The sequence below is a fragment of the Tympanuchus pallidicinctus genome, unplaced genomic scaffold (genome assembly GCF_026119805.1).
Source record: "Tympanuchus pallidicinctus isolate F22 unplaced genomic scaffold, pur_lepc_1.0 scaffold2, whole genome shotgun sequence".
In the NCBI taxonomy this organism is placed as follows: Eukaryota; Metazoa; Chordata; class Aves; order Galliformes; family Phasianidae; genus Tympanuchus; species Tympanuchus pallidicinctus.
This window is the reverse complement of record NW_026294721.1, coordinates 30,966,023-31,038,111: the sequence shown is the minus strand read 5'-3', so window position 1 is coordinate 31,038,111 and position 72,089 is coordinate 30,966,023. Positions and strand designations below refer to the sequence as shown.

The following is a 72,089-nucleotide window of genomic DNA, read 5'->3' as shown; positions in this document are numbered from 1 at the left end:
TATAATTGCTTTTAACATTAATAGCATTCCCTGGATCTGAAACCACCACTGTTATTTAAAGCTTGACCTCTTTCATCTGGCAATAACTTATCCCCTCGAGTTAGAAGGTAACACGGTCAATTATACTTCGGAACTGTTTTTACAGGAGTCTTGGCCTTTCTAATACAGATTCAAGGAAGTTGATGATGTTTACCTTAATTTACTTTTGCATTAGTGAGACTAATGACTACATATAGAATGTTTAAATCAAAGATGAGAAAAGAATGTGTTTCTTGATCTACTAAATAAGCTTCTAGGACATTCTTCTTAACACTCTTTACTTATTTGAGTGCCACTTGCATTTGAGTGCCACTTTTCTAATCATTACTGTTTCAGCATTTTGTGATAATTGATCTGGAAGTGCTAAAGTCCTTTTTTCTGCATGTTCTGGACAATGTCATTGAATATGTAGATGCATGTGTGTTTAATGTCCAGTAAAAAATAATGTTTGATATTAATTGAAGATTGAAATGTTGTGCAAGGCTACAGAAAACTGAAATATTTGCCGTGGGGGAGATGTTAAAAGGGAGATGGAAAAACTTATCAGGAAGTTGAGTTCAGATCTCATGAGAAGATCCATCTCTTGTGTTTACTACTAAATGCTAGGATATTCATTTCGGTGTCTGTATGGATGTGAGAAAGAGTAACATATTAGGAATAGTTAAAGCCAATCATTAAATACTAGATGTGGGTGATGGATTTGAAATAAGCAAACTAATAGAATGTTGTTTTCATCACAGATATGCATGATGGGCAGACTTTACTGTTTGTGCTAGAAATTATTTATATATTAATTCTTGACTTCTTTATTGTAACTATTAGCTTGTACTCAATGTTAAAACTGAAAGCACAACTTAATATCTATCATACCTCCCTGCATTAAGTTCACTGTTCCATTCTCGCAGAACAGTGCGATGTGAAAATGCTAGTAAAAAACTTTTCTGCACAGTGTCCTCAAAATGTTAGTGTATCCTCCATGCTTCATTGCCCCAACCTCTGCAGGTGATGTTTAGGCCTTTCTGTATGCTGACAAATTCCCTAAACTGATCATCAGGTTTAAAACTTCAAAAAAAGTGCCCAAAAGCTGAAATGAACATTACAGGTCACTTGACAGTCACAAGTTAACTTCTGAGTGCGGTGAGCTATAGGAAAAGATCGCTGGTTTCTCAGCCACACTGGAAAGTGATCACATCTTTTTTTTATGAAAAAAGGCTTCTGTGAATTCATACAAACAACCATATATTTGTGTTCACTTATCAACAGTGTATTTCACTTCTTCCCTGGGTACAAAACACACATAAAAAAAACCTATGGAGTGAATTTGGGTACTAACTAAATCAATCCTGTGTGTGCACTGTGAACATGGGAGAGCAGTGCATTCATGCTGCATTAAGTACAGTTAAGTCCTTGTGATTTAAGTCCTACAATACATGTTATAGAAGGAGCTGACAGAAACCTCTCCTTGCAGACTGGTATGACTATTTGAAATATGACAAGAAGACTTTCGCTAACTCTCAACCATGTTTCCTACCTCTTTCCACTTATCTGGGACTTTTCCTGTTGTTCCCCACAGGATGAAATGTGGGACATTGTTATTCAGAGTTACTGTTTATGAAAGAACCCAGAAATCTCCTTTCCTCTTCTGTTCTGCAGCACAGGCTCAGGAGAGCTTCTTACTCAAGGCTGTGGGAACTACAAGGTGGCTATTTCTCAGTTTCTTTTTTGTTAAAAAATTAGATCTCTGAGCACCTTCTTTCTCTGTACCCTATTAAAAGCCTACAACTCTTGATGCAGAGTGTAAGAAAGTTATTGTCCAAACACAAGGCAGCAATAGGCAATGCCTGGTTTGCATATGCCTCCTTTATATAAAAGCTTAAGAGCAGATAACAGTCCATAAAACTACACACAGTAGCTAGGTGACCTTAGCAACCTCACTCTTACAAGTTATGATCATACAGTTGCTGAGGCATTGCTGAGTAGTAGTTGCCTGTAGGCTTGGTTCTGCAGGTGGAGATGGGAACACTTCACTTTTACAGTCACCTGTGGGATCACGGATGGATCCCACAAAGTGGGAAGGAAAGCTTCTTGTCTTTCTGATAATCTTCAAAAAGGCAAGATGTGTGTGGGAAGCAGCCAGGGCTCAATTGAGATAGCAAAGATAATTTACCATTGGTAGAAGAAGAGAGGATTTTCATGAGAAACGGAAAATGCTGTGGGAGACATCTAAGTGGGAGTACAGAAGTACTTTCTTTTTGCAAATTCATATTCTAGTTGGTAGAAGATATTAGGCTTCAAATGGTGACTAAAAAGGCAAGATCCAACAGAAGTAGGAGAACATTTTTAGAAGGCTTCTTTAGAAAGTTGAAGCAACAGGCAACCTTCAAATATAGTCACTTTTTGCTTCTGAGGACAGTAGTTTTCAAAGCTATTAAACTCAGCCGTATCCCAGGACATTGAAAATAAACACTAGGCTTTGAAACTTTTGAAAGATTTTTATTTTTTTTTATATAAAAAATCTTGTCTCCTACTCCTGAAGAGGGTAAAAGGGTTTCCAGGAAATTTCGTCACCAGCCAAGCTTTTAAAAAAAAATCCAGTCTCCCTCAGAGTTGGACTGCTTTTCCACATGTTTTTAGAGTTATTTCAACCATGATTAAGATTTCCAATTATTTTATAGCAGGAGGGATAAAGCACATCAGTGAAAGCAGAACCAAACTGCAAAGCAACCTGAGGGCAATAAAGAAACCACTCCACAGGGAATGAGGAACATATTTGCTATTAAAATATAAGCTGTTATGAACTGACTTTCAGTTCTGCTTCTCAGAGAAAAATGCACATTCCTCTCCTCCTCTTACTCTGGAAGGAATTTGAGACACTAAGCATTGAAATGACTTAGGAAGAGGACAAAGGCAGTGAAACGAATCAAAGACTTGGAGCATAAAGAGATGACATTTGGCATGGACAACTTTCAGAAACATGTTGGAAGGCAATACTCAGCAGTGAAGACAGAGGATATTTCTAATTTGCTTTAATTTTTTGACTGCAACAAAATTGATCATTTCAATATTACAAAAATATTTTGTTTTCATTTTGATTTCTGTAGTACAGGAATAGGATTTAAAAAATGTTTGATGGGAGTGTAATGACATTCTTTACTCAGAAAAAAAAACTTCTGTATGACACTTTGACATTAAAATCCCCCCTTTTTTTTTCTCTCTGAAATAATGGTCAGCAAAATCATTGGTTCAACAAAGTATATTTAGTTTTGTCAGAACCATATTTTCCAACAGAAAATGGTTCACTTAAATTTTTTTCTGACCAGCTCAATTTCAAAGCCATATATCCAGACTACCCTTCTGTTAATGCAGAATTGTCCCCTGCAGTATATTTTACCAGTGCTTTGTCCAGTCTTGCTATAAATGTCTCAGACAATGAGACTCCCATTGAAAGATTACTCCATAGCCTAATAGATCTGTCAGAAAGATTTTCCTGAAACACAGACTATATTTTCCTTGTCTTAATTTGGGATGTCGCGGAGAAGCTCATGAAATGCAAGTGTAGTAAATCACTTGAACCAGATGGTATTCATCAGGGGGTTCTGAAAGAAATAAGGTGCGAAACAGGGAAGATATTGATAATAAATCATTAAAAATAGCAGCTGTTCCCTTTAAAAAGGAAAATCCAGCCTAATGCCTATACTTAGTATAAAAGTTATTATACTGTTTTAACTGAATAACAGAGCAAGTTGAAGAATTGTAGCCTGATGGGCTTAATCTCAGCTTTGAGGAAATCTACTAACAATCTGAGTAGAATCCAAGTATTAAATGATTATGATTTTAGAGCAAACTGTGGTATCTCCCACAGGGATAAATAGTGGCTCTCTAATCTGAGAAAAATCTTTGGAAGAAAAACACCCTTGATTGTTTTGGAAGTTCCTGCCCAGATAGACTTAAAATTGAATAGTTTTAGCTTTCCTCAGTTGTTAAAAGGCTTAGAAAAGGTAAATGAGTCTCCAAAAGAGGGGCTTAGTAAGGGGGAATTTGATATTGTTAAACTGGGTACTATGAATGAAGCCTCCTAATGCTAGCAGAAGGTAACTTGTTGGAAGGGAGTAGGGAAGACATTTATCACATAAGTATCCTATGCCTTGGTAGTTGTCTGTTATTATATGATTTTTAATTTTTTTTTAAATATGATGCATTTACATTCAAATAGGCAAGGTGAAGGAAATGCACCTTGGAAATGGAGTGAAAAAACAAGCCAAGATTTTTTATGGTCCTTAGGTCTGGTGGCAAGCGCTGCATTTTCCATGGGCTCTAAAAGAATCCTTTATCTCAACCAGCAACTGTATAAAATTCGATGCATCCTGCTCTACTTCGGGTAAATTTTCTATCAGCCAAATTTAAATAACAAACAAACCTCTCCCCTGAAGTCTGTGTGAATTATATCTCTTAGCTGAAAACATAGCACAGGAAGGGCATATTTCTGTTTTCTTAAGTAGGAGGTAATTATATTACAAAGCAGGAGCAAGAGAAATTGGTATTTCCATATAGAGATGAATAATTACATTTATTGTTATTCAGATCTTATCTCCAGTTGCTAGAAATTTAGCAGGTATTCCTGGGGCCTGAACCACCTGTTGAGAAAACTTCACTGATCAGTGTTGCATGAGCAAGTTACAGGAACAAAATTGAAAGTATAGAGAGTAGAAAAAATGTCACAAAAGGAGGAGCACACACTGCAAAAATCTTCTGGGAGATATTTAAAAAACCAAAGAATGCAAATCACTTTAAAGTAATTATTCATCTGGCTCCTTTGGGAAAGGAAAGATAGATATTTCCTTTCCACTACGTTACCATGTTGTCTACGTGACCCTTTTGGATTACCTCCCTTTAGGTCTTATTCTTGTTGTCTCTCTTTACCCTGTCCTTGCTAGGCTCACACCAGGAGAACCAGGCAACAAGGATATCTTCACAACCTCACTCCTAACACTAGTTTTGTCTATATCGGCATTCCCCACAAAGTCCTGGCTCGTACTGCTGACATTTCTCTTCTACATTTGAGTAGTACTTACAGACAGTACAGTGGAGTCCCTGTGATGTATCCAAAGGGCTAGTTTATTCTTACTGAAATGTTTGGAGAAGAAGGAAGTCTTAGAAGGAAGTCTTGTAGATACTGAATACACCCAAAGCTTTCCTCAAACAGTCCTGAAAGGGTGCCCTTATAGCCAGCACTGGCACTGTTTCTACAACAGGAATTTGAACTGTGGTTATTTTGACTTCAGAAACTGTCAGCCAAGGGAGTGGATAACTCTACCTGGTCAAGCATTGCTACTAATATCTTTTTTTAAAGTCACATAATCTTAACTTGAATCTAGAAGCTCTTCTCATGATAAAGTCTGAAATTTACGATTTTTTTTTTTTTCACTCTACGAAATGCTCACTGAAAATCAGTCTCTTCCTGCTTCCCTCTGGCTGAAGAAATCCCTATTTCATGACTAGGTTGGCATAGCACTGCTGTATTTTACACCTGCCTGCGCTTCATGGAGTGTGATACCTACCAAGTCTCAGACAGACATATAGGTGAGACTCTGCCCCTTTATCACGCTGGTTTAAGATTACTCCATAAAGCAGCAGTCTTAGGCAACCAGCTGAGACACTCTTCCCACATCCAGCTGACACACAAATGCAAATCTCTTTAAGTAAAAAATCCAATTTCCGGGCTACTGTCCACACAAATCTGAGTGTGTTCTGCCTGGAGTTAATAGTATTAGCATGGAAATCCATGTGCAAGGGAACTAAACAGGGTAAAGAAGAGAGTGTGTTATATCTTCCATTTCTGTGATTTCTTTATGAGAACAGAAAAATAAAACAAGATAAGCAAAGACTTCAGTCACTTGACAAATTTAAAAATTCATGTGACTTACCTGAAGCAGGTGTGCTCTGCAGGATCTTCATGCAGTCATAATGTCTTGGTTGCCCTATGTGAGATATGCACAGCAGTGCTCCTTATGCCTTTCACCCTCTGGTTTCTCTTCAGACTGCAGTAGTAAGGCTGAAGCCTCTAAAGGAAGAAACCAAGGTTCATGCCTATTTTCAAAACTGCAAAGTGCACCCCTGAACGTGCTTGCTTACAAAAATACAACTATTTTGATCTGGTTTGATCCTTATTCTTCTCAAATTGTCCTTTCAGTTTTAGAATCTACGACCTTCAGCGGAATTTGTTTAATATGCAATGGGCTCCCAGTCAAGCCTCTAAGTCAAAAGTATTCTTTCTAATTTAAAGTTACATTTGGAATACTATGAAATCACCCCAAAACCCTGAGAGCAACTGATAAATCACAATTTCTTAAAAGATAATTTTTTTGCTTTTATTTTCATTCCTCTCTCTTTGTGGTCTACATGTTTACAGAGTTGTTCTTTTACTGTGAGTGCTGCATAAGCCTTTCCTTTGCATTGCTCTAGGAACTAGGCTTTTAATAAGAGTTGGAGATAGTCAATGCTTGTCATAAAATAGCTTTTGTTTCTGCTAAAATAGCTTCTGTTTCTTTTTTGGCATTAATTATGCTCTGCTTCTCAGAGATGCTAGTCAGAATTTCTGTCAAGTTTTCATGGAAAGCAATATATATATAAAACATCTGGCAGTCTTTTTTTTAGAGCATAGCTCTTCGTAGTGACTAGACATGTGGTAGTCTGTTGAACATTGCATATGGTCATGATGTCAATTTTAATTTTGGAGTAAATTGTTCTTGTTGGGTTGAGTCACTGCCTTAGTAGTTAGCATAATTTTATTGTGCTCCTTTGCTGATATGCTACTACCCTCATGCAAAGCCTTCTTGGCTTTGTTAAGTGTCTCTTTGAAGATTGCTCCCAGAGGTGTGCCATTGTTTCTTTCCAGGGAAGGAAATACTGTCTTACCGTCATTAGCTTGGAGAACCGTGGTAATGAGGTCCCACTGTGGTGTGGCTTGCCCTCACTTAGCTCAATATAGAGCAGAGTCTCAGTGCTGAAAATCTTCAGACTTAACTTACAATATGCAAATATGGTGAAGACGTCACAATTGTCAAAAACACCAAAGAAATCTTTGGTTAGGAGAGAAAGATAAAGACTTCCAATATAGGGATTATATCATGTGAAAGGAAAACACTGCGCTTTTTCTCCCCTTTTTGTAGATAAAACATTAGTGGATAAAATAGGAGATCATATTCCTCTTTTGAAAAACTTCCTACTTAGTGATTTGAAGAAAAATCAATGTGACATTTGAATATACTTTGAAGTTCTTTCACAGCTTGAAACTTCACAACTTTTTGTCTCTCCCTTTTTTTATCAACCGTATTCATTACATTTCCATATAAAGCAGCCTACTTGTTAAATACCATATCCCTTTCTCTTGTTCCTTTCCTCTTGCTCTCTCGCTTTTTTCCATTTTCTCCCTCCTGTCCCTTTGCTCTCCACGAAGATTGAACACTTTCTCTCAAAGGTAGCAACACACCATTCAATTAAAGCTGCAGCCTTTGTAAGGACAGATAATAACTTTGATCGCTGCATTTGTATAATTAAGGGACAGGCCTATGGTTTAAAGGGGCTCCTTATTTGCCTTTGAAACAGCAAGAGCGTGATGAGTTTTCTTCGGCACCGGCGCAGTAGGCAAGTCCTGCTCTCCTTTGGTGTCACATCTATCTGCATCCCCCAGCCCGCTCGTCCCCTGTCCCAGGGACAATGAGGAGGCGGCCCCCCTGCTGGCTGCAGATGGAGTGAAACAGAGCGATAAGGAGAGCTGCCTTTCTCCCCTGCCTCAGATCAGCGGATGGGGAGCTCTTCTTCACAGGCAGCCCAAATGTAAGCCGTTTAAACAAGCGTGCAGGAAATATTGGGGTAATTACCAAGCACAGGGAGGGGGTCTCCAGCTATCAGCGGCATTGAGAATGGATTCTGAAATTCGCTTGGCAGATTAATTGATCCTTTTTCTGCAGCCCGTCTTTTGAAATAATTTGCACAGCAGCTCCTAGCTCAAAGTTGGGAGACAAAAGTGTGCAGAGGAGAGGCATTCTCACTAGCAGCCATGCGCATTTGCCAGCATCCATATCTGACTTTTCTTCTTTGCCAAAGCATTAAGAATTTCAGTGGTAATTCATGCTTGGTAAATTTGTTTTCTGTAATAAGATCAAACCCACAAAGAGAGAATAAAAAGCAGCACTGCTCCTGCTTCCTTATCACCAGTGATGCTGGCTAAGTGCTCTGATCACAGGAAGCTGCTCCCAGGCTCCCGCTCCTGCTATTTAATTCAGTTTACTTAGAAGTGAGTTTGCTCCAGTTTTCATTCTTGGTGCTGCACCACCAGGACAGGTGGGCAGCTTGGTAGAGCAGTGATGGCCAGCGGGCCTCCACAGGGTGTGGGCTGGTTGCTTGTTGCTGGCAGGCTGCTCAGTTGGAACAGCAGCCAAGTGCCAGACCTGCTGCCTTCCCTCCCCTCCGCACCATGCTCCCTCTTCCCAGCTGGCAAAGCAAGGGAGTGAGCAGCAAAGCCCTCGATGCTTCACCGGCTCCTTGCACCTGCCCGGTGCAGGCCAGCTGGCAGAGAGATGTGGCTCTTGGTGCATTTGCAGCAGTACTTCTGCATCCACCTCCTTTAGGTGCATTTGGGCACCAGCATGCAGTTTATGCTCGAAGCGAAGAAATTTGGGAGCGTGCAAGTGCTGTACTGTTTCATTTTCCTGGCTGACTGACTTTACTCACTAATTTAGGGAAAATAAAATGGCATTCTGTGATTTAGATGTTGCCCTGCAGAGAGGATTTCAAAACCCTTTATTAGCAGTGTCCTAGTGACTTGAGCTAAAGCAGCGTCCTGATTTAGTTTTGAATACCTCTGTTTGCACAGAATGCTCTGATAGCTTGGCACTGGCTGTCAGGGCACCTATCAATTCAGACTGCATTTAGTCAGCACACAAAGCAAATTGCTCTCCTGCTAAAAAGCAGTGAACAGAGCAATTAAAATCTATTTCTATTATGGTTTTCAGCCTCTTCAAACAATAGAGGAAATACGCTGTAGAAGATCTCTTGCAGCCAAAAGCTGAAAGTCGCTATTCCTTTTCCCTGTCTCCAATTTTTTCCTTTATTTTCCTGTATTAGTTGTACATCTGTGAGTGTCAGACCCCTCACTCCCAAAGCACCATGAGCCAGATTTATGCAATTAAATGGCAAATATTTGCATGAGGGAAATTGTATGCTGATGATAGGTGAGTTCAGAAAACCAACGATGCACATATTTCACAGCCAGGCAGATGACTCTTCTGCCACTGATGTCTGCACCTCTCTTTTGCAGGCACGTATATGGATATCTGTCTATGGACAGATATATATATATATATATGAATATCTATTTATGGAAAGTCTGTGAGTGCAAAATGACTGTTTGCATACTCTTGATCAAACCATAAGGCCCTGACTTGTACAAAATCCTGTAAGTCTCTCATCTCCTGTTGGATAAAGTTTTTAATACTTTGATACTTTGCTTACAGTGTAAGTAAACTAAGAAATGTTCAGAGATTATTTCTACTACATGCTTGTATATCTCCATATTTCTGTCCTGTAAAACAGTGAGAAACACTGAGAGAGGGTCTCTTGTAGATATCTTCATGTGTTTAGACCCATAGCTCTTGTATTCCTTCAGTCTCAAATGGAGTACAGATGAGGAGGAATTTCAAATCTCTTTTGGCTCTACTGAATTTCACCTGCCTTTGCTCTCCAGTGCAGTACAGAAGGATCCAGCTTATCTCTGTCCATCTGAACTCCCTTTATTATCCAGCCATTATCCTTATTTCTTAGGGACTGCCATGTCCATGGACCTAGAGATAACAAGGTTAGGGCAACAAAACTGGTGAGGGGTCTGGAGCACAAGTCTTATGTGGAGCGGCTGAGGGAGCTGAGATTGTTCAGTCTGGAGAAGAGGAGGCTCAGGGGAGACCTCATTGCACTCTACAACCTCCTGAAGGGAGATTGTGGTGAAGAGGGGTTTGGCCTCTTCTCCCAGGCAACGAGCAGGACATGGGGTAATGGCCGCAAGTTATATCAGAGGACGTTTAGATTAGACATAAGGAATAACTTTTTCTCTCAGAGAGTGGTCAGGCACTGGAATGGCTGCCCAGGGAGGTGGTGGAGTCGCCGTCCCTGGCAGCGTTCAAGAGGCATCTGGATGACATGCCGCGTGATGTGTTTTAGTGCTAGTGGTGGCAATGGTGATGAGGAGACAGTTGGACTAGATGATCTTGTAGGTCATTTCCAACCTTGTGATTCTATGATTCTATGATCTATGATAAGGTATCTTCTTTTCTACCTTCCTTTGGCCATAATTTGGTGACCAGTAGGAAGCAAAAGCAGGTATCAGCCCATACAGAGGGCTGAGGACCTCTCAAACACTGAAGCTTACTTAGGAGGTAAAAGCATAGAACATGACTCCCTACGGCAGCCACAGACTGGAAGAGCACTGAGAAAGGCCCTTAAATAAACTAGCCTGGTTGCGTACTATTTTAAATCCACTTGTCAGTTACTGTGAAAATGACTGCTTGCAGGGACACACATCCTTAGCAGAAAGGGGGCTGTGGTATTACTGAGCTGAGGGCTTTGGGTACACCCGTACGGACAGCATTGCTTTCATGGGAGCCTTTTGTTTTGAAAAGAGCACAATGTAGCTGCAGCTTGAACTTTGTCATAACTTATGTGAAAATAATATCCTACTGTAAATGTGTGTAGGATAAAGGAAACTTCTACAACACCCACTCTTGAAATTAATCTACAATTTCTGAAATTTACCCATTCTGAAGAGAAGAAATAAGGTTTGAAAGCACTCCAAAGAACCATGTTGATACCACAGCTGCTGTTTTTAATACCCTACTGTGCAGGGTAGCATCCTGAAAGAGACTAAAAGCCTCTGTCCATCTATTCATGCCAGATCCAAAGCAGGTGGCTGTTAGAGCTGTCTTTTTCCTGTTGCCAGGAATTCTTTTGGGGTCCATCATGGATCCAAGGGCTATCTCCAGTGGGACTTTTACCAATTGCTTGCTCTATTTATATTTAGCTAATTAAGTGATAATCCTAAAGTATCAGGGCACATGTGAAATAACAATTGTTACTCACACGGTACAAACTGACCAAATGATTGGTTTATTTATTTATGCGGAACGGTAGCATGTCTGCCTTTCCATAGACTGTAAAAATGCCAATCAAAAGTTGCTCAGTTCATCCTGGGAGGCAGTTCTGCTGGCAACACTCATTACAGACAGGAGTTTTTCCCATAGGTAAAAACTATGCTCAAATTTCAAGAGAGTCAGATACAACAAAAATCGGCGGTCCAGCCTCAATTGTGACAAATGCCAGTAATTTTTATGTTCTCTATCTAAACAAGCATTGGAAGGGCCATAACTCCTGATAATGAAAGAGATTCAAAGATGAGTGGGACAGCACTGATATCTCAGCCACTTTGGAGTTGCAAGTCTTTCGGTACCTCTTGATGGACTTATCTCCAACTTGTTGTATGATCAGGGAGAACTGATCAATCTACTGTACATGAACTTGTCTTGCTATGATAGTGCCTGCATGGAAAATGTAGTTTGTGGTGCTCAGGTCTTTTATACTGTTAGGCCTGCATAAATAAGATCTGATTCTTAGTACTTTGTGAGTGAGCAAAGCAAGTGTAAAATATTCCAGAGAGCTGATTGGACACACCTAGCTAATATTTTTTGACTTTTTAATATAAACAACAGTGCTCTAAAGTTGCAGGGTTTTAATTTTTAGGAACCCTTTATTTATCTATAATCTCAGATTCATTCCCAGGATTAAGTAAAAAGGATTACAAGATTCTCAGTGTGGGTACTAGGGAAATCACCAGCTCAGTGTGATACAAAAGGCTGTTTTTTCTAGAAAGGCAGTATAGTGCAGCCACTTGGCATGTAGATAACCTGTTATCCCTCTGTTTTTTATTCTGTGCTGTCCTCGCTTAAAATGAGGATGACTGAGGAGAAATATCTCAGAGGTCTATTAAAACATGAGGAGCAAATAAAGGATAAATGAGGACAAGATGTTCACTGAGTCTTCCAGTACAAGAATTACAGGGCACTAAACTGAGTGGTCAGATGGCAGATTCAAAACAAAATTTCACATTGGTCTAAGGGACAACTGCACAAGCTCATTGGAGAGAGATTTGTCAAGGGTAATTAAATACAAAGGCTCTGCATGACAGAGAGCATAGCCTATAATAATAATATCATTGCATGCTTCTCTGTTCTTAAACTATTCTCCAGGCACTTAGTGTTGGCCACTATCCGAAATAGGATCCTGCACTAGATAAACTTTTTGTCTGACCCAACATAGTAGTTCATGTGCTGAGTCTTTTTTCTTTTATTCCTTCTCATGTTTTCTTTTAAGAGTTCCCAAGTGGAGTTGCCAGGATATTTTGGAGGAGTGCACTTGCAAGAAAAATAGTTCTTTTAGCAATGTGGTGAGCTTTAGTTTTTAATTATGAATTATTGTAATTCCTTTGATTCATATTTTAATATAAATACATTAGTATTTTAATAAACACAAAGAGGAGAATACTTTTTCTGTTTCAGTGCATGATGGATTTAAATTGGAGATCTAGCTTTTAAAAAAGTAGAGATAAGGACATAAAGCCACTTAATTATATTGTTTTCCCTAGTTCTTTTCCCATTTATTTCTAAATAATTTATCAGTTGAAGTTACTCAGTGTGAAAGCTGAAGGCAACTTTTCTCAAGCCTATGAGGAAAACCATCTGTTATTGTAATTGCTTTAGATAAACTGACATAGAAAATATCTGATCCTATATGCAGGCAGCTATTTTAAAGCTAATAGCCATCTTAGGAAAAAGAAGACAAGTACATGCAAATTGAATGAGGGAGCTGAGCATGACCAAGTCTCTCAGTCGTTTACATGAGATATTTAGTTTGTTGAAAGGTCAGGAGGGCTCCAACTATATTTTGCAACTGATTTTGCATGATGGGCTCCTCAGCTAACAAGCAGTGCAGGAGTTTAGGGGAGAAAAAATACATCAGACTTCCTTTTGACATAATAAGGTTAAAGAAAAATACAAAAATGAGTTTTTATGTCATCAAAGGTTTTGAAATAAAAAGAGGAAAAGAAGAAAAAGATGAGGGAAGTAATAAAAAAGCAAAAGAAATCAATTTAGCAATCAGCAAAAAAAAACAACAATAAAACAAAAATAGCAGCAACAAAAATGGCAGTATAGCAAGGGGATGTTTTTCCATTTCAAGTTAGATTTTAAAAAGTGATGCATATCTTTCAGATCTGTAGTTGGTCATTTTTTTTCCATTATTGTAGCCTGTGCCTCTTGAATCATGCAGCACAAACCAGTTACATGAGATTCAGTAGCTTGTTTAAAAGGGCACTCTCAGCTTTGTGGACTTCTTGCAGTGACTCATACGAAAAAGCTGAGGTTTTTGACAGGTCTCTTGAACAGAAGGCCTGCCCCTTTTTATAATGACTAATCCTTTTGCCCTCATTTGTATCTGAAAGCTGTGGTTCAACCTGCTCCTCTCTGCCCTCACCCCTGCTTCTTCTTGGGTCACCTCCAGTTTCAATTTCAAGCCTCCATGGTAGATGTTTCAGGTAAGCACTGCCTTCCTCTGTACTGATGATGGCTTTCTGCAGGAAAAAAAAAAAAAAAAGGAAAGAAAAAAAAAAAAGGTCACAATTATTTAGAAGGTATTTCCCCATTACTAATTAATATAATTACCTTAAGGATGATTTTTAACAGAACATTTTTAGGAGAAGTCATGTCATCAGCAGTGTCTTTAAATTACTTTATTAGGTCAAAGTATTTGATGTGGAAGCTGTACTCTTGCATTCTTCATGCTTGCAAACTGCAGACCATATTGCCTCAAAATAGAGAGATACAGACAGGGCAGGCATCACTTGAAACTCCAGCCAGCAGAGTTACACTGGGAAGTCCAAAAGCCCTTGCTGGGTATCATCTTACTTCCAGAGAAGTCCCACTGAATTTTTCTATTGGAAAAAATGGACAGTACATTCTCTCGCATGGACAGTACATTCTTCCAGTGTTTTTCCAGTAGGAAGATTTCACAAAAGTGGAGTTGGAGATGTAACAAAACATCCTTCTCTTGAGAGCTTAAATTTAGATAAATCATTTTGTGTCTGTGACCACTTATTTGAAATACATATTTTCAGAGACCCTAGTAACACTGAGTTTAAACATACAAAAATAATGAATGCTGTATAAGGAAACAGGAAAGCAAGGACAGCAGAAAGCTAACCAATTCTATCCTCAAAACTCCTGGTCTTGTATTTGCAGCTGAAAATTCTCTGTGAAACTGGACCTTCAGGTCTGCATCATTTTGCCATCTCTCACTCAAAAGAAGTCAAAACAATTCAGCTTTTCTTTACCTGCAGCACTAAAACCTAGAGATGCATCACCCCTGAGATGTCATAAAACATTCTTCTGCTTTATGAAAACTACTTTATTTTTAAATGGACGTGACAGAAGAAGTATCAGCTACATGCTTTCTTGACTGTAAATGGCATCAGGCACCCAGGGAAGAAAGCAAAACCAAGCTGTTAAAAACAGATAGGGAAGCAGTAGTTAGCTGCTCCCACAAGACAAGTAAAGTTTGCTGAACCAAGAGGTGCAATGTTAGGCTCGAGTCTTTTCACTTCTTGTTCTTTATCTGACCTGCCTCCTGCTTTCATGGCTCATCTAACCCCTGCCTTTTCTGTGGGCTGTCCCTTGAAGTGAAAAATGTGATGGCCCTGCAGTCCCTGAGCCTCTGCCATATATTTGGCCATACACACCATGACACCTCCTTTGGTCAAATAATAGGCGAATCAAGCTTGGAAGGTATGCATTTATGGCCTTCAAAACTTTCCAAGTGAATACTGGAGATCTTTTTATGTAAAAATAAGTAAAAGATTATTAAGCAGACTGAAAAATAAATCCCTTTCATTCTATCAGCACCATCAAGTACTTAAATCAGTTGGGATCCTGATGTGCTGCTAATGAGGTTAGTCTGCCCAGTTTATATTTTTTATTCACGTCTCTCATCTTTACATAGTTGATAATTCCCTAATCAATAGTGAATTACACCACACTGTACTTGTCAGAAAGTTGCACATACCTAGAGATAATACTACATGAAAATAATGGTGTATTCTCTGTTTTGAGGAGAAAATAGTGTGTGCCAGACTAATAAATTATGAACAGAAACAAAAGTGCCTGAACAACTGTGTCTTAGAAAGCACAGTATTACATCTACGTACAAGTAAAAGGGAGTTAGTATGTGCTCATTTTAGGATTTAAATAGACTCTCAGAGATAACCCACAGCAGCTGCAGTTCAGCAAAGATAGTTTCATTGCAGAGAATAGATATTTCCATAGTTATTGTCTATTAAGGGTTGTAAAACTAGATTTTCATTATGCATAAAGCCATTCCGAATGCCACCATGTACGAGGTAAAAGATCAAAGGGAGAGAGTTTAACATGCTGGCAGCATATCTTAGATTCCCTCTAGTGGCTGATCTTCCAGAATTTAATAAATTACTATTGCCAGTAGCTAATATAAATACTGTCCTTCATTTAGCTCAAGTGGTAGTGTTCAAGCCATGCAGGTGATACCAACAGGGAATCATGATAAGGGATGGAAAGAAGCTGAGGGGGAAATGTTGTGCATTAGCAGAGTACTGCATCCAGAAAGGAGACTTCTGAGAAAGGTGTAGGCTGCAATCTATCAGCAGTGGCTTGATATAACAGATTAATAGCTCTTATCCTAGAGAAGATTCAATGCAGAGATGGTCAGAGGGCTTCCATGCATCATGACAACAGTCAGTCAGACAACAGCAGTGAACTTCAGTAAATTTGGTTGGCAAATTCTCCTAAGAAGGATTTCAAACACAAAGTAGAGACCTGAAAGTTTTTAGGGGAGAAACCACAAAAAGCCAAATAATTTTCTCTCTGAAGATAGAAGCTTTTGTAAAAGACCAGAATGCAGTACCAGGATTTTTTGAGTGACGGGAAAATCAAGGAGAAATCGTGAGTAGAAAAAGGATGCTGCTTATAAGAATGCATTGATATGCATGGACAAGACCAGAAAGACTAAGAAAAACATTTCATTACAAACAGAGATTGTAATGAAATACAATCAGCAATATCAACATTTCTATAAATATTTTTTCTTTTATAGGAAGTAGAAGAAAGTACAACTGTCTAATGGAGACACGAATAGAAACATTCAGTTTTAGTGTTGTTTTTTTTTCATTTTGCAATGAAATGGTGGTTGCTTCTCTAATGCCACTAACAGCAGTTAGTGAGAGGACAAGAACTCTGACCAAATAGTCAAAGATCAGGTCAAATAATTCTTCAATACTTTTTGGGCACTCCAATCCTTAGGTTTGCTGGAATATGCCCTTTGAGTGTTATGGGAACTGAAATGAGCCATTACTACTTGAAAAAATAGTTGAATTTGAGAAGTCTGCAGGAGAACAGATATATTGCTTACCTTTAAAAAGAAGGGAAAGAGAAAGAGAGAATCATAGAATGGCTTAGGTTGGAGAAAATTGGATCTTCTAGTTTCAATCCCCCTGTCACGGTCAGGTTTTCCAGCCACTAGATCAGGATTCCAAGGGCCCCATCCAACCTGGCCTTGGGTGCTTCCAGAGATGGGGCATCCACAACTTCTCTGGGCAGCCTGTTCCAGTGCTTCACCACCTTCTGAATAAAAAATTTCTTCCTAGCATCTAACTCAAAGCTCCCTTCTTTTAAAGTCATTTCCCCATGTCCTATCACTATGTAAAAATCAGTCCATCTTCTGTTTGTAAGCTAATTCTCTTAAAGTACTGGAAGGCTGCAATGAGGTCTCCCCAGAGCCTTCTCTTCAAACTAAACAAGCCCAGCTCCCTCAACCTTTCTTCATAGAAGAGCTATACTCCAGTCCTATGGTCACCTCCATGGCCCTCCCCTGGACATGCACCAACAGCTCCTCATCCTTCCTCTACTGAGGTCCTCAGGCTTGGACATAGTATTCCAGATGGGTCTCTCGACGGCAGACAATAGGGGGAAAATCACCTCCCTCTCCCTGCTGGCCACCCCTCTGTTGATGCAGCCAGGATACAGTTAGCATTCCAGGCTGCAAGAACACACTGCTGGCTCATGTCCAACTTTTCATCCATCAGGACCCCCAAGTCCTTCTTTGGAAGGCTGCTCTCAAGTAGTACTTCTCCCAGTCTGTACTTTTATCTGGGATTGCCTTGACCCAAGTTCAACATCTTGCACTTGGCCTTGTTAAATTTCACGAGATTCTTGTATGTGATAAGAAAACTGGAGACAGACTGAATTTCTGTACCCTAACTAGGGCCTTTCAGTGCTGAGAGGATGCAGTGGCACATGATCAGTATGCAGTCATCAAGAACAAATCATGATGAAATAATGTATTTTAGCAACAGTCTCACACCTCTGGCTTACACTGCAATGAGGCCACAATGCCATCTACCTCCATTGCAGGGAGGCTTTTGGTCCATTCCCGCATCGTTGTTGGAAGCACTCTAAGCAGCTACAGTACAGATGAAATTACAGTGTGAGATTCAAAAAGCAAAGCACTATATTTGGGAAGGGGAATGCTGTGTATGTGGGTACTAGCCACCAGCAGGCTACTCAACCACATGGCAGTAACATGGCTTGGAGCTGGTATCTTTACATTCTGGGACTTACCCACCCAATTTGAGTTCCCAGTGCAAAAATGCTAGCTGTGCATGCAGTTTTTAAAGTCTTATCTCTCTGTGATCTTTCCTGAGTAAACTTGTGTCTAAGTTAACTAAAGAATCTCTTTTATAATAACTTCCAAGCCTGTTGCTAACATTCCCAAATTTGAGAGTCTAGCACATCGTTTTTTTTTTTTTTTTTTTTTTAATTGTTCCAGTGATTAATATTATTTGTAGTAGTATTTTTCCTTTCTCCTCTGAGCATTTCTTTTACTTCTGGTCCTGAATATTGTTACGTTATTTTCAGAGTATTCGTTCCTATTAATTTGATACTCTTATCAAGTTAGACCTTAACCTCTTTGGAGAACTAGTTACATGGCAGTCCCTAAGTTTAAAAGCTTGTATTCCAATCATGTAATGATTCTCACTGATTTTCTCTGAACCTTCTCCAACATGTAAACATCCCTGATGAATCATGAACATCATATTTCAGCATGAACATCAAAATATGATTATGCTAGTGCCAAATCCAGACTTAATATAATTCCCTTTTGCTTGCTTGCAGGCTGCCTACAGAAATTCAGCTGTTTATTCTTCTAGGTACTGTATTGTGCCTTTTGGATGCAGCATCACACAAGGCACTCATGGACCATTGATTATCCAGTATGATTCCTAAGTGCTTTCTACAGTCCCTGAATTAAACTACTCCTATATGTTTGGCTTACACATCATATTTCTGGATGCATTTCTTTACATTTAGCTGTGTTGCAACTCTTAGTGGTTGCTTATTTGTCTAACCTAGCTGATGAGTCTTTCTGTCTTACCTGTTTTATTCTGGTTTCGCCCATCTCCATTCTTAGGCATCACTTCTAGAAAAGATGAACTTGTCCAGTCTTCCAGATTACTGATTAAACTGCTTAAAACATACAAACTAAAACAGGATCACGGGGGGGGGGGGGGGGGGGGGGGGGTATAGGGGGGGGAGCAGGGGCTCTGGAAAAAGTACAGTCTATTACTGATGATTCTCTCATTTGAATGCGCTAAACATTTGCTGTGATGGTTTTCCATTACTCTGTGTTTTTGATCAAAATGGTGTCATACATTTCTTGCTGAGTGTGAACGTTGGATATAATACCAGTCATTACCTGAGTACTTCAGATATCTTTATTAAATAGCAGCAACACCTGTGGATTCTTTCCCACAGTTTTAAAAGTAAATGAAAATGAGCAAAGTAGTCCAGAAAATTCCTAACTGACTCCTTTCTGAAACAGAAGGATGTACATTATCCCTGCTGATTTAAAATATCCAACTTCAATAGCACTTTTGTAAATCTTGAGTTACTCTTGGAAAGCCTGATGTGATAAGCATTGTGTAATTTTTCAGCCTCAGGTGACTTTTCCCAAATACCGAACAGATGCCTAAATGAATGCTTCTTACTGATGGCTAGTCTTCCACTAACAGTTCATCTTCATTATGCATTATTTATTCCTCTTTTCATTGTTATGTACCAACTGCAGGTAGCATCCGGATTGAAGTGAATTTTATTGATGCTATGTCCATCAAGGTTTATTTCAGAATTGAGTAACCTAGCACATCCCATTCCCGTGCTGATTAATATATCTCAGTGCAGCATGTAGCTTGACTACATGCTGGATCTTGTCTGTATCTTGCTGGCAGGGTGAAAGCTAGTCTTCAGATTACACAGATTAAACTGAATTAAAGACTGTTATTAAGAATTTTACAGTACAAAATAAAATTTGTATTGCAGTTGAGAATTACTATATGTTGGAAAGAGTTCAATAGCTTCAATTTAGTAATGCAGTGCAGAGCATATTAAGCAGTTAATATTTGATTAGTTTCAGTGAAGATCAATGTGAGATTTGAGTGAATTAGTGCAGGTAACTGTTTGCAACTCACTACCTGTAAAATTATGTTAAATGCCTTGTATTACTATACTGGCTTTCTAGAATATCTGCAGATATTTTTGGTTGTTGTTGTTTTAAATTATCATTTATGTAACCAGTTTACTTACACTGGCTGCCCAGTTCTGGGTCAGGATGTAAATATTTCTTATAGTACTTTTGGTGCCTTTTTGTCTGGCAGAACTTCAGTAGTTGTCATGAAGTAAGAAATGCACTTAAAAATAGTCATCAAAATCCCTTTAATACTTACACATTTTTCTGAAGAAACATTATTTTGTTTTCTACAGTATCTTTTTGAAACTTGCAAATTAATAGTTTTGGATTACTCTACACATTCTATTTTTATGATACCTAAAAAATATGAACATACACAATTATCACTGATCTAAACGGACTTTGAAAAGATAATAATTGCTAATATTTTGCAGGCTAACTATTTTTAACTGGGGTTTGAGGAGTTAAGAGACATAAATTCACAAAAAAAAAAAAAAAAAAAAAAAAAAAGAGTTACCTAGATTGTCTAAAAGTGGACAATCATATTTATATTTGTGTTCTTTGTTAAGGTTTAAGTTTTGAAAAGGTGATGAGCACTTTCAGTTCAGATGAACACTTAGTGCCTGTAAGTTCTTGCAGGTAGCCACTGTCATCTTAAGGCACTGATAAGGACAATAAGCAAAGCACTGGGAGCAAACTTCCTTTTTTCTTCTATTGCATACAAAGTGTATTTCACACAAAATGCAGCACGGGAGCAGCCCCACATGACTATATGACTAAAGCTGTTCTTAGGCCCGGTGCCAACAGCCCTCCAAGATCTGCTTGTGTTGTGCTGTGAGAAGCCAAGCTGGGGGTCCCAAACCAGCACTCAAATCCACACACAATATCTGCAGATAATTCCTGGACAGCTTTTGCACTGTGACATGTCTCCAGTGAGCCGTGGCTCTGTGAGGCTGCAGGCAGGCTGAGAGCCTTCATCAGTTGCCAGGGGAGCAGGGAGATGGTGATTCAGTGCCCACACCACACAGCACTTCATGCGTTTCTCTGGCCTGGCACAGCCACGGAACGGCGGGGCACATGTTCCGCATGGAGGGAGAACATGCTGAGAAAAATAATTGAAAATGAAGCCACATTTAAAAGTAATCAAGTGACTCCTTGAGATTAAGTTCTGAGAGATAAATTTTAGCTTCGTGCTATGACAGTGCCTTGCCAGGATCACATAGTCTGGCACAGTTCCATGCCTGGGGAGAGTTTACTACTTTTCTGAGAAAACAGAATGCAGGAAGCCAGATGCTCATCACTTTCAGTCTTGAACAAGTTTTCAGTGGAGTCCTCCATGATGAATGTATTTGTTCATGAAGAAAGTAGGAAGAGTCCATCCCCACAGCTGCTGAACTCCTACTACTGTAGGAGTTTGCGCTCAGAGCTCTGGGAAAGGCTTCAGGAAGAAAGGATGAGATGCCCTGACTGCCTGAGGCTTAGTGACTTCCTCAGGGATACTGAGCCTGCTCTGTTGGCTGCAAAGAGGACAGCAATCATTAGCACTGAGGAGCTTATCCCAACATAGCACCTGAGAAGTGTAAAATTCCTCTAAGGAATCCATCCTTAACAGCACTGGGGGATTTATCCTGAAGTGCTTGTCTCCCTGCCTCTTGCCATCTTACCCGTGAGAGCAGTTACTGAAACATAAGATGAGGAGCAAGAATTATAGCTCTTGTACAGGGGAAGCAAGACAATGATGTTCAAAGGCTATGGTTTGTCCCTGATCTTCCAATCCGCTACCATTTGCAAGAGTCTAGTCGTGGATCTGTCAGGCTTTAGTGCTCAGAGAAGTTAAATCTGCCACAGAGCTGCACTGCCTAAGAGAAAAATCCAAAAGGAGCAAAATGCTGCAGGTACTAAACACCAACAGTATTTATTGTAGTTTATGTCTCTAACAGTCAAGTTACTCACCTGGCACTCTTTCCTCTCTTCCTGTTGTGCGCACAAATGCACATGTGCAAGACACACAGGTATGCAGGAATAGGATCTTACTCTTGTGAGTGAGGAGACCTGACTGCCAGGAAACATCCCTGACGCCTGCATCTCCTCAGTGCACCATGCACAGGCTACTGTTTTTAGACATAAGCAAACAGTAACTTAAAAGCTATTGCAAACATGTCACATATGTGAGGGCTGCTCCAAAAGCAACGCCTCCTACTTTATTATCTTGCCCCACAGAGTCAGAGGTAGATGTTGGTGGTATGGCAGTAGAGACTGAACTTCCCACCAATATTCCATTACATTTTGTTGTTGTGTTACAGATGGCAGCAGAGGGGCATATGACAAAATGTCATCTGACATGGAAGTATACAATGCAAAGATGTGTCATTGAATTCCTCCATGCAGAAAAAAATGGCACCCATGGAAATTCACTGATATTTGCTGCATGTTTATGGAGAACAAACCATGGATTTGAGCACAGTGAGACAGTGGGTAGTGCATTTCAGCAGTGATAATGACACTGGGTCACCTCAGTTGGTGCAGATTTTTATGATCACAGCATGCAGACTCTTGTTCATTGCTGGTAAAAATGCGAAGTAAATGGTGATGACTGTTGAAAAGTAGCATTTTGTAGCTGAGAATATGCTCTATCAAATAGCATTATTGTACTCTTCTGCTGTAGTTTCCATAGAAATAAAAACAAGGCATTACTTTTGGAGGAACAGATATATATTTGTTTAAGAAAAACATACATTAATGTTCTGAATTTAGCAAGGAGAAAGAAAACTCCTGAGGATGGTGGCAAGATTCTTCATAATTAAACGTGAAAAACACACCAGCCTAGGTTTTGTTGCACTGGTGTGTTGCATTGTAACGTATGTATCTGTCTCTCCAGTTTCTTAAAATGAACCCATCAGCATGTTATTAGAAGACTTTTGTATCATATATCCTACACTGTGCTCTGACAGTATCTAGACAGTACAGAGTGAGTTAAGAATGGACTGACACTTCCAAGACAGTCCCTTGCTGTTAGTTTAGCACTGTTTCATGTGAAAAATATCTTCACAATGGCTGTTTCTCTTTCAGATAAGAGACCTGTCTACCCTTACTGCTGACAGCTCCATCCCTTCCACTTCAGAAAACAGAGGGCATCATTAAAATGTTGACATTCACCAAACATTTGTTGAATTTATCATAGTATTTCCTGTTCTCTGTATAGAGAATACCAAGAAAAGAAAACAATAAAGGTAAATACCAAGGTCTGGTAAATGTCAAGATTTTAATGGAATCCACATTGTTTAAGAATTCAAAACCAACTATTTGTTCAAGAAAAATATCACCTCTTTACTGTTCTAGTTCCTGAAAATTGGTAGGCAAGTTTTACTAAAATTAGGTCTGTAGAGCCCCAAGGTGAGAGTCACCACATCTGTGGTCTCATTAGAAGACTTCCTCCACAAACACATCTATCAAAAGCAATGGGAAAGAATTCAAGTAATGAATTCAGATGTATTGTGTCCTTTGGGATCTTGATTCAGTGTTCACTGAAATCAGTGGAATGTTTTTATCAGATCCCTCTGATCACTTCTGGTATTCCAACATGGATTTTTAAATTTCAATTTGTTTCTAAGATTTAAAAAAAAAAAAAATTAAAAAAAAAAAAAAAGTAATAATAAGTTACTTTCAGATTGCACTAAATCCATGAGTGCCTTGATGACTAAATATAAGGATTAAAGAAATATTAGTTGCCAAATCAGATTGGACACATTGAGCGTATTGACTCTGAAAATAGCCACATGTATGACAAATTTCCCATCACTCTTTGATTTGTGTATGCTTATTTCCTCTCAAGTTTTGTTGTTCTTCTAATGTAATTGAAAGATCTTATTGTCTACAATTGAATAAAGAACCTTCTGCCCAATTCTGGCCTTTTACCAACAAACATACAAAGTAGATACAGGGATCAGCCTCTCTCTTATTAATTTGATGGCAAAGTTCCCATCATTTGTCCTGCCATTGGAAGATATTTCTCTGTTGGAACTAAATTCACCAAAATTTTACAGAATCAATCTGATTTGTGAAGTCTGTTTAATTTCTAAGATTATGTCAGGCAAAAATGGTGAAAAATTGCAAAAGCATAGAAAATTTTAGAAAAACAAACAAACATAGTTTGATTTTCTTTTTAAAAGTTCTTTTACTACACATTCATCAGCTTGTATTTTCCACTGATAAAAATGATTAAACAAAAAAAGACCAAATATCAACCACTGTATGTATTCTATTTTCTACTGTGAAGAACTGGGATTAAGACTGCAGTATCCAAAATGCAAAATATACTTTTGGTCTCTGACCTCTAATTAAGTAGCCTCTTATCAAAGGACATCTATTCACAGAGGAGAGGAAATCCCATCACTTAAAGGGGAAGTAGTCATCAAATATAAATGAGAAGATAACAGTAAGCCTATGTTCTCTCATCATGCATCATATCCCATGGTGATTTCTTTCCTTATAAAACATTAAACTGATTACATACTGTTTTGCTCTGTATCACTCACAAGAACTGCTCTTGGGTAATGAAGTGTAATTAAGAGGAATCTTAGATATCTCTTTATTCAAAGCCAATGATTTCTTTTCCCATTAGTTGTCCTCTGGAAATAAAGTGCTTTACAGAGGTAATCTTGACCATTAATTTAATTGATCTAGCTGTCTATAGATGTTAGTACAGGTTACCAACAGTTAGACTTGTTTCTGCTTAACTCATAGTTTGAACTAATATATAACATTCCTTACCAGTCATCAGAACAGTTTATTAGACCTAAAGTTAAGCAACCATTTCTTCCTTTGAATAGCACAAGTACGCCCTTTTTAATTTTTTTTCTGAGAGGTTTCTTTGCATTTGCATTTGAGAACTGGATGTAAATTGGGTATTTTTCTTTACATTCTTTTTTTCTTTCTTACATTCAACTGCTGTGTTTTAGAAGCTAATCAAATGTTAGTGGAACTTGATTATATCAAATACCTAACTTCTGGTTTTCTGAGCACTGAAAATCTGCAATACCAGTCTACGATTTTGAGAGCAAGAGCACAGAAACAGCGGGAACATCAGTACACCCTCGGAGGTGCAGTGACTTACACAGATGTGTTATTCCTTACTTACAGCTGACAGCTGACATCTCACTAGGCGTAATAATAACCTCCTTGACACCTGTCTGGAAAGTCTCAGTAAAGGCCTGTTCAGGAAGTTCTGCAGACTAGTAATGATTTGCAGGGGAAACTCAATGTAGACATGATAAAATGCAGGATAACCAGAAATTTAAAAAATAAATTAACAAACAACTGAGTTTATGAAATTGAACACACTCTAATTCTCAGTTAGATTTAAGAGTTTTTTTTATCTTGGTCTTCTACTAAGGAAAGTATCTTAGATTGAAGGAATTTGTCTCCTTTACAAAACTAATATGGGCAAAATAAGCAACAAAGTGCTGCTAAAATAAGTCAATTACTGGACGGCATCAGTCCACTACTTTTCAATTTCTGTATGAGCATTTGATTGCAGTGCATTTCAGTAGCACTAGGACTATTCTGAAGTCACCATACCTTTGCTTCATCTCTGTTCCCATATACAAGGCAACATCAGTTTAGTGGTGAGGAGGGAAGGCACTGAAGGCTTAATAATGCCAGAAGACACACTCTGCATCTACAAGCAGTTATCTAAGCAGATTTTTTTTCATGGGAGGGCTTCACTTTGCAGTATACTGTGCCTTCTATCTGAAACTATCTTCATTATCTGGAAGCAAGTTCAGATTCAATCCTCTGGCAGAAAGAAACTGATAGGGACCTCATAAAATAGGCAGTCTAAAATCTTGTCCTAAAATCACAGAATCACAGAATTGTAGGGGTTGGAAGGGACCTCCAGAGATCGAGTCCAACCCCCCTGCCAAAGCAGGTTCCCTACAGCAGGTCACACAAGTTGGCATCCAGGCAGGTCTTGAACATCTCCAGAGGAGACTCCACCACCTCCCTGGGCAGCCTGTTCCAGTCCTCTGTCACCTCACTGTAAAGAAGTTCTTGCGCACATTTGTGCGGAACTTCCTATGCTGCAGTTTAAAATATGCAAAATATTGTCCTTCCTGCCAAAACACTGCCTAAGCAGACTTGTGCCAGTGGGAGTGAAAATCCAAATAATTTTGAAAGAAAAAAAAAACTTTTTTTTTATTGTTATATTCTTTTAGTCTCAGTTAAATCAGCCTATTAACTACGTCTTTCAGCTGCCTACAAGGACATAAGATCACTGTAAACTTCACTTTGGGCCAAAAGCTTTCTTCCAGTCAGCACTGATACTTTTGAGTTAATGATCATGAAATGCCAAGATTCACATTCACCTTGAAGAAAGCTTAAAACAGGAGAATAATAGCTAAATAAAACTGGAAGGTTAAGGGCCTTTTTTTTATTTTTATTTTTTTTTATTTTGCACGACAGAAGGGAGGTTATCTGTGTAGCATTTTTGGAGGATGGATGCAAGCATCAAGAAGAGAATCTCTTCTCTTTAAATCACAGTACATATTTGTATATGTTAAAGATATATAAAGGAAGAGACATAAGAAGTATTTTAATTAAATATTACGTACTAGATTCTGAAAAGTCATATGGTATTTTGAATAACCACTAAGGAACGAGATTACTTTTATTACTGTATTTTAGAGCTCACAAGAGGTTTCAGACAGTTTGTTATTCATTTCAACCTAATTTGAGCATTAACAAGCTTACTGAATAAGGCTTCTGCTATCTGAAATGTCTTGAATCTCTAATGATCCTTATTAATTGTTCTAATATATGTAATTTGATGCAACTTATCATATATGTCTAGACATTCTTTAGGAAATTAGGATAATAGGGTTTCTGGCCATTAAAAATGCCCAGGAAAATGAATTTTGTCACTTCTTGGTTATCTATGGTTTGAATAAATAAATTCAAAGAGAAAGAGCTGTTAAAACAGAGGGATCATTAAGAGGGTAAAAACACTTAACAGTGGCAAAACAATAGCATTTATTAGCTGCTACTAATCTCAGAACTGTTAGAAATGCTTGTTAACATGTTAGCGTGTTATTTGTTAGTGATGGCTCTTTCTTGTGTCCAGGAGCTCTGTTTTTGGCTTTTATTTGAATAGGTCTCAGTGCTGCGCAGTTCTAGTTCAGAACTAAAAAAGAAATAATAAATGCAGAAGTGTTCACAACTCCCAAAATATTGACGCATCCTGATTTTGGAAGCCACTATAAAACCAATACATTGTATTTCAATAAGACATCTATTTTGTAGAATTTAGGAAGATGACCCTTTGTCAACCTTTGTCCTTCTTTGTGCTGTTGAATTTAGTAAGCCTAATCTTGAGGCATCTGGCTGGCTTAAACCACTCCTGTTTTATTCTTCACTGATGTACATGATAGTAAAGATAGAGGCATGAAGGACCATGAAAGTAAGCTGTCTGCTTGATACCAGGCCAGACACCTGACCATATTGCTTTGGGCAGTTCCTGAGTAAGCAGAAGCTTCTGCATTTCCTGTATTCCAATTTTGAAAGGGTCAATGTGTGATCTAACAGTCCTGGCCACACAAAGCATCTAACACTTTTGCATATGACCACACATGACCTTTCTTAATGTGGAAAAGGCTGTGAATTTAGCACTGTCCACCAAAACCTAGTAGTGAGTTGTGTTACAGGGAGGTAACAAAAACTGCACTGTAAATGTACTGAAAAATGTTCACAACGTGCAATCAAAATGAAGAAAATATCTTTGGAAATTAGAATTGCAGTGATCTCAGATTTTGCTGATGACCTTCACTGAGAATACTGTGAAATCCATAGAGGATGCATTTTGTAACCAGCCAAATGTTGAATGCTCATCATGATTTTCAAGATACATGATTAGCTTAATATTTTCATTTTATTTTACCTCAGATTAGTGGTACAAGGAATATTACTGCTGGTATTTTGCAGTCAGTACAGCTAGGGGTATTTAAGTCACAACATAGATCTCTTTTCTAAATATGGATGAGAAAGGCAGGCACTGAACAGTTTTGAAACATATGTTTAATAGGCCTATGCTTTAAATTTATAGTTCCATGATTGTATTTTATTTTTCAGTTTGTAGATACTAAGAAATAATCTTCAGATGCTTCTTAATTATTTAGAATTCAGCTAATCAGATATATTGCTACAGTCCAAACTCTAGGTTTATAATAAAACAAAGGCTAAAAGAAGGAAACACATCCATTATTGTTTTCTTGCTGAATGCTTTTTTAAAAAAAATCCAAGTAGTAAACAGTTTTTTCAAAATTACTGGTCCATATTTTAGATGTTTCATCATTGTCTACTGTGCTTCACACCAGGTTATTAAAAAGCCCAGTACAAAGATCTGGGTGAGGCCATGTTTGAACCAAACACTCATCCTTGGTTACATGATGGGAGCAGCCCCTTTTCTATATGACATCAGGAGGTGAGTTGGCCTCATGCTGTAGTTGTGGTGGCCACAGGACAAGGGTGCCCACACACTCACTAGAACCACCCACTCCACAGTTCCTCAGTGACTTGGCAGGAGCTCAAAGTAAGGTACATTATATCCCTGCATCCAGTATCTCCAGTGCCACTACTGTGCCTGGAGACCAGAACATGGGACTACAAGAGGCAGTTAATTAGGAAGGGAGGGGGGGACAATTACTTTATCAGCATTTCTCTCCTGTTCCCATTTTCTTGGAATAATTTTCCTTTACCAGATTGTTTAATGAAGTTGGGATTTTACGGATGATGCTTTCTACTTGTATCTAACAAGTCCTGCATTCTCTCACTGGCTGAAGGCATCCACTGCAACGAGCATTCTGTATACGCCTGCAGAGATTAGAATAGACATCTGTTTACATACTGTAATATTTTTTCCAATGCATGTTTGAAAAGTTACAAGGAAAACATGGAACTTGGGTAACTTTGCAGATAACTCCATTTCACTATGGCAGATTTGCTTGTGATTTGACAACTAGTTGGATACCTCAGTATTTTTCCATCCCTGTGCAGGGTTAAAGAGAGGTGATCCTTTGTGCTGAGGCCAGAGCATAGAAACAGATACATTCTTCCAAAGCAAGACTTCAAGGTTTTTGTAACTTGTTCATTTCATGTAGCATTCAAATTTTAAAGGAATCATCGCATTCTCTATGGGTTGAGTGTAATGGCAGGAAATACAAGTAATTCCTGATCCTGGATCAATTCATGTATTTTGGATTGAGCTATGTTCCCTTTTCAACTCAATTATAGAAAAGAAGGATAACACATTGTTATGTATAAGTTATCTGAAAGATATGTTTTGACCTTGATTTAAATCAACTCTACTAATATAGGAATACAGATTTACATGATTTCCAACAAGGCGTTTATAGAACTATTTGAACAGACTTTACTTTAATTAAAACAGAGTATAGGTTATGTTTAAGTAAATGAAATCAATTTAGTTCATCATAATTTTTTCAGTGTTGCAAATTAACATAACAATGACAACTTGTCACTGACTTCAGCAGCACCAGTTAATCATTGTAATTGATCACAATTAATACATGATTCATAATGATTGATCATGCTTAACTCTAGGATTAACTATATACAAAATACTACTTAAATACAAAATAGGTGTCCAAAATCTAAGAAAATGAACCCCTCATTTTCCATTTTTATGTACTATTACAGGTTATCACTGCCAAACATCTGAATTTGTTAGGACTTGTTTAGTTTGAATTAACCTTGGCAGGAGGAATGAGATTGCAGCACACAGAGACAAATTAAATAAATGTCTCATGCTTATCTGAGATAGCTGTGTATATGTCAGAGTTCCACTAAGTCTGTCAGACAAATCTGGAAAACAGAGACAGGGGAGTTTTGTTCTTCTACTCAAAAAATGCAGGCTTAAATCATTAGTAACCTAAAGCGTACTGTAAAGTATAAAGTACAGGCCATATTCACTGAATGTCAGAAAGACAAAATCTTTCCTTACCTGCTGGGAACACACACATTACACATGAAAGACTTCAGAGCAAATAATGAAGTTACGTATTTTTTATCTCGTGTGACTCCTTTTGACCTGTGGAGTTTCCACATTTTTCTCTTTTGCTTAGAGATAAACTAGTGCTTTCTCCCAGCAATCCTCATCTACTTTTCTCCATGTGGCATGCTGAACACTAGAAAAATCAATATTTGGCTTTCAAGAACCTGAGTTCCTCCTTGGTCCATGTTCTCAAAGTTTCTGCGGTAAGAGGAGATTCTGAGCTGTGGCTTATGACTAATTTGCAATAGCAGTCTTCAAAATTACTCTGAAAAGTAATTTTGTGGGCAGCATCTATGGCTTTACAGGTCACAAGTGTTCTCCTCCCTGTATTTTAGAAGGCCATATTCTTGACTCAGTTTTGTTTTGCATCAAAATTTTCCCCTTCATGTGCTTGGCTACTTCTCTGGCAAGTAGAAAAGCAACAACATAAATTATGTGTATTCTTAGACTGCTTTGAACCATACTTTTCAAATTCAATTTGCTGAGGCATTTTTATGAGTGTTCTTTGCACTAAAAATTAGCCACGTTTCAGACAGATACTGCACCCAAAAACCAATTAATTTTTCTTTAAATGGAAGACTATCTTAAAGGTGTTTTTCTTCTATGACTGAAAAGCAAATGCATATTTAAATCTAAATTAATTTAAAATATTTTAGTTCGCTCTAAAGAAAACAAAAACTCAGTGTGCATGTCCATAATGAACTGCAGTAAGATTTCATTCAAAATGACCATTTCTCTGAGCACTGCTCAATACAAATCAGATGAAAGAACTATAGTTTGATTGACATATGATTCTGGACAGAGGGTAAGAACCCACTGGAAAAGCTGTGTCGTGACCTGGTACAGCAAAGGACATTTAAAAGCAAGTGCTTTTTTCTTAACCAAACAAAATATTTCAAAAGCAGCAAACTCTTTATATAAATTCCTCCATGAAATGAAAGCCCCTTCAAGGGTAGTTTGATAGAACTAAACTATTAATTCATTGGATTTCAGCAGTGTCTGATCTTTGAATAGCATGCACACCATTTTGTGCCTGAAGGACAAGCAGAACCATGTGACTCCTGAAAGTGGGTGGGCATCCTCAGAGCAAGCTTAAAGCAGCAGATAAAGTCTGCCTCAAAACAGGCCAGGAAACAGGAAGCCATCACTAAGTAGTGAATTCTAAATCAGTCTTGCTACTACAGATGTAATTTCAATCTTGTTTTCTACCCAGAAAATTTCTTTTTTTTTTTTCCTTTTTTTTTTCCTTTCCCATTTTGCCAGAAGTTTTTCCCAAGTTTAAGGATCCTTCATGAAACTGTTATTTTTGTCATGCTGCAGTACCTCTCCTCTGGGAAATCTCACCGTGCCAAGGACACGAATTTAGAATCGTAGAATCATAGAATCACCAAGGTTGGAAAAGACCTAAAAGATCATCCAGTCCAACCGTTCACCTATTCCCAATAGCTCCCACTAAACCATGTCCCTCAACACAACATCCAGCCTTTCCTTGAACACCCCCAGGGTCGGTGATTCCACCACTTCCCTGGGCAGCCCATTCCAGTGCCTGACCACCCTTTCTGAAAAGTAATACTTCCTCATGTCCAGCCTGAATCTCCCCTGCCGTAGCTTGAAACCATTCCCCCTGGTCCTATCACTGATGACACGAGAGAAGAGGCCGACCCCCAGCTCACTACAACCTCTCTTCAGGAAGTTATAGAGAGCAATGAGGTCTCCCCTGAGCCTCCTCTTCTCCAGGCTGAACATTCCCAGCTCCTTCAGCCTCTCCTCATATGGCCTGTGTTCCAGACCCCTCACCAGCTTTGTTGCCCTCCTTTGAACACATTCCAGGGCCTCAATATCTTTCTTGCAGTGAGGGGCCCAAAACTGGACACAGTACTCGTTGCTTTTCACCTTCAAGCTGGTACTTGTTCATGTGTCTCTCCTGTTTGTCCAAAAAATACCTTCACCTTCTGTGACCACCATGCCTGAAAGGAATGTTACTAAATTATTTCTCAGTGTACAGCTGATTGCAACCATGTAAAAGCCTTGAAATAGGAGGTCACTAGTACCACGACAAAGCTGGAAACAAGGCTCTGATGTGCACCTTGTTTCTGAGCCCTAGAGTGTTTCCGAACAGTGGAGGACTGGTATTTGTTTAGAATAGGACTCTGCTGCCTTTCTGCCCCAGCATATTCTCACTGTTTAACTGAGAAAATGTGATTTATAATGAATTAATAATGGTACCACGTTTGTCCTTGTATTTTCTCCAGTCTCAAAGGGAACTCGAGAGAGAGGAACAAAAAAAACAGGGAGAGCTTCTGGGGAGGGAATGAAGAAAAGCCCCTCTTCAGTGGTAAATGTAGACCTTTACCCAAGATTGCTAATTGACTTTTTTTTTGTCTAGCTGGAATCCATAGCCTGAGAAAAATCTATAATATTCTTTTTTTTCTTTTTTCTTCCTTTTGGTAACAAGAAACTGAGCAGGATTTGCTGCTCTGATTGAGGAGAGTGGCAGCACCAGATGTACACAGGTGTAAGCCTCAGAGCTTAGGGAATTCAAGGTTAGGGAAGGCATAGGCACCTTCAGGTTGAAGTGGTAGCTGGTATCTGCTTTTGAGACGCAAGTGCTCTATGTAACTCATACTTTTATTGCTAAATCTTGTATTCCATTCAGTCCTTTACCATGCAGTTCTTACAGATACAAAATGAAGTTCCTTCCAGGCATATATTTTTTTCTCTCTTATTTATATCAGTACTCTTCTGTTTATGAACAATTGTTCAGATACAGCATGCTCAGCAGAGCAAAGGATTCATCAAGATTAGTGCTTTCAAGAATACTGGCTTGTAAATTGAAACATATGTATTTTTTTTACTTTTTCTAAGGTGGTTGGAAAACCAATTGGTTTCTGAAACGCAGCAGCATTCATTTTTCAGGATTCTACTGTAAATAAGGGTTAATTAAGTGGAGTTTGAAAAAGTCAACCACATTATTTTTTCCTAGGAAACTTCTCTTTATGTGAGGTCCTGAATACAATAATTTAGCAATTGATTTCCCTTCTTTTATATGTTTCATTGCAGTCCTGTTAGTCTGATAAAGACTGATAAGTAGAAAAACTGTGATTTTTTTTTCCAGTGTCAGATTGCAAATAAATACCTTTGTTTTTAATGTAAACTTAGTAAAACACTATAACACATGGCATGTGGGTGTCAAAATATAAAGATACTAATTTTTAATTTTTTTCTCTAAATGTTAATGCTTACTTTAGAAGCATAAAGATAAATGTTTATATGAATGAGTGACACTGTCACATTGACATATTGTTGTGTACAAGTGTATAATCAATAGGTATATAGAGGTTAGGCTTAGTAAGATTATCATGGAAAGATAATCAAAATAAATGGAAACGCTCATAGGTATCATAGGCTTGCAATAAACTCCACAAGGAGCAATCTCCAGAATTCTTCACTGGCAGTCAGCACTTAAATGGGGTCTAGGAGAGGTGGAGCCAGGCTCCACCCCTTCTGGTAGCACAGGTGAATTGTGTGCACTTGTGCTCCCATGGCTGACTAATTGCTTGCTTCAGGTGGTCAATCTGAGGTTCAGGCTGTGATCTTCCATACAGAGGAATGTGTTCAAATATACTCTTATTCCTTACTCAAGGTGAGTGTACAAGAAGTCTTGAGAATTTCAGTGATGCCGTTACTTTGCATATTAGTTGAATAAGAAGCTGTAAGCATTTATGTAGGTTATATGGATCAGCAGCATATAGATACTTATTTTGTAGTTTTTTTTAAAAAGGTTTCAGTAAAAATGTTATCTATTCATAATTGTGAGCACTCTTGATGACCAGAGTTAGAAATTAGAACTCTGAAAATATGTATTGCACGTGTTTTCTTTGCGTTCTCCTGTACAGGTTCACAAAACACAGTTTCTTCTCAGATGGCAGCTTGCTGTGGGTTTATTAATGCCTTGAATTGCAAGATACCCAGTATAGATATGTGTTTCATGAACATTACATGGAGATTTAGTAGTCTGAAAATGTAGTACAAGGTCTTGACTTCAAAAATACAAATGTATTTTACCAAGAGCCGCTTTCGGCTACTCCTCTATTGGTGTCGGTAAATTTGTGCTTTGTGAGGTTCAGGTGCCTGGAGGGAAAGCCGTATTAAACACATACTACCTCTTTTCTAAAGGTTCCCTTCTCTCACCCACAACTGTAGTTTTGCTACAAACCTAATGACTTCTACTCTCGCACATTTTGTGTTTGTGAGTTTTCTGAGTGAGAGAGGACAGTAGCTGGTGACCTTCCTCTTGACCCTCTTTGTCATCTTAATCGCATCTCCAGGCACTGAGAGGGAGTAAACTGCAATGTCTATACAGAAGTGCGACCCAGCTGAATCTATATATATTTTTTTGTTATTATTTGTGCAAACAGTCTTCTGCGGTGTCTAGTCTCTGCTCTGAGGTTGCATGCTGAGAAGCAGCTACAGTTATAGTAGCTTGGTGAGGGCCCTAATCAAAGCGCCCCTGAGCTTCTTGGGAACTTTCCTGCTTGTTCTGGTAGTCATGCTTATTTTAGTGCTTAGAGAATACTAATATTTTAGTTTCAGAAGTGTGATTGCACTCATTCATTCATTCCCTGTGCCAACAAAGAGGTCAGCATTGCGGTGCCTGGAGCTATTTCCATGTCCAAGCTCACTTTAAATTGCCATTTTGTTAGAATATTTGAAGAGGAATACACTATCTCAGTTCAGAACCTTCCAAGTAATTATACTTTGACACAGAGGTTAGAGAGAACCTCGATTATTAGCCGCCTGGGTTGATGAGGGCTAGTGATGAATGATGATTTCTTAATAGGCCTTTATTTCAGGGAGGCTGCATGATTTTCATTTGTAGATGAATAGCAATGGTGAAGGGTTTTGACTTCTGCCATTGGGATGGCATATTTTTCCAAGGTCTTGCTGTACCTGTTGTGAATACAATCTGTTACAGCAAAATGTATTTCCATCGTTCAAATGTGATTTGAAGGTACTTTTCAATTCTGTTCAATTCTTCTTGTTGTAAAAAGTCAAACAACAGCACACAATTTGCCTTCTGAATCACACTCTGCATAATTTCCCATATGGGCTACCTGTTTATGAGTCATTTTTTTTCTATTTAACTCTTGTAATGTAATCATTGAACAAAAACAGAACAATAACCAGAACACTTCATTTCTTGTTACAGCTAGGAACAAGTTTAAGAACCAAATCAGATTCACATAGTATCCATGAGTCATGAGTTGTTAATGCAATTAAATTTTGAGCTGTACGTCAGTGATTTGCAGTTGGTTCATTTATATATATAAAAGTTTCTCCATATTAATAGTCATATTTTGTTTCAGAATTTATCATTCTCAATATTGCATTTTGCTTTTAGCCTAATTTGTTATCTCTTCTTTTAACACTGTGTGTTACTCTGTATAAACTAACTACTCTCATGTAGACCCTCACCAAGGGTCAGGACAAGGAGAAATGGTTTTAAGTTGAGGGAGGGAAATTTAGGTTGGATGTCAGGGGGAAGTTCTTTACTGAGAGTGGTGAGGTGCTGGAATGGGCTGCCCAGAGAGGTTGTGGATGCCCCGTCCCTGGAGGTGTTCAAGGCCAGACTGGATGGGGCCCTGGGCAGCCTGGTCTAGTATTAAATGGGGAGGTTGGTGGCCCTGCATGTGGCAGGGGGGTTGGAGATTCATGATCCTTGAGGTCCCTTCCAACCTTCACCATTCTGTAATTCTGTGATACCAGACACCTTTTCTCTCTGGCTCTCATGCTACCTGGAGAATAGGGCTAGATGATTCGGTTAAGAAAGTCTTTTAAAGATAAAAGCATTTTATGCAATTTCTGCTCAAGCAGGCTAATTTTTAGAGAATTTTAGAGCTGACAAAATGTGCTGTGCTGATGGAACTTGAAACCTCAGTCATCATGTATACGGTTGTACCTCTGCTACCCCTGAAAAACCTGCAACAAGGCCCTTACTAGACCCATTGCCAAACGTGCTGAATTGCAAGACCACTCATTTATGTGTATTAGCCTACTTCCATTATTTTACTTAGGATGATCTGAAGATGTTTCCACAGATGTTGAGCTCCCCTAACATTTTTAACAATCCAGTGATAGCTAAATAAATGAAACAAATCACAGAGAAACTGATACTACAGACTTTCTCACCCTAAACATATACATCACTTTATCTTCTCATACATATTGATATCTTCCAGAGTAACTGTGCTGAAATAAAGTAAATGTATGCAAATATTCTTCATCTGATAGTACGTAAGTTCAGAAATGAGTAATTTTTGCTATTTGTATCATCATTAAAAACTTTCTTTTTTTCTAATCTGTTGTTTATGCTGCTGTACCAGAGAAAGCATTTAAGTAAATTCAGATTACAAAAAAAATTGACATGATCCATTCATGGGTCAAACAGTGTTTTCAAATGCTTGTTTGAAGTTCTTTGGTGTTTTTCACAAATCATATTATAAAAAGGTTAACAAAGATGAATATGTATCAGAAGAGAGAATAAAATAGATTAAAAGCACATTTTCCTTCCTAGATACTCTACTTACATCTTACTTGGCAAAAGTTGTACATCACACCTTAGTCTTTTTTTTCAAATCTTCCTGGAGTCCAGTTCCTGGAGTCCAGATGCACTGTATCATAGCCAAATTTGAATGTTAATTGAAATTAATATGAAGAGAAAGCCTTATTTTTAGACCCAAAGCAACATCATTTCACTTTAAGTACAATCATAAGACTCTCCAGTCTCAGAGATACTAAATAACAACTTGATTCATCTCTTTATTAGGTACTTAATATTATGAAAATTGCCCCCTTCAATTTTATCTTTATTTTATTATTATTATCACAAGTTTTTTTTTTCTTCTAAATTTTCATCCTGAAGTTATATAAATTTCATTTTGCATTTCATGATTTAGAAGTTCTTGTAGATTATATGTTTCCAGAAAAGTTGATACGGGGGGGGAGGAGGGGGGAAGCTACGGTTTCACTGATATTTGTACTCTATTCATGTTAACTGATTATGTAGTTGAACTCTATGAGTTATTTATCATCCTGAAAGAAACAGAAATGACTTTGTCACAAGCTGCAGAATATATGCAGGACTTCACAATACTCAGTCCCTACTGCATTCTGAACAGTGATATATTTTGGCATCTAATATTTATATTCGTTTCAACCTGTATTCTCATTTTTCATCTGCCGTGCCCTTGATGATGATAGAAATTAATTTTATTATGGCTTCCTTTAAAGGACATCCAGGTTCAGAGGAAAAACAAGGAGGGAAGAAGTCATACAGAGGCATGGGCTACAAATTGGTATGTCAGGGAAAGATATCTATGAATTTCCTGTTGACGTATAGTGATCCACAATACTCTCTTGTATTATGGACTTATAAATTACCTTATTTTATGTTGTGTCGTTTAACTATAAGGGTCTTTGTATCAAAACTGATGTTTCAAACCCAGGCTGAAGCTGTCAGTGCTGTGGAGGTCACCCTGAAAAATAAAATGGATAGCAGCTTTGACAAGCAAAGACCTCCTTTGCATCAGACCCAGGTGAGGATGTGGCTGCTTTGAGACCATGGCAAGTCCTCGTGGCAGCATTTGTTCCCGTTATGTGGGATGGGCTGACACTGCTATCTGTCACTCACCATGCTGTGCAGCTTTTATGTTTATGTTGCACCTCACCTTTTTTTCTGAGATGGCCTCCCTCTAGGCTGCTGTAGTTTAAATCTTAGCAGTCAGGTGCTATTTTTCCTATGTCTCGTCTGTCAGCCTGGATCTTTGTCAAGCCTTCAGCAGGCCCTTTTCTCCTCCTCACTTCCAGAAGGGAGACATTTAAGTAAGCCAACTTTCAATCTCTGACAGGAAACAGATAAAATAATAAAGCATCCTTCCACACCATGTGAAATTGTGAAAGTGTAGTGAAGGAAGGAGTAATTACAAGGAAAAAAAGTGTTCTGCATTGCCTAATCTTCAACATTCAACTTGCTAAAAAAAATCACGGAAATTGTACTGTAGTTGCAGCATTTTTGTTAGACTGGCCCTTATTATCTGATGCTTATTTGGTCATGAAAACATTTTGCTATATACTGATAATAACCTTGCTCTTCAGACCCATGGTTGCAGAGATAATGACTTGGGTCTTGCTAAACATTTCGCTCCTGTTTCAAACTTCTGCAAGTTATTTTTCTTTCAAGAAGGATGTGGCAAGACAGTAGTGTTGCTGCAGCTCATTATGGGGAAGGAAAACAGGCAGACAGGCAAAGCATGTATAATCGGAAGCTGTTAAAATAGAGCATAAATGGAGACTGAGCTGGTGACTGGTAAAAATTCCAGGACTTGCAGATAAACTGACAGAAATGTAGCTTTGCTATCTGGAAACAAATATGTTATTTAGAGTTTTCAGGAGTTCAGAACTCAAACCTGACATTGCTACCTGCTGTGGTTTTTGAATGATTTGCCCAGTTTCCCCCCTGTTCCCCCAACAGATGCAGATTGGGAAAAGTACTTGTTCACAGGGGCAGGGTAGTGGATAAAGCCTAGCAGCACATAGTGCATGTCTCAAAGATGATCACTAAATAAATTAAATAACTAATATAATCCATATGTTGAAGCTACCAGTTGATCACAAAGTATTTTCCATAATTGCACTCCCAAAAAGGAGGGGGTACTAGATGAATAAGGTAGCTATCAGAAAGTTTCACCCCTGTTTTCTTGTTACTTTTGTATTTCCCCCTCGAGGGTTTTTGTAACTCAAATGACTCCAATGATTTCAAAAATCTGCATTAGCCCAGAGAGGAGGATGCACTCTAGATGTGATATAGATGCAGGAACAAATTGCAAAGGTGATAAAATCAAGACTATTTTAAGCCACCTTTGCTGATAAAGGGTACTTTACACTGGAAGCTTTGGATTAAATCTCCAGAGCCTTTGTCCAATCTATTTTCTCTCATTTTCCCTATGCTATGCTCTAACGGTCACTTTGGCTACAAAGATTATCAGTATGTATAACAACTGCTTTGTTTGGGAAGAGGGGCATGGAACTCTCCCATTGTGATATAGCCATTTGCTTATTCCACAACTGATTAGCCAGGAGGTCCACAGCTGAGCTTATCCAGTCTCCTGGACTATGCACTCTATCACTGGCTCCTTTGGCTTGGCCTAGGCTTTCTAATTCACGACATTCAGGGAGAACTAAGCAATTCCTGCCAGCTGGTTTTCTTACAAACTGACCGCTACCAAACCAGCACAATAGAAATAGAAAAGTAGCAATTCTCAGGGAGAGGACAGGGAGTAGCCTTAGGGAGGAATCCATGCAGCCAAATGTTTGATTCAGTGCTTGAATATTTCAGCTAGAATTGATAGCATTTTCTCTCTTGCAGAAAAGAGTTCAGACTTAGGCTGTCTGGCTGCCCAGTAGATGCTGTATAGGGTCAGGTGAATTCTTTGTAGGAATAGAACGGTGCTGGGGTTATTGAGGTACAGAGGGAAATGAGGAATGGGGCTGGGAGGCCAGTGAGAGCCTCGGGCAGCTACATTCAATACAAGAAAGTCATGATTGATTACAGGCTTATTTTTCCAGCTTCCCATCACACTGTGAAATACTTTGTATTTGTACACCTCTGCTATCATTGATGCTGAAAGACCTGGAGAGAAAGAAAGACTGCAATGCTGTGACTGCAGTAGCACCTTCTGTTGCTTCCCAGCGGCTGCACAGAGGTGAAAATGCTCTGCAGCACTGTCCTGCTCTGAAGGCAGGGGGTCTTGAAAAGGGCTGAGTTCATCCAGGTGCCAATGCTGGTAAAATCCTGTATTCATCAGCCTCTCCTGCACTGCAAATGGCTCAGCTGGAGGGAGAGCTTCAGATGTCTTTTACAAAGGCATACCAGAATGTAGAGTGTGGGTCAGACCTGAAAATAAAAAAAAAAAAAAAATACTGCAGTGTTTTCAGTAATGGCCCTCATGAAAATCAGGTGTTAAAGGGATGTGAAGAACCCATCTCTTTAGTGGCTGTTGTAAGACAGTGTAGTTCATCTCTGATGCAAGAAAGTGTAAGTTGGGTGACATACTTGACTTTGCATTATTTGTGACATTCTTAATTTTCTTCAAGTATTTCTCAGATTGTATTTTATTTTTGTGTAATGTGGCCAACTGTGTTCTCTAAATTCAGCCGAACAATTTCTTCTTAGCAGTATTAAATCATGATCCAGAAGGAGTTTAAGTTATAGTTATGCATGTCTTTTGGGTCTGTATTCTGAAATAAGTTATCAGACATGAAAAACTTGTGTAGGAAGGACTCTAACACGGACTAAGCAGTCAACTCTAGAGTAACACTTGTATGGGAATTACTGAGTCATGGCCTGAACCTCTGATTGATCACCTGAGGCGAGCCATGGGTCAACCAGAGGAGTACAGGTGAAGGCAATTCAGCTGTGCTGCCCGAAGGGATGGAGCCTGGCTCCACCTCTTCTAGACCTATTTAAGAGCTGGCTACCAGTGGGGAAGGATCTTGTCTGGAGATCCCTCCTTCTGGGGTTTTGTGGTGAGCCCAACGAAGGGTAAGCCTTCTATTTATTCCCTTTTGTTATCATAATCTATTTTGCCTCTCTTGTTTATTTTGTAATTGTAACATCTTAATATCCATTGATTATACAAACACTATGTTTGCTTTTCCTGCTATGGAAATTTTTTGTGAGTATGCCATCCATTTTTGTGCTTCTCTTCTGTTTGACAAAGCTGGGAGGTTCAGCTCTAGAGCTTTGGAACTGGAAGCTTCCTTTCTTTTGCATTATGAAAATAATTAAGCATCGACAGATATTTCTTTTATGAACTTTCTGAGGTGCTGGCATATTTTCCCAATGAATCTAGCTTTCCACATAACATTTATGGTGGCATTTGACAGGAAGTTTAAGCTCTGATAAAATTCTGAAACTTTCACATTGAACTTCTGCTCTGCAAATAAACTTGCATTGATTTAGTGTGAAACCTCTTCCTTCTCTGCAACAGTTGCAAGCTTGTGCTGGCTAGTCTGTGAAGCAGTTCTTACAATGCCAAATGCTTGCATGTGGGTAATAACAGTAATAATAATAAATGATTTTTAATATCATAAAATCATATAATGTCCTGAGTACGTATGTAATGAGTTAACAAACTTTAATGATCAGATGTTGAACAAATCAATAAAAAAAGGGCCATTGGGGCAAAGAGAAAAATGAGGACAAAGACTGAAAAAAGATATAAAGAAAAACAAAAGAGATAAAGAAAGTGCTAGAAAGTGGAAAGCATCATAAAGCTGTAGAGAAGCATTGAGCAAGGTGGGAACAGAAAAACAGAGGTGTAAAAAATAAGGAACAAGAAAACTAACGTTTGCATGGCATGGAAAGGTGAAAAAGTCTAACATGAACTAAAACATAGAAGAAAGCTAGATATCAAGGTGTATCAAAGTGGTAACAAAGAATCATGAGAGAAATGAAATACTGAGAGCTATAGGAAGTATGAGAATGAAGGAAATGCAGAAATACAATGGGGATCTGTAGGATTTTTACGTCTTCCTCCTTATTAAGCCTCATCATTAACAGGAATGGTATTTTATGTTATGTATTGCATCAATATGCTACAGTTAGAAGATATTCTCTGATACTACATCTTCAACCATAATTACAGATAAATTCCAAAGCTTCGGTAGATTAGCATTAGGTAAAGTCACAGTCAGGCATTGTTTTCTCACATTTTAAATGGCGTCAGTGGCTTGGATGATGGCAATTAAGTGCTCCTCCACTGAGAGCCTTCTGAGTGTCTTCAGCACATACACAGAATGCAACCAAAGAGCTGGTGAGAAGGCTGTTACAGCAATGACAGATACTTCACTTGTGGTTCACTGCTGAAAATAATTGGATGGGCACTATAAATTAAAAAATAATGATAGAAGACAGCTATAACTAATACAAGAAAAAGAAAAGTATGGAATGGGGAACAAAAACAGTATGAATAATGGGAATAAGGCATGAATGTAGAAAATAGATACCTTATCTTAATGAATCTTTTGAAATGAGAACTGGGAAGAAGATAAATACTTCCATGCACCGATGTCTGTTTTGACAGCAATAGTGATTAGTGTGAGTTGATAATTGACAACAAGCTAATAATTGACATAGGAGCTACTGCCAGAGCAGAAACTGTCTTTACCAAAGTCCTGTGACACTATTACTTAACTCAATTAGTTCAAATTACAGACATGTAGCTGAATAAGCAATATTATGAACTGTGACACACACGAGCATTTCACTCTGGGAAAGTAATTCAGAATCTACTTAGTAGAAGCTAATAGCAGGAGAACATGCACAATTTATGACTTTCATTTAAAGGGGACTGCTTACCCCAAATAACTACTTTAAAACAGTAGGTCTGTTTTAAGATCTGGATACTAAAGAGAAAAATCTACTTTGAAGTAAAATTATCTTTCTAAGCTATGAAGAGTATTAATTTTGACAAAAATAGCAGCAGCACCATTGACACAGATACTTCCTTATGTCAGAACAATGTCATTAGCTTTACTTCAGACAACAAAAAGCTGTAGATCAAAAGAGGTGTTATCAGACATCTAGGCAGTATTTCTGAGTCTGTGTGCACAGGTGGTTTCATTTAACTACTTGCATTGATTATTAGGTTCATCTTTCCTCCTAAATTGATTAAAGAGAGGCTTGTTCTGACTTACACAGCTGCTCCTAGAGCAGTCAGGTCAATTGACTGTAGCAATGAACACATTCATATGTCAGCAAAATCTTTCTCTGGAAGCAGTCTCAAAACCTTACCCCACAAGCAAAAAGATCAGACCCCCTTACTCACTAACAAGCTCAGTTCTTACAACTGCCACATGTTATGTTCACAAGCAATACCAAATACCCATCACCTTTCATAAACAACATGACTCCTTCCCGCTGTATAATCGATCATGTAGATCCAACCTGAAGATGTCATCACTTCTACAAATACCAAGAAACACACACCTTTTTTATTTTTACTTCAAGCTCTTACCTCTGCATTGGCAAGGCTTGGAGAATCATGAATGGAAGGAGATGGAGATTGCTGGGTTGTGCAGCTTTTTTGCACTGAGTACTTTTCAACTTGTTTCCTTGATTTCTTTTTCCCCTTGATTACTTCCCTAGCTTTCTCTTACAGTGCTAATTCTAGCATGCCATTTGTAAGATAATTTAGGATTTAATAATGTAATGGAATCAGCCTTGAGCATGCATGAACGGATCTATAGGGTAATACACAGTGCTGATGTAGAATCAGTTTGTTCTTAGAGTATCTGCCAGGCATGGCAGGTTGCATAGTGCATGATCACATTGGTCAGACTGAGTTCACGGTGCAGCCTTATGTACAGTGGCAAGTCCAAATAGATGGCGTTAGAGAGTGTAATGTTTGCTGTAGCTCACTTATTTGGTTTCTACTCATTTTTGTGCTTCAAAGTGTAAACTCTACTTTGAATAAATATTTGCAATGATGCCAGCATAAGATCTTTTGTTTTCAAGAATAAAGGACCAATATTGTTTTTAAAAATTCAACACATTCATGCACAAAAATTGATGTCACAGGTGTACTTTTCATTTAACAGCATCTCTCAAAGGTTTCTTTCTTGTAGCAATTACAGCTGATGTAGTACTCTCCTACCATGAAGTACTTAGTTTGCTCTAAAAGTAATGCCTTCTATTTAATTCCGCATTTTCTCAGGTGCCTGAATTTACGTCTCAGCGCAGTTCCAACCAGTCTCGGACTTCCAGCACCAAACTTGGTTTCCAGACCCCAGGCTTTATCTGCATCCTGGCAGACTTCATCCCAGCAAGTAAGGTCCACATGTGCTTTATGGGTTGGCATAGGTGTGTTTGTAGCCCTCAGAAGTTTTACAAAAGAGATTGGAGCTAGGGACTGCAAATTCAAGGTGGAGAGCTTGTCCAACCTGTTCCCAAGCAAAAGGTTTTAGTCCTATATGTGTCACCTCCAAGGAGACTGATCTTGACGTTAAATGGGTGGCTCTGTCAGGAAAACAACTCTCACCCTCCAATAGGACCTGAGTGCAGGGATTCTGTGCAGGATTCCTGCAGTGCAAATGCTCAGCTCACAATTCACCACCAAGAATCTGAGGACAGAAACAGGGAGGAGGTCTGGGATATGAGCTGCTGCAATCCACTACTCTAATGCCTCCAACAACTCAGAAAAGCTCATGCATTTTTCAGTGTTGACTACCCTTGTTCAGCATGTGATGAATTACTGATCCTTTTGCATCTATGACACTTTCTCTAATTGAGTTTCTTCAAATTAGCTCAAAGCTCTGAGAAACTGTGGCATGCAGTGAGGCAGCCCAGTGGGAGTGTCAGATTTTCATGCTCCTTTAATATTGCATAGATAAAGGCTCCTTTCTACCAAGCTTGTAAAGCCAGATCCTCACCTAAAGCCAGTTGATGTAGATGCACTTCAGTGCAACTGCGCTTTTCTACATTAGCTGAGGATCTGGCCTGAAGGATTATTAAATTTTGTATTTCAGTTTTCTAAACAAACATGTCCTGCTGAGCTGATGTGCGTGATTCATGGGGCCTATTTTGCCATTGAGAGCAGCTGATGGGCAAGCTGACTAGTAGTCCAGTCATCAAAAGACAATTAGGCAGAAGGAAGCCAGAAATTCTCCATCTCTACTCTGTGCTTCCCCACCCGCTGGTGCTTCCTGCAGGCAGCCGCATGTGTGAGGATGAGCCTTTCCCACAGCTCCTTCACCAAGGCAAGCAGCTGGCAAAATGCAGATTGCTATCCTAAAATGGGAAAAACATGCTGAACAAAAGGCTAGGAAAGTGGCGCAATTATAATCCAGCACATCAATTCAGAACAACTTTTTTGTCTGTCATATAACTAGTCCAAATAAAAAGCAAGTGATAAGTGAACTAGCAGGATGTAGGTAGACATTCGTGAATTTCTGTTAATTTCCAAAAACAAGGCTGTCATGTCCTCCCTTTCTCTTTCCTTGCAACAACTAATGGATGGCCCCACAATCTGGCCCATTTAGGCACGTATTTATTCATCTTCCCACTGAAATTTCTTAGGTGCTGAGTGAAGGGAACAAAACTAAGGCTTTTGGGACAAAATGTGCTTGCTATCATTTCAAACATAGGTGGCCCTAGTTTTTGGTGCGTATTAGCATCTGAAGGGCTTTGAGATGCCGTGGTTAATGATCCTCTTCTTATAGACCTGTAGCCTGACTCTGCCTGTCTGTTCGTGTCTGTGCTCCTTCTGTAAACATGATGTTTGCACTCGTTGTATTGGGGACAGCATTAAAAATCAAAACAGCATCTGCTATATCTTATTTAGCACTGGGCTGAACAGGAATCATGCTGCGAGTTGCCTTGGGATTTGCAGGGGTGATGAGCAGCCAACACCAGCAATTTAGGTCAGGACAAACTAAGGCAGGTCAGAACCCAGGAGTCTCCCCAGTTCTTCTTTTCCAGCACCTCATTCCTGTCAACCCTGCTGATGGCAGCCTGAGAACATGCCAGTAGTTTCCCTCACTGAAGTTGCTTTTATTTGGCTTTTTTCCAGCTATTATTTCTCTGGAATATCCCAACATGGGCTTAGTGCCAAGCACACTAGTGTTGGAGAGGAGAAGCTGATCTGCAGCTGTTCTCACCATGAGGAAATGCAGGTAAGAGCCTTTCAGAAATGCCATCATGCAGTGGTATTGGCAGTGCTTGGTAGCAGCAGGAGAGGGAAGAACATAAAAGAGGGTAAGCATGTAGGATGGCAAAATGTACAAATATTGATGGATTCTTTGAGCAAGAAGCTTTTATATTTTTGTTATATCCCCCAGTGGACTTTCATTTTTGGTTATTAGTCTTTACAGTGATGTGCATTTTACATTTTTAGCTCTTACAACACTCTGTGGAAATGCATGCCGCTGACCAGTTATGTAGGTGGAAAGCAGCTTCTGCTGTTTTCTGCTTACCTGCTAACTTCATTCTGGTGCCACCAGTTGTTATATTAAATTCACTCATGAATCTGTGATCCATGTGTACATACCTCATGATTCTCAGAATTTTTACAGCTTCATCATGAGCTTCACAGTTGATTTTTTTCTAGGAAGAGGGGCTGTATTAATTTCTGATATGGCTTTGTATATCTGACCATCCTTATTGTTCTTCTGCATTGGTTTATGTCCACTGTATATTTCAGAGAAAAGTCTGCAAAGGTAGCAAAGCAATCAAGATTTGAGCTTGTATAGGAGCATACGATATTCTCTGTTTTGTTCTGCTTTCTGCTGTAAGGGTTCACAACCTCCTTCCCATCTGTCCTTTTCTAGAACTATCTAATGACAAGATCTCTTTCCTAAGCAGCTGTCAGGTCTGAGTCTATTTTTGTGTATATGGAGTTAAAATTGTTGGTTTTTTTTTCTCTCTTGTATGCTACTATACCTTTATCTACATTCAATTTTGCCAGTCCTTTCATCTGCTAGTCAGTGCCAGAGGTCTTTCTACAACTTTACACAGCTGTTTTCATTTTTCCTACCTTGGGCAAATGAGTATCATCAGCTGGCTTTATCACTTCAGTGTTTGTGCTGTTTTCCAAATGGCTTATGAGCAATCCAGTATAACTCACTTTTCTTCAGTGGAGTTATGCTAAAAAAGAATTGAATGCACTGGGTGAAACCACTTCTGCTCTACTGTCAGTAGAGTTCTGTTAACTTAAATGGGATTGAGGGTTGAACACATCAAGCTTAGTTTTTTCCAATGCTTCCTTTATTTTTTAAGAGGCAGAAATGAATACAAACTTCAATTCTGTTTCCTCTTTTTTCTTTTTTTTTCTTTTTTTTTTTTTTTTGTCCTTCTCATGGCTGGAGTCTTAAACAAGTATCAATTACATTTACCAAAATGCATGCTTAAGTTGGGCTCCCATTGAGGCTGATTTACCAATTGGAGTTCCCTTATTCTGAGCCTGAGGTGCTATCTTACTGGTCTGTGATCCAACTCTTGTCCTCATTGCCATCATCAGCCTCAAAGTGGGATGGTACCCTCTTCCATCCTGGTAGACTTTGACAAGCAATTAGGAAGAAATTATTTACTAGGAGGTTCATGAGACTCTGGAATAGGTTGCTCAAGTGAGGTTGTGAATGCCCCCTCCCTGGAAGCATTCAAAGCCAGGCTGGCTGGCTTTCATCAACCTGGTAGAGAGAGAGGTGTCCCACATATAGAAAGGGGATTGAAACTAGATGATCTTAAAGGTTCCTTCCAACCCAAGTCATTGTATGATTGTGAATAGTTGGCCAAATAGCATCATTTTCTTGTCTTTAAGACATTTGAGGTTCCATTTCTTGCAGCTGGGCGGTGTTTGCAGAAATAAGTAATTTCAGTTGTGTGAATTAAACATGGCTCCTTCAAGGTTTGAAAATTCCTTGAAATTTCTCTTTGGAATGATAATACTTAGTTCTTATACATCATCTTACATCTTTAAAGCACAGTGCCAGCACTCACAAATTAATCTTGACACCTCATAGGCAACCTGGAGTTACAGTCCTTATTTTAGATGTGAGACACTAATTTAGAACTCTGTCTCTGATCAGCTTGGGGCTTTTCACAGTTCTCAGAGTTAAAAGATAAAGACTCTGACCCTTTTTTTTTTTTTTTCCTCACTCTTCTAATTTTCAAAATTGTTGAGGTAACTCTGTAACTCTGTGCTGACAGGCTGGTCCTTTCCTGTTTCACACTATTTTTTCCCCCTGGTAAAAGTTTCACTTTCCTTAATCTAAATTTTGTTGCTCTTTCTCACTTCATCATGAGCTGTAAATAAAGACTTCACATTTGGTCATTTTCTGTTTAGTTTCTTTCAGTTTCCTTTGACAAGATAGAAAGTGTAAAATTATATATGTAATTCAAGGAAGCTGTAGTTGCTTCAGCTATATGATATGTAGCCTTCCAAAATATTACTTTTAAAAATATTCATAATGTGCATAATGTCACATTTTGAGATACAGCTGCATGTAACAGATCGCTTGATCCTACCTTTATGCTTTTTATGTCAAGAACCATAATTTTCCAAATCTGCATTTCTTCTGACTTTCATTCAAACAGGTAACAAAGCTTTACTGGAGAAATTTTCCCAATTCTGGTAATGCTTAGTTTTATATTTAAAAAAATAGTTAATATTACTTTCTTTCTCTATTATGATTTATAGTGGTAAAAGTCTACAAATAGCTCTTCAGTATGCTGGAAGCTCTCTTCAGTTGAATAAATTTTAAAACTATGATTCTAATGGTTCCTTTAGATGTATTTACATTCATGCTTTCTGGAGGTGAGATGACATGTCTTAGTGTGATGAAGAGGAAGACAAAGTGGAAGTAATTAATAATTATTGCAGATGGACTCTGAATCTGTAGAGAAAGATGTCAAGAAAAAAAATATTTAGCAGAGAAAGTAATTTGTAATGTGATATATTTCTTTTCCAAATGGAAGAAGACCAATGTCTTAAGTGGCATGTCATATCTCATTCACAGGTGAATAAGATTATTTTGCTAGGAGCAATAAACAGAATATATGCTACCTGACTCACAAGATGTGTACGTGGTCTGAGATTTCCAGTGATTTCTCAATCAGAGAGTGCTTTCAGGGTGCATGACCTTAATAATCTTGCTCTGTTAGTGGATGCAGGATGCTTTCATTATCATGCTCAGCTTCAGACACCTGATGTGTGAAGGATATGGGTGGGTGTCCAAACAGCTCACTACCCCATCTGTTCTTCTGTTCAACGTCCCTGCTCAAGAACTCGCTTCTCATTTCTCCATAAAACTAAGATATGTATTTATCAGAAGTGCTATTTCTCTGTTATGCTATTTCCCTGTTATCGTGTATTAGGCTTTGACATTTGGTTTCACCTATACCTGTGTTTTGAGTTTCTTTTTTCTATTTTGTTTTTCTGACATTATACCACGATGATCACAGAAAGCTGCATATTTCTTTTGTGCTGCTATTGATAGTAGAGATAGAACAAGATATGTTGTTCTCTGTCCCTGCTCAAGCTGAAAGCTGGCAAATTTATATCCCATTCAGTGGTCTTTGGATTGTGGTGTGAGCATTTGTATTGCAGTCTCTGAATGAGCCAGCATACTGCTCTCCGGTGCCCAGCTGCTTCTGATAGGTGGCAATGGCAGGTAAAATCACATTCTTCCTTCTGTGAATGTTTCACAGACCCAAACATTTGTCTTTTATAGGCATTTCTGTGTTGTGCGGACAGAAGCTGTCCGGAGCAATTCCAGGCAGGAATGACACAGACATCTCAAAACCGGTTTACCAATAGAAGGCCGGGCTATAATTTCAGAGTTGCTAAAACACTTGCACTGAGAAGATCATCAAGGTGTAAATGAAGTGATACTTGGATTTGTAAATGAGGTGGAGGCAATTTGTAAATGAGAATTTAAATATCTTTGGGAGTCAGAGGCTGAACACCTGGTGATAGACTTTGGTACCTCAACACCTTCCTTCAAGGAAACAGTCCTTGTGCTCTGTAAATAATATCTTACAACAATTTTCTAAATATGTAAGTCAGTTGGCCTGGAGTGTCTGATCCCTGCCGAGCACAAAGCAAGAGCTGTGTTTGTGAAAAGGGAAAACGTTGCAATAGGAAAGACAGTAACGCTACTAAGCCAGTGGGCTGCTGAGATCTTTGATTCTTCCTGAGAGCTTTTTAGAAATCATGAGTTACAGAAAAGGAGCTAATTTTAGGTCTCTCCCTGAAGTTTCTTGAAAGACGAGTAGCTCCTTCTGTAGCACAGCTGTTCTGTCTTTAGCGCAGTGTGACTTTCCTGCTTACTCTTCCTGGCACACGTATGAAATTCCAAGATAGAAGGCACGATTTCTTCAAGTCTCACTGTCCTTCAGCTTTAACTTACCTTAACTTATTCTTGCCTGAATATGCACGTGTGCTTATTTTTCTACATTGTTTCTCGAAGATATACAAAAAGAAAAAAAAAAGGGGGGGGGGGGGGAGGGGAAGATTGTGGGGGGGGAAGTCATGGGTCTCTGTTTAAAGGAAGATTAGTGAATGTGGTCCAGACATTTTAAGGTCTAATAAGAAGTCATCTGGGACTACACTTCAGTAGACCTTTAATGGTGGTATGACTGATAAAGCTGTATCTAAACTAAAAAAAACCCACGCATATATTATTTGAATCAGGAAACTATTTCACCCATTGAGGAAGTTACTATTACCCGGAATTTCTGCACAATTTTTGAAAATCGGGTACTTACATAAAATGGGTAAGTATCTTAAAAGTCTGGTCATATACTTACAAATTTTGTTAAAGTTCAGAGTAATAACTTTATCTTTTAATGCCTTTTATTTTTGTTGAAGCAATATATAGAGGTTTTTAGTGTTCTGAGGATGGTTGTTAGAGGAAGAGCATTTCGTATACCTAGTCTTTTGAAATCTATTTCATATTTTCTGCAAAGATGGGAGCATATGTCAGAGTAAGAGTTTAAAACCTTCAACCTACAGCTTTAAACCTGCAGCCTTGCAGCTCTTTTTTTTGCTGTAGGACCAGGGTATTAGATTCCCTCCCACTGACCATAAGAGTTGAAAGCTTTGTCCTGTTCCTTTGTATGACTGCAGTCCATGTCAGATTTGAAATCAAACTTCACAGCTGGTACAGCCAAAGGAGGCTTTTCATCACAAGACCAAATGAAAAAATAGTGCTCCAGTAAGATCAAAACTTTAAAAGCTTCCCTGTATGGTCTGGACAGAGCAGCCAAAAAAATTCTGACCAGATCTCTGGCATTACAGACCATTAAAGGCTGCAAATGTTTGCCTGCTAACATGACACTCCTTTGCTTCTCTGTGTTGTAAATTATAGTTAATACAGAGATTAATTACCTCTTCTTTATTTTCAAGCACCCATGGGAATAAACCGTCTTCTTGCAGAAGATATTTGTGTTCATTAGCACTACCTTGGTCTTACTGATCATTCTGCCTTCAGTCTTCTGTAATCTTTGATCCCACCTGTCTGGGTGGATAAAGATGAATTGAAAGCTCCAGCGCACAGTTTTATTTTTCCAGATAAGCGTTTGATAGAGCTGAGAGTGAAAATTCTTCATCTTTCCCAGCCTTCTGCAAGACTGGATCCCCAAAGACATGCTTGATGTTTGGGAACACAGTATATTTAGTTATTCAAACATAATCTAAGCATCACTAAAGGCAGCTAAGTATTATAAATCATTACAAATCTCTAATTTAATAGTGACATCCATTTTCGTGGAAGCTCTTAGATGAATATGAGTAGAGACTGACCAGCTGATAGTGGCACTGCTCTTTTAATATAATAAGACTTGCTCTTGACACTTGCACATTATTTGAGTATTTACTTATATAGAATTATTTTATCAAAACTGTAGTCTGGTTTGCTGAAGAGTACAGCAGCTTTGGGTGGCTGTAGGCTCTTTTTTTCCAAGCTTAACTGTGCTATGGGGACTTAGAAATGTGTTTGGGTGAAAGTGTGAGGAAGAAACAAACTAAGAACATCAACATGCACTAATTAAAATGGCAAGAATTAAAGTGCTTTTATTAGATGGAACTTGAAAGGAAAGGATCTTTGCCAGGTTTTTAGCTGCTGTGATGCAGTTTCCATGCTGGTGGCAGAAGCATGGCCTTTGGTGGCACTGTCTTCTCTGGCTTTCCAATGAGGAGCACAGCTTGCGGTGTGGTTGGGACTGTAGCAGCAGCTGGGAGAATGGAGCCTCTAATTTAAGATATTAATGCACTTTCTGATGCAGAATGTGATGGGGTTATCTCTAGATACGAATGGGTTGCCACGCGATCTGGCTGGCCCCGGGCAACGTGCGTTCTGAGAGAGGGGGAAGGGCAGAGAGCTAGCAGATAGTTTTAACAAAGAGAAAACACAATGGCAACGATCTGAGGAGGAATGGTAATTTACTAAATTAACTAAATCAAACAAAACAAGAGAGACAAGAGTATCCAAAATGTGAGTCAAACCATGATAGTGCAATGGAAAGCACATGCTTTTCTCCACAGTAAGATGAGATGGCTGAGTTGGGGCCAGAAGGAAAAGGCCGGGGTCCTCCAGAGGTGCCATCCCTCACCTCCCATTAGGATACTCATGATGCCCGTGAGGGGCAGTAAGTGGGACCAGAACACTAACTAATTTCCAGTGGTCCACATGATGTTCTGATGTGGAATACTGACAACAAAAAATCACAAATCCACAACACAGGAATACTTTTGTTACTATTTTGTTTTAAAAAATGTGAAAGTAAAAGGGTCTTTTCCAGTAGTGGTTTGTGTGTAATGTACTTGATGAGGATTAGGCAATTTCAGAGATCTGTTTCAACAGCACTCTGCACATTACAGGAGCTTTGGGAGAAAAGCCATGTTGATAACTCACTGATGATTTAGTTGTTGCTGAGTAGTGCTGTGCGTATATGCCAAGGGCATTTCATTTTTTCAGTTTCTTGCACTGCTCTGCCAGTGGGAGAGGTTGGGGGGGCTCAAGGCCTTGGGAAAGGACAGAACCAGGAGAGCTGACCTTAAGTGGCCGAAGGGGTATTTTATCCATTATGAAATAATGAGGGGGGAAAATTAAAACTTGATAAATGGTGGGGAGTTGGCTGGTTGGAGACTGGCTGGGTGTCGGACAGCAGGTGATGAGCAATTTTATATGTGTATATACGTGTATTTATATAATATATACGTTTTAATCTATATATCTTCTTACTTACTATTATTCCCTTTTCTCTTTCTTTTCTGTCTTAGTTTTTCTATCTCAACACACCAGCCATGCTTTGTTGATATATTTCCCCCCTCCCCCCCGATTCTCTCTCCTATTGCACTGGGAGTGGGTTGGTAAGCAAACAGCAGTGTGGAAAGCTAGAAGAAAGAGATGCCATCCAGAAGGACCTGGACAGGCCTGAGAGGTGGGCTGCATGCCACTCTCATGAAGTTCAATAAGGCCAAATAGCCTTCCAGTACCTGAAGCTGGGGAGGAGCTTTTTATAAAGGCATGTAGTGACAAGGAAATTCTCCAAGGCCTGGTTTAAATGCAAATTTTCTCCTAAAATGTGGGACAGAATCTCTGAAATTTATGTAAATAATGCTGTTGTCATGTCAGTAATAGGTACCTAATAGCTGTTGTAAGATGCAATTCATGTATTATGTAAAATTCATAACATATTTTATGATCTTGTAAATATTTCTTAAAAAGTCAAAGAATAAGCTGCTGATTGGGCACATCTTTCTTCTGACTGATGGGGTCTCTAGAGGATAGAATATGTTTTCTGCAGACCCTCTGAAGACTTGCTTTAGGAGTACTCTGATGCATATTGCTACTCTCAGGAAGTATCTGTGTCCTGACTGGGGGCTGTTTGAGACTCCCAGCAGGAATTCGGCTCCTCACCATAGGAACTGCTCCTTTTGTCTGACTTTGTGGGTGGCAATTTCTTTTAATAGAATAGTCAACAAGTACAGAAAAAGCATTTAAAAAGCAAATCACAGGTTGGATCACTTTTACCCTGGTTTATTCAGGAATTTTTTTTATCCTGCTTTCTTTGACGTGCTGGATATCCCCACCCTATTTTTTATGTCCTTGGTGGGGTGACCCGCACATCCTTGGAAGCAGATCCCCAACTACGCACTCCACAGCTGAGATCGGGAATTCCCCAACAGATCTCATCCCCTGTGCTTAGTTGTTGAGGAATCACCATGCCCCAGGTAGCTATGCAAGCATACAGATAGGTTTTAGTTATAGAACTGATTAACAATTATATATGTGTATGCATTTCCATTTTATAACCAATGCCATTTGGTTGATTGCCTGTTTGCATATTGTATCTTTGCAGTAAGGAGGAAAAAAAGGGTAGAGAACATGGGAAGGGAGGGGATAACATGGGACTCAAGGGTCCTGTCTATCGAATGCTGCACTAATTGCTTGTAAAGTAATATCACTAGCTGGTGGGTTCTCTAGCACTCCTGATTTTTGCCATCTGGAAATTCATAATTAATTGATTTCTTTTCATTTTTAAACTTTAAAAATTTGAATTGGTAACTTTGAATTTAAAGTATATCTACAGTCAGAATACTAGGTGTTGTGGTTTTATTTAAATCTTTTTTTCTTCATGGAGTTTATCTGCTTGTAGTGTGTTTTCATATTTTTCCAGCTGCAGAATCAATGCAGGTACGGCAGAGCAATCTGTATGCCTTTGTCCAGTGCATAATAGAGCTGGCTGGTAGGCAGCAGTCCCTTTTCACAATAGCCTTTGAGATTTTTAAACTTGTTTTCTTGTTTCTCAAATTAAAATTGCTTTCAAAGTTTTCTGAAAAGGAAAATGAATTGCTTTAAAGGTCAGTTTGTATGTTTTCCTAATAGTTATGGAAGTTATAGGAGGAAAAAAGAAAATAAGTCAGCCCACGATTGATTTACTTTACAGTACTTTACCAGAGGTACACAACTCTTCAGATCGCAGACTGCAGTTTATAAAATGTATTTTATGCCTCAAAGGTCTGGAAGGACCCAATAGGATTTAATCCACAGACCTGCTCTATGACATGCTATTTGATTTCCTCCAATGATTTTCAAGTTGCTTCTCACAAAGTAATCAAAAGAAACTTATGGTTTCCAGTGTTGATACATGATAAAGAGGCAAACTGTGTGCTTCTTTCAAAAGATACTTTTTTTTAATACCAAAAATAAAAATAAAATACACTATTGGGAACCATAATGGACTAACATTTGAGTAAGAAGATATTTTAACCATTTAATTTCACCTTTTTCTATTTTCCTATGATTTGTTCTTCTGTAAACATATTCTCACAGATATGGCAGATTGTCCTCCTGAAGACAGAAGCATTTGGGGTTCTTCTAAGAACTTTTCAGTCAGGGAGAAAGAGATAGCTGCATTCTATCATCTTAGCCATTTATCCATCAGAAACTGAATTTTTGGTAAAACTTGTAGAGCAGTTTAACTGGCCTTCTTTCCTACTTCTATTGTTGTCTTAGCCTTCATGCTTGCTGTCACAGCACCAGGGAAGGAAGCTTTCTGTGCCATGTGCAAGTAAGCCTTTTGCAATTACTGTTGCTGACACGCAATGTATGTGCTCCAAGTGCACAAATAATGTCTGAGGCTCTGGCACAGTCCTGGATTCAGGACATCAATTCAGCTTTTCAAAAGAGTCCAAAATTTTTGCAGCATAGTGATGTGCTTTTAATTCCATTTTGAGTGAATTTGCAAGGCCAGTAAAGCCACTGTTTCCTCTCATGCTTTGCAAAGGGAGAAAATAAAGGAATGGCTGGCTCCTGGGAATGCAGGGCTGGTCACTTGGAAACTTGGAAATTGCCATCAGCAATTGCTGGTTAACTTTCTTGGTGTTATGACTAAGTTCTGAATTCAATGCCATCCTGAAACCTTCTTGGTGCAAACACATGGAAATCATTCCCTTGACTCAGCACAGGTGATGTATTTGAAGTAGCTGCACAGTGACAGTAATACTGCCTGGGTATGAACAAAAGAAAAGTCCCCACTGAGCTACTGCTAGTATTTGCACCTTCATAAAGCAGAGACATTTTTAGAAGCAAATCCATCAGCATATATTGTCTAGAGGATCAAAGGATTCAGGCTTTGTATGTTTAATATTATAAAAAATGGGCTTCTCTCTTGCTTTTCCCTTAGCAGTGCTGTAAGCTGTATCTGAGTGCTTTCAAATGGTGTACGTTTCTTAGCTCATAAGCCTTCTTGAGTTTGGTGGTGCTGAATGTTGGAAGGAAATTTGGATATCATTTTACAAATTATGTTCTTAATGCTGTGTTGGAAAATCATATATAGAAACATGACTAAATACCCTGCTATAGGATGTGCTTTTCTCTGAGATAAAGCATGGGCAATGAAGCGTCTTCTCATAGGAAAGTTTAAGGACTTTTATTAAAAAAAAAATACTTTGTGGGGGATATATGTATGTAATTATATAGATATTGATTCTAGATAAAGATCAAGGTATAACGATTCACAGTTTTATAGCCCATCATAAGCAGAATACAAGCTTGATGTGGTTGAAGTAGTTTATGTTGCTAAGGATATATTGTCTGGTCGTAGTCCAACTAAGTGATGATCAAGGAATGAATAACTGAAGCCGTGTTATTATTCATCAGATAGAAGTCCCCTGCCAACCAGAGATAGTAAGCATAATTCACAGAGGTTGCTGTGTGAGAATTTAACTTCGGGAATCAAAATAGTCACAAACTGAATGAATAAATGTCCGATATTTACTGTGGATGAAGAGACACCTTGAATCCTAATTCACGGAAATATTTTCTTATGCTCAGCAATAAAATAAAAGACTGGAGTCAGTCTTATCTGCTGTCCACTGTCCATCTTCCAGCTCAGCTGTGGTGATTATATTGTTGAAGCTTCATGGTGAAAAATAGCAGAAACTTGAGATATATCACAAAAGCTAAGATTACAGCTGTCAAATGAACCAAAAACCTAAAGTGTAAACTTTAGAAACTGTTCTATGGCCTGCCTTTAAACACTAAACCAGTGCCCCTAAGTGTTTTTGGCCTCTGAACCCTTTGCAGCTGTGGGAGAGGAGTAAGGATGTTTCCTCCACAAAGTCGATGAGAATTCAGATAACGCAAATTGCCAGCTCAGGTGCTCCAGTGAAGGATCGATGCTTTGGTTAATAGTGTGACCAAGTCTTGTATGCTACCCACAACTAAGGAAGCAAGATACTGCCACAATACTATTCCTTAAGAAAATGACATGTTCTACTTCCACATTTAATAGATCCTTTCATGTTTTCTTTTACAATGTAATATGTGGACATAGGATAAGCATAAGGACATGCTACTGTTTGCAGGGATATTGTGTGCCAGGTTTAAAAATGTATTTACAGAAGCTTCTGCAATGGAAGAGCCAGAGGTTGAGGGAAAGAGGGTATGCATAATTCAAATTATCCAGAAAAAGGAAATAACAGATATATTTTAGGATTTGTCTGTTCTAAGAAATGTATTTGTTTGTGTGGACTAAACAAGGTTAGACTGGAGAGATCATTAAGTTTGGTGCTCTGCAGGAACTCCTTAGAATAAGGCTATCCACAGACCAGGAATGAGTTTAGCTCATTCTCTATTTTTAATTTGGTTGTCTGAATGCCAACAAGAAAAAACAGGCACTGTAAGAATGTCAAATCTGCATCTCTGTAATTGTACGTTTCTGCAGCAGTCTAGTGTAGTAACTGAAGCAGATCTCCACTTCTGAGCACCTGCCATGTCTGCCTGCCTTCTGCTGAGGAGTGCATGAATATCTGGAAGGCTATGTGCTTTCTTCCTCTTGGGCTGTTGTACTGGTTCCTGCACCTGTTTAGCCAGCAACTTCTGCAGCTTCTGGTTCTCCACTGCTTTGTCTCACGCAGTCACTTAAGGCTATGCAGTAACTGTGCATGCTTTTCTTCTTGCTTATTGTGTAGGTACAAGAGGCTCTAAGTAAGCAAGCTCACAGTTGTCATAATTTCTTTTCCTCTTTCCCCAAGCTTTACCTGTTCTCCTGTTCTCCTACGCTTTGCTTTCTGTTGTCCAAAAGCAAGGAAAGCCACAGTGCCGGAAAATCTTGGGTTAAAAGATTGCTTCATTGCTGCTGTTATTGCAAGCCTACATCTCTCTTTTTCTCTCACTGTATCAAACACTCATAGCAGGGACAAGTTATTCTTTGTATCTATTCTTTTCATGCTTTTTCAGAATCCAAAGCGTAAGTGGTGCTGAAAATCAGCTGCTATATTTTAGACTGCAGGATTTTTCTGTTTATCTGAATGAACTTACCAAAGACAGATGCGCGTGATCCTCTTTGTCTTATGTGTGTCTATGGGGCAAAAAGCTTTGAGGTAAGCAGGCTACCATAAGGGAGGAATTCACTGAATATGCCTGTGAGAGAATATATATTTATTGTATTCATGCTTGCATCTGAAAGAAAAACACTTATTTAAATAAGAGTAAAGGGAAGGAGAGCCGTGAGGTGTTAAGCTGCATACCGCAGAAAGCAGCAGTGCAGAAAAGCCCTGCTGTGCCAGTGCCTGCAGAGCGCGTGCTGCCAAGCAGTGCCGGCTGTGGCTGCTGACTGTGGACCACTGATCCATTGGATGAACAGGGCTTGAATCAAAGGAGAGGAGACAGTCTATGTCCTTCCCCTCTCTTCCCCTTTGCTAGCTGCCTCCATTTCCTCTACTGTACTTACAGACAGACGGGCATGCACATATGTTCATATATGCCTGTCTTACTGTGATTCATTTCCAGTGAGAGAGATGAGGGGGGAAAAAAACTCTTCCAAGGTGTTCAATCATAATATGTCAGATATTCATACAGAAACAATACAACAACACACACATAAAAAATAACTATTTATTTCAGACTGTATTCTTTTGATAACAGTTAAGTGGTCTTTCATGTGCTGAAACACAGTAACAGAGATATGCAGGAACTTAAGCTGCAATACTAATTGTGAATAACTTCCAGTATAAGACCATTTTGGAGCTTGAATAGGCAATTCCTAATTCATACAGGCAGCTCTGAGGATTTATGCCATAACATGGCTTTGCAACACTTGTTCTGAGCACAGTCTAAGTGTATAGATTGATCTGTATTTCCTTGGTTACAAATAAAAGGGACTGCTTATACTTAGTGTACTTTTCAGCAATGCATCTGAAAGTACATAAAAAAAACCACTGTTTAAATAGCCTAATAGCATCTCTAGTTAGGCTTTTGAGCTGTGTAGCACTGCTGTGTATGGGGAATATTATTAGCATTGTAGACAGAGTGGAACATCTATATCCCATGCAGCACTGTTTTTCCACAATGTTTCAGTGTTTTTTGAACCTGGAAGTGTCTTTTTTTAATCCCTCTAAATTGTTATTAGATTTTTTTTTTTTCCTGATCAATCTTATCTAGAGTATGACTAAACAGACAGTAATGAGGTTAAGTAACTTGATTTTTCTATTGTCAAGTTAATCAGAGTGTACTGTACTACCACAGTGCTATTCATTAGTGTTTCAAAAATAAACAGTACAATGCATTTCTTTTAAAATGTACTCACAATGCAAATACAGAATATCTGATGGGAGGCTGAGATTGCACTCATTTCCTTTTAGTGCCATTTCCTTTTAGTCTTGGTTTTCATGTGATGTGAGGCTAGTGAGGTGTATTTTGGGTGCTGGATCAGAGGCAAAGAAACCTACAGTAATCCTTATCAGCAGAAAAGCAAGTCCTGTACAACACATCTCTGTAAGAGACAATAACAATTCACATTTCAAAATTGATAAACAAGATATTTGAAAAGTGAACTCACGTGCGTGGGAGTTATTTGCAACACTGCATTTAACCAGGACTTTCAAGGGTTTCTGAGTGGTGGCAGGATCCCAAAAAGGAAACAAATATATATAATTAGTTCATAATTTTCAAAATTAGCCACTTGTGTACATTCCAAGATGTTTTCATGGAAAAATATGATCATGGGCAAGTTGCTGATTTCCTAACTAGAGAGAATGAGATCTTAGCCTTCCTTGTTAAAGTGCTGAGATAAATAGTAAGTCATGGGAGACTTCTTGATTTTGATAAACATTTACAGTTTTAAGAAGACCTTAATCAGTGACAATCTTGATAGCAGTATATATCTTAAGAGAATCACAAGTTAGTTATGTTTCAGATCTAGTTTGATACTTAATTATACTGCTTATCTTCCCTGAAACATTTCACAGTAATACAGTTATAAAATGCGGTTTCCACTAGAATGAAAGGTTGACCCAGGGAATACTGAGAAAACCTACTTCAATTAATTCTCAAATGCTATTGGAATGTGTCACATGGAGCAGCCAATTGCTTGATATGTCCCAGCCCAGCACAGGCCACTCCTAATTAGCTGGCATGACCCTGCAAGCATGACCAATGGCCTGTCCATTCACATGCCCTGCATCATTAAGAACACAGAGATAATTGTTCATTGCTGTGCAAGGTATTTGCAGCAACTCCTAGCAGCATAACTGAGGAGAAATAAATTCTTTCAGACTGGTTTCTAAAGTTGCTCTAGAGTGACTGGATGCATTTTCAGTTTTAGGACTTTGTTAACTGTTATTTAGATAAAAAATTGACTTAACCACTTTTAATGAGTTCCACTGTGTGTGGGAAAAAAAGAAACAATAGTTCTGTAGCTGTGAGAGAAGAGATGAATTATTATTTTTTTTCTCACCAGCAGCCTTTTGGCCTATTCCTTTTTCTTTTCTCAGTGACACTTCTTGCCTGGGGCAGCTCTGATGGAGAGTATAGTGCAAGAGTGGTAGGCAGAGAGTGACTCCTCTCTAGAGTTCAGGCCCTGGGATCTTAAGCAACATCAGCCAAACTCCATAGTCTCAGGGTTTATCCCTGCCTAGGAGAAGCAGTAATGCTTTCTACGCTGACTGGGAGACAACAGATCTCTGTATCTATAGCGAGGAGTTCATTCTTCCTTCATTATCCATCCATTGCTTGTTCTATACAGAAGAAGGCATGTACAGAATATTTGTATGAAATAGAGGCTAAACCTGATGTCTCCATAGAGAAGTGTTAGAAGAAAGAATAGTGTCTCCTTTTCCTCCCAGCACTGTGCAGGCAATGCAACAGAGCTTCCAGGCCAGCATTACAACAAACAAAATCATAAGGTATTGTACTAAGTCTACATATGTTGCTTCTGATGGTCACAATGCAAAGTTTGGCTTAATAAAGCTTAAAGGTACTTGGAAAGGAGGAAAAGAAGATCAGAAAGAAAATACTGAATGTAAGTGACAAAAAGATAAAGATATTTCTCATATCCTTGGATCTCTCTGGGCAGCTGCTGGAGCTTATTTCTGAGGGGAATATTCAAAGCCTTAACACTGGAGGCTGTGACGAACAGGGAAATTCTTGGATATGTAGAGTCATTATTTATTCCACAGCTCATAGAATCATAGTAGGGCCTGGATTGAAAAGAACCACAGTGATCATCTCGTTTCAACCCCCCTGCTATGTGTATGGTCACCAACCACCAGACCAGGCTCCCCAGAGCCACATCTGGCCTGGCCTTGAATGCCTCCAGGGATGGAGCATCCATTAGCTCCTTGGGCAACCTGTTCCAGTGTGTCACCACCTTCTGTGTGAAAAAATTCTTCCTAATATCTACCATAAACCTCCCCTGTCACAGTTTAAGACCATTTCCCCTTGTCCTATCCACCCTTATAAGCAGCTGATCCCAATCCTGTTTTTTCTTCCAGTACTTCAAGTACTGGAAGGCCACAATGAGGTCTCCCCAGTGCCTTCTCTTCTCCAAGTTAAACAAGCCCTTTCCTTTCCTCATAGGAGTAGTGTTAGTCCTGTTGTTGCTGGCAACCAATAGGAGTAGCTTCTTCCATCAGTGGAAAGGGGTGTTAAGACGGGAGTTGGGAAGATACATAGAAAGATAGAGTTTTAAACTTGATGCGAAGGGGGGTGGGGGTGTAACTGGGGTCACTAGAATGGAGCCTTTATGTAACATCCCAGTCCTTATAGGAGAGGGATGTGCTAGTAAGACCCAACAGTCTTGTGTTTTGGTGATGGAGGAGGATGACTCACCCTTTTGTAGGAAGAACACAAGGGTTGGTGTGATGTTGTATGGTCATGAGGGTATTAGGGCTACTGCCACTCAAAAGGAGGCCCGACGCAGGTGCCTTTACACTAATGCATGCAGCATGGGTAATAAACAGGAGGAGCTGGAGGCCGTTGTGCAGTCGGAAAGCTATGATGTAGTTGTCATCATGGAAATGTGGTGGAATGACTCACACAGCTGGAGTGCTGTGGTGGATGGCTACTGACTTTTCGAAAAAGATAGGCAAGGCAGGAAAGGTGGTGGCATAGCCCTCTCTGTTAAGAAAGAATGTGAATGTATGGAAAACAATGATGGTGATGATAGGGCTGAGAGCTTCTGAGTCAGAATAAAAATGAAGGCCAATAGAACTGATATTATCATGGGAGTCTGCTGCAGGCCACCCAACCAGGATGAAGAGGTGGACAAGACACTCTATAGACAGTTGGGTGAGGTCTCAAGGTCTCTCCCTTATTCTTGTGAGGAGCTTCAACTTCCCAGACATCTGTTGGATTTACAATACAGCAGATAGGGAGCAATCCCAGAGGTTCCTAGAGTGTGTGGGAGATAACTTCCTGACATAGCTGGTGAAAGATCTAACAAGAAGAAGTCAATTCCTGGACCTGCCATTTGTTAACAGAGAAGGTCTTGTGGGGGGTGTAAAGGCTGGAAGCAGTCTGGGGCTTAGTGATCATGGCATGCTATATTTCTTGACCCTTGAACCACAGAGGGGAGTCAGCAGAACTGCCACCTTGGACTTCCAAAGGGCAGACTTTAACCTCTTTAGGACCATGGTTGAGAAGATCCCTTGGGAGGTAGTTTTGGAGAGCATGGGAGCCCAGGAAGGTTGGGGATACTTTAAGGAAGTAATTTTAAAGGTGCAGGAGCTGACCATCCCCAGGTCACAGAAGATGAGCCAACAGGCAAGGAAGCCAGACTGTCTGAACAGAGACCTTTGGCTGGAACTCAAGACCAAAAGGAAAGTTTATGGTCTCTGGAAGAGTGGGTGAGCTACTTTTGATGATTACAGGTACGTAGTGAAGCTGTGCAGGGAGAAAATTAGAAAAGCCAAGAACTGAACTTGGCCACTAAGGTAAAGGACAACAATAAATATTTCTTTAAATATATCAACAGTGAGAGGAGGGCTAGGGAGAATCTCCATTCATTGTTGGACGCCAAGGGAACTTCATGACCAAGGATCAGGATAAGGCTGAGGTGCTTAATGCCTTCTTTGCCTCAATCTTTGATAATAAGACTTGTTACTCCCTGGGTGAAACACTGGCTGAATGGTCGGGTCCAAAGAGTTGTGGTCAATGGACTTAAATCCAGTTGATGGCCAGTCATGAGTGGTGTCCCCTGGGCTCGGTACTGGGGCTGCTTCTGTTTAACTTCTTTAGTAACGATCTTGATGAGGGCACTGATTGCATGCTAAGTAAATTTGTTTGAGTCACCATCCCTGGATGTGTTTAAAAACTGTTTGGATATAGTGCTCAGGGACATGATTTAGTGGAGGGTTGCTCGTTAGGGTAGTTTGGTTAGGCTGTGGTTGGACTCGATGATCTTTAAGGTCTTTTCCAACTTGAATGATTCTATGATTCTATAATCTGCGCCTTATCTTTCCTAATCCTATCTCTACACACATGGACAATAGCCATGTATTCCTACAATCAGTTCCATCTACCAGTTCCTTATGATTTTTCACGTCTTTCAACCAAAAGAAGCTGTGTTTAAAAAAGGGAGGGGAGATTTTTGTTTGTTTGCTTTAAAAGCTTTCATATACTTGCCACCTGCCTCAGGCAGTATTTTAAGTTTGGTTTGTTTCTGTTATTGTTGTGATGTTGTTTCTTTTTTACCTTTGTCATAGGCAGCTTTTGTTTTTTCCCAGTCTTACAACCAAACTACCACAAATAATTTACTCAGTCTTTAGCTTTCCAGACTTTAATTGCTGATGTTAGCAATGCACTGCTCTTGTATTAGATTACATTTTGATTAGATCTGATGCCTGTACTTTTTTCTTAATTTTTGTATTGTGTTTTGAAGGCTGGTATAATTAGTTCAGTAGCAATCAGATGTGAAAAGTTGAAACACCCACTCAGTCAAGCTGAAAAAAAAAACCTGTCTCGGACAATGCAGGCTATGCATGTTGAGTTTTTATTGTGATGGTGGTGATTTCCTTTTTTTTTTTTTTTTGTTCTTTTTTGCAGGATTTTTTTCAGTGTACCCTGAGAATAGTATTCTGTTTTTTTAATGTTAGTTTCTGATCTCTCCCGTGTAGCTGGAGCACTGGGAAAGGTCTGTAGAACAAACTATGTTTATTCTAATTAATTGTGTATAGCCAGATTTTCCTACTTAGCTGCTGGTTTACGGAACTACATCTGTAGGTCCACTTTGAGAAGATCATGAGCACTATCCCAAAGACAACTCATTTCATGATTAGAATTAATATTACTCTATATTAAGTCTTTTAACAGGTATTTGTTTTTTCTCTAACCTCACTTGCATCTGAAAAGAAGTGAATTTTTCTGGAAGTCATTCAGATTGTTCTAAGAGAAAACAAACAAATGAGCACACAGCAAGCAATCTGCTGCAATTAATATGAAAGCTGTCAGGAGGGTATATCTTAATAAGATCAAACTGACGATGCTGTTCCAGGGTTGAACTTAAGGTTTCAGCTCCACAGAAGAAAATGACATTTATGCTGATTATCAATTCCATTTCAACGACAGCCTTCATTTAGGAAAGATGAGTTTATTTATTTTGTAGATAGATGAGAAATAAAACCTGTTTTTTCCTTGAAGAAGCTGCTCAAGACTTTAAATTATGGTGGCTGAAATATTAGGGAAAAATAGAAAGCTTACAGCAAACACCGACCAGCTGCTTCTGCTGTATATTTAATATGTACCATTCTATTAGATTGGTTTATTAATATATCTGCAGGTATCTTGCAACAGGGGCCAGATGGTTCGGGAAATGGAAAATGGCATAAAAGAATTGCAAGTAACAATCTACTGAAGATCAGAAATAGCCACGTTACGTTGCCTTCTGAAGTCTATACAGCAACCAGTTTAAATGAACCTGGAGAGCGGGTCTCACTTCAGCAACCAGTCTTGTAACATCAAATTCCATAAGCATTTCTTCCATATGACAAGAAGAAACAAAATACATAAAGCTGCAGACAGGTAATGAGCTCTCTGAGAATTTCTGTATATGGGAGTGGATCGGGGTCCACAAGCTGTGCTCTGAAACAGAACCATGGCCATCCCAAATACCAAGGGGCATACTGAACAACTGCCAGGGGACCACAGCCTAAACTGATCTGTACACACAGTAATACAGTAGGCTGCATATTGAAATTTACATGATTGATTCTATGGTCCTGAACTATAAACTGAAGTGAAAACATAGGCAACAAATGTTAGGAAAAAGCAAATGCAAGGCTTTGTGCCTGCTTGTATTTTTATTTTCTAAAAGTTTAGTAGCTTGTTGTTTTGAATTTATGAGCTATAAAAATTGGCATTATTAGGCGACAGCAGACAAAAATGTGAGAAGTTGTGGTGCTGCAGCCTTAATAAAGCTGATATAAAAATAAGTTATACAGGTGCAATACAAACCTGATCCTATTTTCTCTGTTTGATGAGGCTGTAAAGAATAACTGTAGCATTTATTATATGCCCAAAAATGCAAAAAAAAACCTACCTTTTTTAATGGTCAGAGAATGCTGTAGGTATATTTGTCCAGAAACCTCACCTGTGTATTGCTATTACCTGGTCATTCAGATAAGATGACATGGTCATAATACGCCTTATGGAAGATGCCTTGCATAACTCCTGGTCTCAAACATCAAAAATAGAATTAATGAGCTTGGAAAAGCTGTTGAGGGTGGTCCATGAATGTACCCATGACACCAAAACACCAATTTCCCTGATCAACTTTTACATGGGCAAATAAACAGGACAAGGGGAAATAGTTTTAAAACAGAAGAAGGAAGTTCTTTACTCAGATAGGCACTGGAACAAGTTGCACAGAGAAGCTCCTTCCCTAGAGGGGCCAGGCTGGATAGGGCCCTGGGCTGCCTGATCTGATGGGTGACATATCTGCCCACAGGAGGGAGGTTGGAATCAGAAGGTCACAGAATCAAAGAATTGTAGGGGTTAAAAGTGACCTCTTGAAATCATTGAGTCCATCTCTCCTTACAACCCAAACTGTTCTATGATTCTGCAATCATTATAAGTTTATCTGTACCTTGCAGCTGAGTTTTAATAATTCTATCTGATGGCCATTTAGAACAGTGGCCTGTTGCTGAACCTCAAATATGAATAATTCCCCAGGCTCTCTTCTCAGGGCATCTGTTGAAATTTAAGCTCCTCATCCTTGAATGCTAATGGATATGGATGTCAAAATAAGTATGGAGACTCTTTCCACTAATTACCGTTTCGGGATTTGTCCACATGCTGGTGCTTAGTGTCTTGATTTTTTTGGTTGCTCTTGTTTTTTTGTTTGTTTGTGTTTGTTTTTTTTTTTTGTTTTTTGTTTTTGTTTTAATTATAGTTTGTTTGCTAAGTTATTGCTCATGCATTTTTTCTGCTAGCCCTGTAGATGACACTGAAGCTAGAAAATCCTGAGATTTCAAACTGCAGCAGGGAAAAGGCTGGATGTTGAGTAAATACAAAGCTGAAAGGAAGAAAATGAAACTGCCTCTGCTACAAAATTGTAATTGTCGAGAATAAATCTGTAAAAGCACATCAGCCTTGCACTGTGAAAATACTGACATCATCCTCTAATACAGTTAGAGAAATTCTGGAGACCATATTAGAAAATCAGAAAACAGCATCAAGAAATATTCTTCTTAATAAGGTCCAGTACAAGAATAATTAATTAGTTCATTTTCTCTTTCACATCAGGGGTCTTTGACACAAAAATAAAGAAATCCAAAAGAACACTCTTAACTAGGTAACTGTGAAACCAGGTAGATGAAAGGCCATGGTCAAAAGTCAGCTGATGTATAGTTGTAAAGCAGATGATGTTAAACATAGAAACAAAGGCTAGGTCCTTAACTGATTCAAATAGATTTATCTCCATTGCTTCCTTGAGCCTATAGCATTTTACATTCGCTGAGGGTTTGATTCAGTATAATGAGTACAAATATCTATAAAAATAAATCAGTTAGAAACTGTAAAAAATTAAGGCACTTCTTATGTAATGCTTTTAAAATCTCAATTATTCCATGGAATAAGATAATTATTTGACAGGAAAGTACAACTTTATTAGTATAGATTAAAAGTTTAGTTGTTAAAGTTATTGCTAACAGGACTAGACAGTAAGAACTCTGTTGTGAAACATAAGCTGAAAGACTTTGGAAGGTAAAAGTAGTTATTTAAAGTCCATGATTACATCCTCTTGTAAGAATTTAGATAGAAGAATCAGATTTACAGTATTTAACCTAAATTCAACAAAAAAATATTTCTACTATGCATTGACTTCTAACTTGATCTGCACAAGGAAACAAATAGCTACAATATCTAAAAATAATTAACTATTGCATATATATGCCATGCTCTTCAGCTGTGAGAAGTTGACAGAAGTTGTCAGAATTTGAGTTACATATGAAATATCACGGAAAAAAAAAAAAACAAAAATAATAGAGCAAGAAGGTCCTTAGTTAAAATTGAGTATATTTGCTTATAGTATACTCAAGGTGAGGTTTAAATCAAATGTTTTGCTCAGGGAATAACATATTCAACTTCATAAATTAATCATAAGTTCATTTTGTAAATGCTGCAGCTGTCCTTCATTCGTGCTAGGTATCCTACATACAGAGAGTTCTGCAGCTGTCTATGTAATGTCCTTCAGCTGGGGGAAGATGGCCACTTTTTTCTCATCTGTTAGCAACTTTTGATCATTTACTTCAGTTTCCCTTAACAATTTTTAAGGAAAGCCTGTGATGTCGTTTAACTTTCCACCCCTCTTTTCTCTCTTGGTATCAATTATCACACACCTCTTTTAATCTGTCCCCAAAATCACTCTTGCTTTTTTCGATATATCTCTTCACTATTCACACATGGCATTACTTCATTCTCTCCCTCATGAGTTACTCAGTCACTTCTAATGCATGAGAGGAAAAAAGGCTTTTCACGCTGCCTGCTGTTATATGCATTTAAGGGACTATATCCACGGCAGAGAATAAAAACTATGTTTGGGGCAATTAAATTTACTAGTGAAGCATAGAGTTGTCCTGACTGCAGGGCCACGTGGCCACAATCCTGAGAGCTGAGAAAATCTTATCATTCGCTGGAGCCATGGGGAGCTGAGAGGCTCTGAATGCTTTGCAGGAGCATACCATGAAATTTATGGAGAAGCCAAAGAATATATAAATATTACATATAAATATTCTTTGGCTGACTTCATGTAACATTCCTGTTGTCTTTTAGGGGCCTATAGATTTTATGATGCTGCCTTTTTCAGTGCAGTACCAGTGGAAACATATGGAGAGGAGAGCTTTGGCAAAGCGTGAGTTGATAGAGAAAAATGAGAAAAGTGAGGCCTAGCTTTAACTAATTCCTCTGATGCCCCCACCTAGCTTTGCCACTGGCTACATCAATGTATTGCCGTGTTCTTCAGTCATGAACAGTTAAGCCAAACGATTGTAACTATGGCAGTAGAAGTGCTATAAATGCAAACAAACATGCTAATAATCCTACCCATTTTTTGGTAAGTAGTCTGAAGTAAAGCCATGCTCAGGTGATTAGTCATTATGCAAATAAGTGGAATCGCATCTCAAAGTGCCATATCATTTTGTAGTCTGAATTTGTTAATAAGCTAATCACTGTGCATAATAAAAAGGATTCTTAAGGTATTTACACATGCACAATAGATGACTTTCAATCTTTTATCAACTTGGCTGCAATAAAGAAAATCAATTAAATGAAATAAAATGCCCTGTTCAGTACTATGGATTAGTAGTAGCTTGCAGTTTTCATTAAAATAAAAATCTTCTAAGAAGAAAATCCTAAACTGATAGACTTCAGGGATTTTTATTTATTTATTTATTTATTTTTTGTCTTAACTAACAGGCTTACATATTTTCAAATATTTCAGTTAATTTAAATGTTCCACTTGTGTGTTCCTCTTCCTGTCTATCACTGTCTTCACTAAATAAAAGATTCACGTGCTAACAGAATAAAACTGTAATCCCTTGTTACACTGAATTCTTGAAAATGTAGAAAAGCAAGAGACATTTTGATAATGAGCAACATGATTCTAGTGCAGTAGAATTTGTTCAGAAGTAGTTAGTTCCTACCAGACAGCTGCTCCAAACCACCTACCCACTAAAATTCTGCTTTACCTTCCTTCTAAAAAGTTACATAAATTATTCCATCCAAATGAAAAGAAGCTGAAACATATATTCATTGAAATCATTCTACATTTTTCATCACCCTCTCCCTCACTATGTGTTGGTGACAAACAATGGACAAATAGTATCCAGTGTATCTCTGCATCCAAAATATTAAATCCTAGAATCATAAAATGGCCTGAGTTGGAAGGGACCCCAAGGACCATCGAGTTCCATCCCCCGTGCCACAGGCAGGACCACCAATCTCCAGATCTGGTACTAGACCAGGTTGCCAAGGGCCGCATCCATACTGGTCTTAAACACCCTCAGGGATGGAACATCCACAGCCTCTCTGGGCAGCCTGTCCAGCACCTCACCGATCTGTCTATAAAGAACTTTCCCGCGACATCCAATCTAAACCTTCCCTTCTTGAGTTTAAAACCATTCCACCTTAGCCTATCACTGTTTACCTTTGTAAAAAGTTGACTCCCCTTCTTCATATCATCCCTTTTTAAAGACTGGATGGTTGCAATTAGTTCGCTTCTCAGCCTTAAATCTCATTATGTATTCAATAATAGTAATAGTTTAGATTTTTCCATTTTGAGGAGGAAGGAACTGGAGGAGCTAAAGGCACAGAAAAACAGTGTGTGAGGGTCATTCCTCTATAGCCACTCCTTCAGTCATCCACACATTAAAAGAAAGATACTGCACATTGATATCCATCACACGTGCAGGAAGATTCACACCTAGCATGCATAGTCACAGATTTCAGAGCTGTCTTTTAGAGGTCAAACCAAGGTGATCCTGAAAAGACATTCATTGCAATAGTCTAGACAAATAAATATCCTGCTAGTTTATGCAAATGTTACAGAAATCCTGCTGAAAATGAAGGCTGAATTTTTGAAAAGAAAGACTTGGTATCTAAATTTGCTACTAAACGTCCTCAGATGACCTTACATGCTGATTTAATTCTCTCGTTGATTCCCATAGAAATAGGCAGAAGTTTATCTGTTGCATGCATGTTTGGGCATGAACCTGCCCATCCACACTCAGTGAATGTCCACTGATTTTTTTTTCTGTAGCATAACAGTGCAGGAACATGAAAGACAGTGCATGTGCAGCTTCATGCTGGAATAGCCTACTGATATTTTCTTCTCAGTAAATTTCACTCAACAGTTTCAAGAGTGCATTATGCTTCTCTGTTCATTTAGCATGCAAAATCTTGTCTATGTTACGATATTCACCAAGGCAGGCTAACAGCAATATTAAACTCCTGAAAGAGTTAGTATTCCTTGGGGGCATAAAAGCCAATTTCCACTCAAGGCAACAGAAATTTTACTAGCAATTTCTCTGGGTTTGACATTAAAATGCACATATATTGTATCCACAGAATCATGTTGGATCAAACATCACAGCCATCCAAAGAGTTGCTTCTAAGAGCTGATGCCATAACTGATAGATTCTTATTAACTACAGTTTGTGTATGTAATATTGAGAATAAAATTATATTGGAGAAAAGAATAGTGAAAAATCACAGTATCTTGTTGAGGTTGAACAATTATAATACCACTAACTACACTGTTTAAATATTCATGTTTATGAAAGACATTCATTATGTTCTTCATCTGGTAAGTTACTCTCGCTTATGCCTCATTCCAGTGTTCAGTCTCTGATAGAACACTGGAAAAAATCATAAAATATTTAAATATTCTCATTATGTTTTGGACAGCTTGTATTGACAGTGTATCCCATGCTTCATTTACAACAATGCTTACAATTTTTGCCACTTAGAGATGGCTGCAACTCTTCTGAGGCTGAAAGTATTTGTTACTAGGAGGTAAAATGAACCTTGCTGGGAGTACATAGATTTAAAACTAAAAGACCCTTGACTTCAGTGTAGGCTGTCACTTTTAAGCCTTGCACTGAACCATTTTTTTAACTAATAGGGTGGATAACAATGTTTAGACACACTGCATGGTGTTCAGTATAGTATAGAGCACCATCCAGCACAACACCTGCATGACAGTGACAGTGAAATAGGACCTTTGTACATTATGTTTTTCTAATCTCCTTGCTTGTGTCTTGTTCTGTCTCACACTCTGCAGTTTCCACCAATTACTGTACAAACCAAACAGGTACATCAGTAATTTCACACACACAGTAAGACACCTGTTCCTGAAAGTGTTATGGCATCTTTGAACTGCAGCTCTGGCATTGTTTGTGTATGTACCTGTGTTAGGCATCTGCTTCCCTAGTGAAAAAAGAAAAAAAGCCTCCTTGCAGAAGGGAGGGCATCAAGCTGTAATATCTGGATCATCTCTGTTTTTGTATTGAAATCCTTTCTGTAGGAAAAGCACATTATTTGAAATCAAACTAAAAAAATTGTATGTATGTTACCAGACAGAAGCCAGATACAGGAGCTCTGAGGTTTCCCTTTGGGCAAGCTCTTCAAATCTGAACTCTTCTCTGAATATTTTGAGGAAGGCTAAGATTTCCAGGTCATACCTATTTCCAAATTATTTCTAAAATCTGCCAGGAATACTCTGCATGCAGAGGAGAGCAGAGAGCAATTACCAGCCACCATCTCTACCTAGTGAAGGCATTAGTCTTGGCAAATTTCCTCCAGTGCAAACATAAGATGCCAGTGTTTTTGAAGTGACTCTAGGAGCTGCAGTAAGGAGGGAGGGGGCTGCAGCTCAGCCACATCATGTTGCACTGCCCTGGGCTGTAGACAGTGCCAAGTCCCCTCAAGCCATGGGTCTCATAAGGGCAGTGGACTCCCTTCTCCCAGCATCCCATATGTAGACCTTGGCCTTTCTTAGCCTTCACAGCCTCTCCAGTTCACAATGTCCCTACAGTTGTCACTGAAATCTCTTCTTCCAGATGTGTCCTCAGGCCCTGTCTAGCTTTTTAAGACACAGATAGGAAGTTTCAATATTTTTCTGTGTACTTATAATGAACAGAAAAATTGTAAATGAGTATATTATGCATAATTAATAACTCCAGTCTTCTCTCCTTCTGCATGTCACACACCCTGGGACACAGGCTCTTTACAGTGGAACACTGTGTTTTTACATGTTCAGATAATGGTTTTCACAACGACACTTCTGATTTGAACCTAAGGCTGTAGGTAGGGCTATAACTTAAATAAAAATAATAAGTTTCTGAGAAGGTGTTTGCCCCTTGCTAAGTGGAAAGAAATAAGAGATGTGTCATAGCTACTTTAGTTACATGAACTGTTGCACCCAGTGCCAGATAAACAGAGATGGAGAAACTGCTTAACTTTTGGTGGCCATGGAAGATTTTAGTTCTGTTAGTCAGAG

At 38.8% G+C, this 72,089-nt stretch overlaps 1 long non-coding RNA gene across 1 annotated transcript; it reads left to right on the top strand.

Annotated features, from left to right (window-relative positions):
• The first annotated feature begins 43,452 nt into the window (after positions 1-43,452).
• LOC128080193 (uncharacterized) lies at positions 43,453-66,319 on the top strand. The gene is made up of 4 exons (XR_008206537.1): positions 43,453-43,639; positions 45,382-45,484; positions 64,374-64,615; positions 66,025-66,319. It is a non-coding gene; the product is annotated as an uncharacterized LOC128080193 (long non-coding RNA).
• The last annotated feature ends 5,770 nt before the right edge of the window (positions 66,320-72,089 follow it).